Source organism: Ixodes scapularis, unplaced genomic scaffold, assembly GCF_016920785.2.
Source record: "Ixodes scapularis isolate PalLabHiFi unplaced genomic scaffold, ASM1692078v2 ptg000005l_1___fragment_1__unscaffolded, whole genome shotgun sequence".
Lineage (NCBI taxonomy): Eukaryota > Metazoa > Arthropoda > Arachnida > Ixodida > Ixodidae > Ixodes > Ixodes scapularis.
The window spans coordinates 3,364,348-3,436,436 of record NW_024609885.1 but is presented as its reverse complement, the minus strand read 5'-3'; the positions used below and the strand labels follow the sequence as shown (position 1 = coordinate 3,436,436).

General features: G+C 47.7%; 2 protein-coding genes across 2 annotated transcripts; both read right to left on the bottom strand.

Annotated features, from left to right (window-relative positions):
• Positions 1 to 33,483: 33,483 nt before the first annotated feature.
• Positions 33,484 to 39,419, bottom strand: LOC120847490. The gene is made up of 2 exons (XM_042287576.1): positions 38,184 to 39,419; positions 33,484 to 33,654 (listed from the first exon to the last, which is right to left on the bottom strand). The coding sequence occupies exons 1-2, from the start codon at positions 39,417 to 39,419 to the stop codon at positions 33,484 to 33,486; spliced, it is 1,407 nt and encodes a 468-aa protein (XP_042143510.1).
• Positions 39,420 to 40,130: 711 nt separating this feature from the next.
• On the bottom strand, positions 40,131 to 40,991 carry LOC120847487. Its single transcript, XM_040219276.1, has one exon. The coding sequence runs from the start codon at positions 40,989 to 40,991 to the stop codon at positions 40,131 to 40,133; it is 861 nt and encodes a 286-aa protein (XP_040075210.1).
• Positions 40,992 to 72,089: the final 31,098 nt, after the last annotated feature.

Below are 72,089 nucleotides of genomic sequence, written 5' to 3'. Positions count from 1 at the left end.
CCCTCGATGCTGGAAGGTCTAGGGCGAACTTCGGCCCGTGAGACAGAAGTCCCACCGTGTCCGGGGAAAGCTGTTTGTCCAAAAGTACAACAGGGGGTTTCAGTTGAAGTCCGAAGCCTTCTGGCAAGACTTGCGTACCTCCCCAGGATTTTTACCCCTGCGGCCTCCAAGAGCCCGACTGCAGAACTCCTGAGGAAGAGGAACGAGGGTCTGTGGCGTAAAACGTATCGAGGAGTGCTGTCGTGGCCGGGGAGAGTCATTCTCATGAGTCGAAGTTCCTGGGATATCTCTATTCTTGAAATCTGCATGATCCTGTAGCTTGACAACCAAGTATGGGAGTGGAATCCCAGCACAAAGTCCACGGAGGCTTGGGCCACGTTTTTTCGCAAGCAAAGCCCCAGGGAGCGTAGACGGAGCCGCAGAAAGTTAATTATTGAGATGTAGCTGACGGCTTGAAAGAAGTTGCGGGGATTGAACACAGGCTGACGGGCGGACGTACTGAGTCAGGACATGAAGCTCACACAACTTGAATTAAAATTTAGGGAGCTTGTTTATAGAGACAAACACAGAAAGAATAAACCCAAAGAGGTCAGAAACACAGACAAGTACATATCTTTCTTTTTTAAAGTTATTATATGGTTTTCCTCTTATCTTTTATCACGGAGACAGTATAGACCTTTGCAGAAACAGCTCGCTGGCCGCCGCCATTTTGCGACTCGAGTGACCCCTATTAGCCAAAAATTTCTGCCACCCGCCTGAGCTGTGGAAACCCGATCAGCGCGACTCCCCACCTGCATCGTGTGTTCGGAGTTTGCCGGCTTTCCTTCTAAGTGTTTACTCTATTTGCCTGTTCAGGATGCTTGCGTGTTTTTGTAATCTTCCACTGTGAGAACTTGGGAATACCAGGACTTATAGCCTTCTGGACCTTCGCAAGAAACGAGCGAAGAGAACGGGCGAAGAAAGCGAACGTCAAGCAGCCCGCGACGCAGGCCGTTCGACGTTCTTCGAGGATTATTTCCGTTGAGATAATCTCCGAAAAGCCTTCCCGGATATGTTCCCGGTCTTGGCGAGAAGTAGCTGATAGGGTCCGGGGAATGGGAACTAAATAGACACGTTCGTTCATTCGCACTAGTGCTGTGTATAAAAAACATCACTCTTCAAAACGTACCCCAAGACAAGCCGGATTCCGTGCGATCGTCGTGAAGTGACTGTCGTCGACACTGTATTTTGGATATGCTGTGTTATTTGAGACCTTTCTCAAATCATGTCCGGATAACGCGGCACCGTGGGGTACGCGTACAATATATGTTGTTCGATTTATGAGACTCGTTGAATTTCATATAGTGAGGGGGCAATACCCATGCAGTTCGGCTATCCTCTGGTGTGGTCAAATATATTAGGCAGTTAAGGTTGACACGGCTGAGTGTATAGTGCCGTTATAATCGCCACAGAACACAAAAGAAAAAATAAAGTGAGGCGATTTTGCCGCCACCAGCATTCAAAATTGCTCCTACGCAGGCTGCCACAGCCTACTGACGAGAAAACCCACAGCTCAGCGCAGTCGGGCAACACTAACGTACAGTCTCAAAACCAGGGATGCGCGCTGGAAATCGCTTCGTTCGAGACTGCCGCTGGAAAGGTCTATATCGAGGTCAGGGGGAGTAAACCTTGTGCGGTTTTTGATCTGGTCTGGAAACTTCAGGGAAGTGTTCTGGGTCTCTTTTTATTTTCGATATTTATAAACGATCTACTCAATGACGTTTCAGTTCAAATCAAACTTTTTGAAGACAATTGTGTGGTTCATAATAAAATGAAAACAAAAGATGATCAGATCAAATTAAACCGTAATTTACAAAAAAAGAAAAAAAAAAGAAAATAGGCATTGGTGCGACAAATGACGAATCGTGGGGTTTCCACACCATATCAAAAATCATTATTTATGTCTATAACTAAAACAAAAAATCTGCTGGCCTATAATTATGACATGAATGGTTCTGAGCTTTAAGAGTTAAAGAATTTAAGTACCTAGATGTAGTATTTAATCTTGACTTAAGATGGAATACCCATATAAACAACGTGTGCATCAAAGCTAAAAAAGCACTGTGGGGCGACAGACGCAACTTTGCTGAAGCGACTCCTGAATGCAAATATGCTCCAAAAGCCAGGGTAGTCATAACGGAATAAGTTTACAGTGGCTTAACACAACAATAAAAAATTAACAACAACACAGACGTTTCGCCACCTATCCGGGTGGCATCATCAGTGTGAACTGGCCCGGTGGTTGGGAGAGTCAAAACCAGTCGACTCTAATCTACAAGTCCCCGTAAACGTCCGGTGGGGGGCCCCGGTTCGTCTTGCACGCCTCGGGGTCTCGGCAGATAAACCACGACTCCACGAACTTCCTCGGGCCTAGCCTCTGCTCACGAGCAGCATTGTCCAAGTCAAACGTATGCGCAGTCGTCCAGCTGTGGTCAACAAGCTCAGACTTGCTTCTCGTGGCATGCGTGGCCTTCACCACATCCCTTCTGTGTTCCTCAAGTCGGAATGTACCACCACCTCTCAAGCTGAGGGGCAACATTCCGACGTAGTCTCCTGCCGAAAAGTTATACAATGCTTGCGGCGGAGAGGCATCAGAGTTACTGCGAGTTGGGTAATTAAAAATAGAGATCACTACATCAAGCGCGGGGTGGTACATATCCTCAGGCACCATTGGCATTTCACTCCAAGTCACACGTACACCGTTCGTATTTGAAAAACATAAATCTAAAGCATTGCCTTGCTTATTAAGAACATTGTTGAGCCGCTTCAGATCCAAAAAAGAAGAGAAGTCTAAAAGATGGTTGCATTTCTCCTTTCAATAAAAGTTATCAGTCAAAACGTTGCACGCCTGTAGCTCGTTGAGTTTTTCTAACCCAACCAGACAACGCTGAAAATCACCAGGTGGCTTTTCTGGGGGGAGATAGAACAGACCAATAAGAACACGTTCTCTCTTTGCATACTCAATTTCGACGAACAAGCTCTCAGGAAAGTTTTCTAAATCTTGACGCCTCCTTGAGCTGTCGACCGCGACCAACACACCGCCTCCCGCTCCAGCTCCTTGAAACAAGTCACGGTCGTGCCGGTACACAACAAAACCAGGCGGAAAGTAATCGGAGGACCCGATGTTAGGACGCAACCAAATTTCCGTTAGACAGAAGATTGCATAATTAGACACTGTAACGTTACAAAAAAAAGCAATCGGCTTTTGTGCGTAAGCCGCGGACGTTTTGATATAATAAATCTATGCCAGGCATCACTTGTCAGCGGTTGTGGGATGTCCCTCTGAAGCGTGGAGCATGTCTCTCTGAAGGGTTCCTCTGAAAGGTTTAAAAAGGCTGGATTTAGGCCACACAGCTGGATCAGCAAGTTTCTCAAAATCCTCCGCAGCCGCGGCCACATGAAAGGAGCCGTAAGTGTCGAAACGGGTCTTTAGGTGACGGCACTCCACTTTGTCGATTCCAACGGAGGACAGGCGCGAAGAGTCGTCCTTGCAGATAATATCCGGCGCCAGCTTCGTAACAAACAGCGCTCTCAGACTCGTTGACGGCGAAACAACGCACAGCTTGTTGGTCTTGAATGCCCCGGTCAAATAATAATAAATGTAATAATAATAATAGTAATACTAATAATAGTAATTAGACGAGCCATACACGAAAAATATGTATTTTTAGCTCACCGTTTGGACAAAGTCTACAATGCTGTCCGAATGTACTTCTATGTTGCATTCAAGTGCCGTTTGATGGTTCTGCTACCGAGGACCCTCCTCCCTCAAGGCACGGGAGAAGAGGACGCCAAAGCGGTGTTTGCAAGCCGACGGGAGGCTAAATATGTTTAGTATATAGAGACATGGGCCGCCTTTCCTTTGGGGAAGGATCTCTACGATGTCGTGCTCCACGTCGACTCCGCCAAGATTTTTGTACGAAGCGGTTAGATGTCTACGAGTGAGGATGGCGGTATTGGGTTCCTCGTTGTCAGGAGTTTGGAAGGCTCTATAGATGGCTAGTTTGACCGCGCGGCGGGTTTTCTGAATCAATATGATATCGGGGGGAGTTTGGAGGGACTGGAGGCAGTGTTAAAGATAGCCACGCTTCAGTCGGAAGCTGTGGTAATTCCATTGCCAGATAGTGGTTTGGTGCCTACTGAGGCGTGGCGGGCGTGGGAGAGGTGAAGCCATATTGAGGGATGCACTGTTAGAGGTAGGGTATGGATGGTGGGGGTGGTGGAGGAGTTTAGGACCCCAACTGGGATGAGATGTTGGTGAGTTGGTTTATTTGACTGGTGAGTTGGGCCAATCTGGAGGAGTACTTTGAGACAGCGTTTTCTATCGCCGTACAACGGCTGTAACGTTTTGCTCTAAGGTTTGCAGTCTGGCACTGAAAATGCGAGACATTTCGGTCATTGACGCTGAGTCGGTGTAATTTGTCTACGATTTTGAGGCCATAGTATTGATTACTCTACGCTTGACAGACTGGGCGGTGCTGTCAGGTGAGGATATGGCAACTGCAACGGGTAGTGGGGGAGGAGTAGGAGTGGGCGCTGGAGGGGTAGGAGTTGGCGCTGGAGGGGTAACCTTTCTGTTTAAGGAGGGGTCGTAAGTCTGCATTTTCCTTCTAAACGGCAGTGATTTATTGTGTGAGGGTTTGGACCTTTTGCCGTAGAGTTTGGACCTTTTGCCGTAGGGTTTGGACCTTTTGCCGTAGAGAGGGGCGGTGATGAGAGACATCCGACGGGCAAGGAGAATAGCCGGGTCGTGATTGCAGTCGATTAGGTATTGGCTGATGTTCTCCGGTGGACCGTAATCTGGCACATTAAAGATGATTCCGCGTGAGATCTTCGCAGGATTTGCCATATATGTGGCCAGAAAATAGTTCTCTTCGCCCTTCAGAGGGGGTGCTGAGTAGTATAGGTTTGAATGGCATTGATTCGAATTTTATCATCGCGTGCCACGTTGTAATTGGTCTGGGCAGTGTTAAAGACGAAGTCTTGCAGCTTGCCTGTGCTCATCGAGCTTAGGTTGAGGCCACCACGTGCACGGATGATGATCTTGTAGTAGTCAGGGAGTCTTGCGAGCTGCGGCGGGCGCGTCTTGAAGCCAGGCCTTGGCGAGCTGCGGAAAACCGGACGCCAAACGCGCCTCGCCGCTCGACTTGGTCGTTTACGTCGCCATCCGTTGTTTACCCTTGCAAGTTTTTTAGCCCTATGTTTTGCAGAAAGGGAGCTACGCTTTGTAATTTTACAAAAACCAACCTGTGAAATATACCTTTGACACAAAGTTCAGATTGCTATGTGCAGGCGCCAATTTTTATGGCCCATTTTAGATCGAGCCTGGTTATTTCAGTCACCCTATACTTACTGCCAGGTTGGATCACATTGGCATCTTATTAGCCTTCCTTTTCTTCACTTGGCTTTTACTAGTATGCTTTCACAAAAGTAGCAGTGAGGTCCTCGGTCGACTTCGGCGCGAACCTTAGGATGAGAGAAAATGGCAAAATGGCCCGTTTCCCGCCTTTCATGTACTTTATGTACCCGTAGATCATTGTGAACACTACGAATTAGTTTTTAACCTCTAGGTGGTAGTGGAACGACTGGTTGGCAAGAAGCTATCGAAGGAACAAGCGAAAGTGAGAAACCAGAGCAGCCAAGGCGAGCAATGCTGGCGACACGCACGGAGTGACAGCGGATTGGATCTCGGATTGGATTGAAAGTGTCAAAGACAGTTGGTTGTAAATTAGAACGGAGCAGTAACTTGTTACCAGTATAGGGTTGTTGCACAATACCATGGTTCAATGCTGCTACCTCTTCGTGGATCTGATCAAAACCCACTGGAATCCATGTTGGAGGCATTCATTGCTGTTATCCTATGTTTTGTGTCCTTTGGGGCCTTGTCTGCATGGTACTTTGTGCACCCACTCGAGGTTGAAGACAGTCAGTTGCTCTGTGATTGTTTTAGCCGTAAAACTTGGTGTCAACGGAGCCACGGCCAGCAATATTGTTTTTTCTAGAATTCCGGAAATCATTAGGAACCAGGACAAGGCGACGCTCGAGCAATCGGTTTGCCGACATTATGAATGGCTCCCAACGGACACGCCGGCACAACCTCAACCAGGCGGGTAAAGACAGCAGTAGAACACGGCAAGTCCTGGGCGCTAACATCTCCAGTCCCGAGAGAAAGAGCGAAAAAAGGCAGAGAAATAAAGCAAACAAAAAGTTAGGCGTGTTCGTTTTGCCGCGACAAGTTGAAGTTGCTCGAGCACTTGTCAGGTTTATTTAAATTTATCACTGCGCGACTCCTGTGTTCTTCTGCAAAGACAGAAAATAACAAGGTAAAGACTTTACTGGTGATGTTTGGCTGCATCTTGGTGCATATAAAGGCCTCGGCAGCGATAGGGCTCATCGAAATCGCGAACTGGGACCGCCGATCTCCGCTTCTATGTTCCGCCATTTCGAAGCGGCCAAACGCAGGGGACCTTTCGTTTCGGATTATTATGTTAACTCTACACTCTTAAAAAAAAATAATTAAAAAAGGAATGGACGGGTGTTGACTGTACTCTTTTTGGAGAGAATCCGGGTTATCGCAAGCTATACTCTCTCTAGGGACCAGGAATATGAAAAATACATGCAAATATGTATCAAAATACAAATACAAAAATACTTCGTCAAAAATGTATTTAATTACGAGTCTAATTACATTTAAAAAAATTGCGGTGGCTTAGCTCGGCTATGCCAGGATATACGCAGCGTGAGCTTAGGCGCATAAAATGAGAGGTGCTATCAAGCAGCTCCGGTGCAGCGTCAGACTTGGCTACTGCGCAACGGATTCACATAGCTGGGCACGCGGCGCCGCCAGTGCGTCTGCCGTGGCTGTGACGTCACTCCTCTTGAATGCGAAGACTGGCGAGGCGAGCGCGGTGGCGGTGGATCCCGCGGCGACTTGGCCTCCGCCCCGCCAGCTGTGCGCCGTGCGACGTCACTGCTCCTCGCACTTGCGCAGCACGGAGCATGGCTCATTATGCCAGCCACGCGAAACTGCTCAATTTCGGCCAGTGTAGCTCACGCTACAAAAAGCATTTAAATACAAGATACAAATACAACCAAATGTATTTGTTCTCTTCCAAATACTTTTCTAAATACATTCCTCAAAATTTGCGAGAGCGACTTCAGGGCACCTGCAACGGGTTTCTACGTATCTCTACGCACACTCTGGAGTAAGTTTGCGAGGCTCTAGTAACGTAATAGAAATATATTCACAAAAAATGTAATCAGCTTGGACGTAATAGGTGAAAAAGTACAGAGCCTCAAGCAGCTTTTTTTGTCGATTACATGTTGGTATATACCAACAAAGAACCGAGACGACCAAGACACGGAGCACTAGCTAAAGAATTTTTTATTGTTGCAACTCGCACCAGTTAACGAAAATCTGGACGACACGCGCATTTAGAATGTTCCAGGCAAAATTATGGATGGAAATCAGGCTGGAAAGCATCACAAGTTGTCACAGGCGCTTATTTAGCCAGTCTGCCTGTGAACGTCGATTTCATCACTATTCTTGCCCTGGACTAGCACCGTAATCACAAAGTCACTAAACGCTTGTGCTTGATTAAGAGACACTGCATTCGGTGCAGAACGTAGTTTTCTTTCTGCTCTGGACAGTGCCAATAAATTTGAGGGATGTATTTTCGCCCACAAAATTGTATTTAATTACAATTGTATTTGAAATACCCACCTTTTAGTATTTAAATACACACGTCAAATGCATTACCCAATTTGTAATTAAATAGAAATTCAAAATACACAAAGTATTTGAAATACATATTTCAATTACTTGTATTTGAAATACCGCCTATCCCTGCTAGGGATAGGTAATCGTTACCTTTCCACGACTAGTGTATGTTTTACTCTCCCATACGAGTGCTCACTTAACTTTTCTATAGTCACACAAATGGTTTTGCAAGAGTCAGGACTGTCTACAGGTTTTGAATTTCAGAGTTTGGTGCATTATTTTAACTGCCCTTTTTTGCTCCTAAATACAATTGTTTAAGCGACAACCAGTCTGTCGTATGTAAGAAAAAGTGTTGCCTGAACTCTGTACTAAAGAGTTAAGCACGCTCTCCAGGAAGAGTTATTGTAACCTTAGAAGTGGTGCCTGCACTCCGTATTAAAAAGTTTAGTGTGCTCTATAGCAAGAATTAATATTACATAACAGCAAACTTAGCAGTTTATATGATCCCTTCCTGGAGACTGCTTTACTCTTTCATACAGAGTTAGGCAACACTCGAAGTGGGGATTTAATTACTCGCACTAAAGAATTTTGTAGAGTAAGTACAACCCCATTTGGAAGTGTTGCCTAAACTCAGTATTAAACAGTTAAGCACACTTTCCAGGAAGGGTTCACACGAACTCTGCTCAAGTATAGTGTTATGTGCTGAGTGTAAAATCACCCAGTAAAAAGTAACGTAAATGCCTGCTAACAGAATTAGGGGAAGGGAAGTGTACAATTGGCTCCTTGTTAGTCAAACGTTTGCTGAAACAAAAAAAACTCTACTGGCAAGTGGCATTTTTAGCCTGTTGAAGTGCGACCACTGTACTTTTATTTTTGCAGCTGTTGTATCAAATTTCAATACCTCCCTTGATTTCTCTGTAATGTGGAATAGTACTTCTGTCCTTATTATGGGAGCTGCTACATACAACTTGAGACAACTCAAGCACTTTGCAATGAACAGTAGCCCTAAAATCTAAAAGCAGCTATGTATATGTTCACAAGGGGAGGGTTGCATTGGAAATGTGGAAGTGCAGCTGAAAAAGGACATAAAAGAGGGAGCATGAGCCTGTTCGGAGGCCATAGGTTTTCATGAAAAGTCAGCATAGAAAGGATAAAAAAAGTAGAATAGAGCTCAATAAGCCAACACTTTAATGTTAGGACATGGGAAAAAAAGGCAAAAATGGCACACATATTCCCTCTGGTGAACAAGTTTCTTACTTTGTGATGAGATCCAAAGCCAAGGCAGACTTTATATCGTACTTCAAATCAATGAAGTGCCCAATCCGTCCGTCACCTCAAATAAGTGGTTCTCCAACACCGCAGTTAAGGCCTTTGAGTCCTCTTTGTCAATTCGCATCAGCGGATAGGTCAATCTGTCGTGTCGGTCCTCCTGTGAAGAATGAATGCTTAAATGTAGACTCAGCAGTATGAGAAGGGAGGAAGCAACTCACTAAGTGTAGAAGGGTATGCACTTGGGCTAGTTGGTGATCCATATTTCCGAGGGAAAAAGCGCCAAAAACAATGAACAAGTAGAAGTGTTGTTGGTTTCTGTTACTTTTCCATTGTTTTTAGTCTTTTACCCTCGGATATATAGCTCGCTAAGTGCCCTTAGTTAATAGGAGTGCATTCATTTGTAAGACAAGAGACCATTTGCGAAAATCCCAGGAGCCATTCACAGGATACGTTCCAATAGTTGTCTGGTACTTGTTTTCTTGCCGATTAAACGAGAGTCCGAATCGAACACTTAGGCAGCACTCACTGCTGGCTCACTCAGCCGCAACTACCCACGACTGTTTGTATCCCCTCTGATATGAACATCTAAGAGAAAAATGAACCACATCTCTCTTTTTTTCCTTTGTATGCAGTGGCAGCCATAAGGGGTTGCATTTATTTATGGCAGGGAATCCCCAAGTTTGCATACCCTATTAGTGGCATCGGAAGAAGAGGGCAAGGCAAGGGGGGCAATTGCCTCGCCCTCCCGCTTCTCTCTGAGTGACATTTTAAACTATTATAGCAGACAATATGGGAGACAGGGACGGGGTTTAGCTCCCTAGCACATCACCCCTCCACCTTCCAAGCAATACAAACTCAGCTGGCTCCTGCCCATAGCGATGAAAGTCATAGCTCTATATAGACTAGCCTTAGGGGTAGGATGAATGGAAGTTCTTAACTTGAAACTTGAGATCATGTCCGGTTTTCAGTTTTGAAGGCATGAGGTCGCATCCATGGATAAGGACATAGGGGGGCTCCGAATGCGGCCGAAGCGCCACCGGCTTTCACACCCGAACTCCGACCAGGCAGCGTTAGCTTTATATGAACGGCGGGTGCTACGGCCGGGGACGCCCCGGGCACGTGACGGTTAGTCTCCCCTCTGGCTAGGTCAACGAAGGCCACCAGGCTAAACCTGCTCTCCGCGAACCCCCTCTCAGCAAGGCCCCCCGGACAGCCCGACGCGCACCACGTATGGCTACCTTGGGCCCGACTTCCTTCGTTCACCTAGACACCGGCGCGGCCGCGCCATCGCCCCCAACCCCATCCCGGTGTCCGGCCGACTATCCGCCGACCCTCTTGGTCCACACCGACATACGAAGGGACCAAGCACCCCGCTGGGCCAGGAGTGACAGGCACGAGGAGATCGGGGGGTATGATATTGCCCCCGATCCGCTTAAGGCAGGCCATGGCAGCTAGGGCCACCTCCTCAGCCGTCCGGGAATAGCCCATCGGAAACGCCTTTGAAAACTTCTCCTTCTGCTCTTCGGGAGAGCCAGCCAGGCGGCCTCACCGTCTTCGCCTCCTCGGAATTTGAGGCTCTCCGCCGGAGAGAGCGAGTTATGATCTTTGGCGACAAGATCCCTGACATTGAACGACAAGGGCAGGATCGGGCAGCCCCCCTCCTGATGTTTCCCCGCCGTCTGCACCAGCCGGAGCAACGGGTCCCAAACGAATGGGGCCCGCGGCGGCGGCTTAGGGCTCCTCTCGACCGCGAGACTCCGACAGTCTCGCTATGACGTCGAGTCTGCTGTACCCACTCGGCCGGGAAGTCTGGTATGTCAACGGTGGGACCGTTGATACATTTAAACAAGTCGAAGGTCCCGACCACCTCAAGTTGATCTCCCTTCCACGTCACTGCCAGACCCCGCTGCGTGGCCACTGCCGACAAGGTCGCGCGAAGACCTTCCTTGGCCTCCCCAATGTCTGGCAGCGTCACGGACCCGCGTTTGCCAGCAAAGAAGTCGTCAACCGAGATATCGGCCAGGACTGGGTCTGGTAGATCCGGAAAGACACGACGCACTCTGTGAGTGCCAAAGGCACGAGTTATAGTGGTGGACAAGGCCATAGGGTTAATGAGGCTCGGGTCGGCAACCCAAGCCGCTCTGGCCTCCAGCAGGTCCCTGATGAGCGGGTCCTGCTCTGCCTCAAGTGCCTCGACACGCTTAGCAAACAGATCATCTTCCCATGATCCTTGCAGGTCTATGATGCCAGTCAGATTGTTGGTGCAAAGGGGAGTCAGTGGAAAGCGCCGAGTGCTAATACGCGTGGACTCTACCAGACGGTGCCGGACAGCCCACATGACAGTAGCAAACGGGTCATCGTCAAGCCTGGCCGCATCTCGGCCCTCCACTGTTCTAAGTTCGACGGCATTCCCCTTCCCACGGAGAATGAGGCCATACTGCCTTTTGAGAAGAGATTTGAAAGAGAACATGGGAGTTCTTAAAAACTTATTCAATGTCCTCTCTCTGAGACTCAACCACGAACGGATAAGAACAAAGCAGCCTCACGAGCAACAACTGTTCTAAACCGTAATTCGCGTAGATGTACGACGCTACCTCAAGTGCGTCCAGGATTTCTCTGGAACGTCCTTCTCCGACCCTTCTCCCACAGATCAGATGTCTTCGATATCAGAGGCCCCCGATTTTTAGATTGGGGCCTCCGACATCGGAGACATTCGGGGGATATCGGGGGGCATTCGTCCAATTGGTATACAATATGTTAGGAACGTTCTTAATATTTAATTAGTTTGAGCAACCTATTGTATTTCAATGCTGACTACCGTATATCATAGTTTATTTCACAACTTTAGAAGTTAGCAAATGCAGGTAACCTCTAAGTTTGGGGACACCATTGATTAAATATTGTAATTACAGCTCTACATGAAGCTAATTTACTATAAAGTACCATTAAACCTTAATAATATAAAAAAAACTGTACCTACTGAAATTCACAAACTCAAAAAAAAAAAAAGAAGCAAAATAAGTATAACAGTAGCCCAACCAAGAACATACAGCTTCGATTGGTCAGTGTTAAAAAAATTGAAAGAAGTGCCACATTACAAAAAAAAAGCACGCATCGTGGCGAGCCCAAGCTGTGCCATAACTGAAACTACTAGATAGCTAGTGAGCTGCTCACATGCACCACTCCATCATGCATGTGCACAATAGATGTGGGCTCTGAATTTCTGATTTGCATGTGGCATGGACTGGTTGCACCACTCTGAAGGCAGGTGTGGGCACGCGCATTATGTGCCAGAGCGCATCCTTCAGTATGTCCAGTAATGCTGAGGTGAAGTTTGCCCAATAAGTTGAGTTTCTACATGGCTTCATCTGTTGAAAACTGCTCTGCCAGCATTTTGTGATGCTTTGTGTGTGTTCATCAAATTGAAGATTATATATTTATGTCAGAACCGCTGGAGCCTCCTGCTAAACAGGCGTGTTAGTTTTATGAAGGCAACAAGGGCGGCAGTGGCTCCCCGCCCCTGTCTACTCCCCCATCGGAAAGCAAAGAAAGTTCTGTTGAGAGCTGGGGTCTTAAGAGATCGGCAGAAGTTCCATACCATAATTCCTCGACAAGACAAGTTGCGAAGTCCTTCAAGATCATGAGGGTTTTGATTAGCTCCATGGCAGGAGCTGCAAGAACAGCAGTTTCCCTTGTTTAGTGAGCAAACATTATCTCCAGCAGTCACACTGTAATCAATAAATTGTTCATATGCAGTAAGGTTCAAGGTTCAAGGTGTTTAATGGCACAACTTCCACACAGCCGAGTGCCTGAGGCAGCCAAAAGGCAGAAGCCCATACAACCAAGTGCTGGCTGCTTCCTCTCTTTCTCCCCAACTGGAACAAGTTTCTGCACTCTTGGCATTCCTAACTAAGGAGACAATCAGGTCTTTATATGACTTTGATATGGAAACTTGTCATCAGTGTAAGATGGCGTGCAAAACGATGACACTTGAAGAGGAGCAGCCAGACGCTGAATCCTTGTATCCCTCACCATGGTCGCTGAGCAGGTGGCACCATGGTTACAACTGATCCTCGGCCACAGCAGTAACGGTATGACCTAGGACGGTACCCTGGACTAAAGGGTGTTCTGCTGCGGTTCGGATCCAGCCTGTGCGGGAAATTGGCACCTTAGAGATTTCTTTTTCTAGGACAGGGTTTATGCATGTTGAAGCATGGCATCAGAAGTTGAGTTGTATCAAGAGCGTTGAGAGTAAGTGCTCGGAGAGCTTGTCCAGTTAACTTCTTGTCCCAGCATCTCAGCATGACTGTAATCTGCTTCAACATTAAAAATAAGTCTGTAGGTAAGTAGCTAAACATTCGGATGGTTACTAATCTGCTGCACCTCTTCTTTTTGTGGAGTGCATGACGACACTCAGCTTAAAAAGAGCTACTAGAATATGAAGATGCCATCAGTACAACGAGAATATGGTGAATGTAGGCATAACGGAATGGAAGTCCTTGTTACACCTGGTCCACAGATCACGGAAAGTTCGTCGGAGTGCTTTTCACTCTGAATGGCATGCACACGAACTCGCAAACCGAAAGGCATTGTTAGGCTCCTTTTGAATTACCAATGGCTTGTCTGGTATTGGTGCTAGGACTTACCAGATCGACCTTGGAAAATATGGCAAGCTATTGTTGAGCAGTGTAATGAAGGTGCTGATGCAAAAGAACTGTGTTTTTCTGTTTTGTAGCAGCTGTATATGGCAGAACTACATCGTACAGCGCATGAATTATGTGCAAAACTAGCTTTTTTAAGTTGATGAGTATAATCAGTGCGTAGAACGCACACATTCATACATGGATATGTTAGCAAAAATAAAAACTAATGTCTCGTTGCAAGTACTCACACAAAAAGCGGAATTTGTTGAGAACCACATGTAAACTGGTAAAATCACTGCAGTACACTAACAACAACAAAAAAGCTATTTTTATGTTGGCACACCACGCTTCCTCCGCATTAAATTGTGCATACGACCGCTGCTGGAAATTCTGAGGAAAGCAGTCTGAGTAGACACAGTCGGCAGCGACCCCAGACATGCTCAACGGGGTGCGAACCGGACCTGGATTGGCCTCGACATCATTGTCGTCGCACCCGTTTCGCACCCAGGCGGAGCCTGGGGCGCTCAGCACGTACTGGGCCGTGGCGGGCAGCTGGGCGAAGAGGCCAATAACAGCTGTACGTGTTGAAGTCTTGGAGAAAACACAGACGGCAAGCGTCGACGAGTGGCTTAAGGCTAGGTACTTCTAGCAGAGTGTGTTGGATAGACTGCAGCTCACGCAGGAAGAACTGTGTCTGTCCCTCGTCTATTTTCAGTGTTTTTATTCTCACTGTGTGAACTGTGGCCTAAGGCTGCAGCGTCACGTGGCGAGAGTAGCAAGGGGGCGTTGCCACTCGCAAGCTTGTGGATGTCTGTCGAAGGGCAGCGGGTAAAGATGTATTTAGGAAGTTGTTTGAGCTTGCCTGTCCATAGTCTCAATGCTCTCTTTAAAGCGGCGTAGGACTGACGGGATCATGCAAGCCTTCTTTTTCGGGCTCTTAGAAGGCCACCTCTCCTGAGACTCCACCTCACAAGCCTGAGCCTCGCGGCTCATCGCTTCGGGACAGGGGCCCGTTCGTCTGCAGCTCCGCAGGGTGCGCACTGGAACCCGATACCCGAGCAAGCTGCCTTTAATATTCACCACTCCAGGCTTCTTGCGCATCTCGATGAACTCTGTTGACTTTGCGCTTGAGAGCGGCCTTTTCTTCGTTCACCTCACTACATCGCACAGTTCTTCAGATTCTGGAATTGTTGAATTAAGGTGCATTTGGTTATATGCACTTCGATCAACCAGTTACTTATAAAAAGAGGAATGCTAGGGGGGAGAATTTTCGGCATACCTGGCACGTTGACAGTCTGCGCGTGGTAGTAGCCCCCCTTGGTTGTTATGTTGCCGCTCCAGAAGACATTGTACAAAAAGTCTGGGTTGAAATCCCCGCACATAACGGGGCGGAAGTCTTATATTTCTTCTAGGGACAACCGCTGTCGTCACGGTCTATCTTATATCCCACCAACGCAAATAATTCGCACATCACTAATCCAAGCTCTATGTATAAATGGTAACAAAGCTTCCATGGAAGCTCATAAGGCGCGAATATGGCGGCTCATTGGGTGCAGCGCCATTTGTGAGGTGTGCGGCATTGCCGCTAGTCATGCTGGCCTGCGACGTACGGGAAGTGACGCCTTATTAAAAACAAACAGAAAATGACACAATTGCCTCTTGACTGCAACATCACGATTGCTCTTCGCTAGTGACACAAAATTTAAATGCCTTTCGCCAGTGACACGAAATTGAAATGCTTTTTTTATGTGTTCTACATGCCTGCGCAACTACTGTCCTTCATAACTTGCTTCATACAAAGTAAAGTGAATGGTACTTAAGCAGGCACATAGAATACGGAAGAAAAACAATTAGACACGTTGGCATTGCTACTTGTAGTGCATTAGACATTGGAATCTATCACTTCCATATAATCTCTTTAGCAAAAGAACCACTTTTTTCATCAGTTCTGGGAACCACCAATAAGTTAATATATTTTTGAAATTATCCAGTGTGTTACAGCACGTCAATGAATGGATGCTTATTATTCAAAGTGTCGGAGGGTTAGGCGAGTGGCCAAGAGAAGGCGCCACCGCTTGGGAGACGGGGGGTGCCCGGAAAAAACAATAAACGCAAACTCGCCGGACAGTACTGACTCCCTGCCCAACCGGTACATGGTGGCATGTTCGTAGTTCTTGCCTTCGTCCTCAGTCAGCTTCAAAGAACAAAGAACGTCCTCCCCTTCGCGGCCCATGGCGTAAACGTGTTTACTTGCGTTTCTTGAGAGCGGAGACGCAACTCGGTGATTATCCTGTAGCGTTGCCATCTCGTGAACCACGTCTTCCACGTGTGCGGCTGGTGAAAGTCGAACTTTTCCAGCAGTTGTGTTGAAATCGGGTTGAAGTAGCTGCTTCCCGCTTGAACCGCTGCTTTTTGATCCGTCATGTTGGACCGGCGTTGTTGCGCAGTTACGCGTGTCCGCTGCTCCCACTGCTGCTTCGGTTGTGCGTGCCGTGCCCGCTACTGTTGCTCTTATCGCTGACAAACTAAACCACTGAGAGACCTACTTCGTCATGATGCAGTCTGGTACTGGGGAGAGGCTCAGCAGCAAGCCTTCCAGCAGACCAAGGCAGCTCTCATCACAAACTCGGCATTGGCAATGTACAACCAAAGAGACCACTTGACACTCTTGGTCGATGCCTCATCCTATGGATTGGGTGCTGCGCTCCTCCAGGAGTCCCAAGGCGAGCGATCACCAGTTATGCATCCAAGGCACTAACGGAAACTGAGCAACGCTATGCCCAGATTGAGAAGGAGGCACTAGCCATCATGTGGGCTAGTGGCCATTTCCGCACATACTTCCTAGGGCTCCAATTTCATATTGACACTGACCACAAGCCCCTTGTGCCACTTCTCACCACGAAGCGTCTAGATGAACTCAGACCTCTTCTGCAACGTTTCCGCATGCGACTACTGGAGTATGGCTTAACGATCTCCCACATCCCGGTAAAGAAGATCCACCCGGCAGATGTGCTCTAACGCAAGCCACTTACTGGAGCAGGAGAAAAGGAAGCTGCCGACCTGGAGGAAGCCGTTCTGGAGTATGAAGTTCTCACAGTGGATCTGTTACCTGCGTCAACAACACGCTCTCACGGATCAAAGATGAGATCGGGAAGGATCCTGTCACGTCTGGAGTTCTGCTCTACGGGCTGGCCGAGCATGAGAGCTCTACCACCAGAACTGCGGCGATACTGCGAAATAGCAGGTGAACTCGAGGCTGCATTACTGTTTATTGGTCTGGGGGACGACTACAGCAAGTAATATTAAGCAATTATTTACATTGCAAAAACGCGCAGTTAGGTCAATTGATAATTTACCTTGGACTGAATCGACTTCCCCTAGCTTTATTAAACATGGAATATTAACGTTAGACAATCTTTTTTGCCTAAAGGTTGCAATTTTAGTTCATACTCAAATAAACAGGAATCCCGCAATATTTTACGAAACATATTTATTTAAGCAAACAAATTACAATTTGAGACACCAGCAGTTTTCAAAACCTAAAATAAGAACTAATTACGGTACACAAAAAACATCCTACCAGATACCCGATCTTCTTAACAGAAATTATTGTGTATTCGAATTAGCCCAGACAATAGCGTCCGTGTTTCTTTTCAAAAAATACCTTACGGTATACTTCAATGTGCCTAGTGTGTATTCCTATTATAGTTCACATCAAAATAGATTGTACATTTTTGAGTGTCATATTTTTATCTTCTCAGATATTGTTTTATTTTTTATTTATGCTGTTTTTGATTCATTTCCTGTGCCCTGCTGCTGAGTGCTGTAACGGGGGTTGGGGACCTAGTCAGGTGATTCGTTTTCGCCTTTTGTCCCAACCTCCCTGACCTGACTGTACCAACCTCTCTCGCCACGGTGCGAGCTTGAAACGGGCATCGTCCCATTAAGCCCATTTCCATGCTTTAAGCAGTAATATCGTCCAGTTATTTTAATGAATATTTGTCCCGGGTTTCAGCACCAATATTTTAAATATTCCACCGACGGTGTCTTATTCTCTGTATGTGGATGATGTGCAAATTTCAGTTTCTTCTTGCAACCTGTATAGTTGCGAACGTCAACTGCAACTGACAATCAACAGAATGAGCAAGTGGGCAGCCGAAAATGGGTTTCGTTTCCCCCCGACAAAACCGTATGAGTTTCGTTTTCGCTGCGTCGAGGGTTGTCACCAGACTTGTGCACGTTACTGAAAAATAGTAAGGAATTACAGTTACAATTACTCAAGGCTAAATTGTAATTTATTACAATTACAATTACCCTTCCATAAAAGTAAGTGACCGTTACCCCAAAAAGTAATCCGTTACTTTCGTGGCGTTACTTTCAAGAATATTGCCTTCAATTAAGAAACAAAAGGAAGAGGGTTATTCAAGTTTTTATTGTTGCAACCTGTCCCATTTGCGGACAGGCGGCGGCGGAGTATCGGGTATCGTTAATGGAGTGATCGGACCGATCGACTAAAATTCTCGATTCTCAAAATCGCAAAGCTGTAGAAGTCATCATACATCTAGCCAAAACTAGAATAAGAGTTGATTTGTGCCCATCTTACTATACCGGCATATATTGCCAGGCAATAGCAAAACATCGTTGTAACAGTAAGGTGATAATTAAATAGTAAATAAGGTTTGGCTCGATATTCTCCTTCCTTTGGTTCTGAACAGGTCGAGCCTCGGTTGAGACGTTGGTGAATAAATAAAAGTTTCCAGTAAATGAATATAGTAATCGAAAAAAAGGAAACTGATAACAACAATTAATTAGAACGTCGGTTAAAACAAGGAAATGTAAACGCACGTTTGTCGTGTGTACCTTTTTTGGTGCCGTTTAAAAACGCACGGAGCACGAATCGACTGCATTTTACTCCGGTGTTCTCCAGATAGACGTCCGCTGATGCCACGGGCAGCGAAGCGCATAGAACGAAGTAAGCCGCGCTATGGCCCCACTCATGAGTTTCACTCTCTCCCCAAGCCCAGAATATCAAGTCTACGTCAGCCACCATTATGTTTTATTTGTAAGAATATCTGCTTGAGATAAGATGCGTCCTGCTGGGGGAAAAACGGGAAGAAGAAGAAAGGAAGACTATTACCATTTTGGAAAGTGCTCACAAAAAGCTGACTCACAAAAGGGGTGACTGAGATGCAGATAACCTGGCTGGAATTCACAAATGAAGTGGGCCAACTCTAGAAGTTGGACTACAAAAAATTAAGTAGCTTTTAAAACAGGGTAAGGTGAAAGAAACAGAAGAAAAAATACATCCTGTTTTCGAGAAGATAAGTGTGCAGCAACGAACGAGGATGCTTGTGGCAATAGCACTTTCGGTTTCGGAGCTGGCAGGAACGAGGCCATGTGCTCACGAAAACCTTTCTTGATGCAGGCGATTGTTCCGTTCTGCCTCGTCACCGCTGGCATCAGTTTCCTGAGTCCAACGTCAGCGCAGCGTCAGCTGCATGCGACGTCAACGACCTATCAGCCTTCCCGTCAGACGATTCCAAGTTCTTCGGAGTTCTTCAGGGTTCCACCCGTCCCACCCTCCAGTCAACCGAGTGGACTGTTCGAGTCAGCATATAAGCCGACGCGTGTCACGGAATCCCTGGGTTTCGGAGCTGGCAGGAACGAGGCCATGTGCTCACGAAAACCTTTCTTGATGCAGGTTAGTGATTTGCCATCTGGCCCTTTCCGATCTGTTGGTGGTTTCCTGCCAGCTCCACCCAACCAACTATTCTTGATTGCGAGCACTAGGAATAAGCACTTTCATGCCATAGTGGGTAATAGACGCAAACTATATTACAGGAAAAAAGTGTTATTTGTGCTCTTGTTGCTGTTGTTAAGTGGCGACGTAGAAACTAATCCTGGTCCTGCAACTAAGGAACAAATGGAACTCATACAATCTATGTTCACTGAACTGCAAAACGGTCAAAGAAGTGTCCTCTCGAAGTTAAATGTTATTGAAAGCAAACAAACGGAGATTCACAATAAAATAGAGAATTTAATTGCAAAAAACGAGCAATTTGAACAACGGATCTCAGATGTTGAAGTAAATAGAAGAAAGCTGGAAGCAAGACTAGACGACCTTGAAAATCGGAGCCGCAGGACAAACTTGGTGTTTTTTGGCATACCTGATGACACAGTGCGAGAGTCATGGGAGGAGTCAGAAACTCTTGTTAGACGCATCTGTAAAGGTAATCTAGATATCGATGTCACCTCAATACAAAGGGCCCACCGTCTAGGTACTTTCAAGGAACGTAGCTGTCGGCCGATTATAGCAAGCTTTCAAAATTGGAAAGAACGTGACAACATCATGCGCAACGCCTTTAAATTCAAAAACTCTGCTTACAGCGTTTCCGAGGATTTCAGTGCACTTGTCAGAGAAAAAAGGCGCAAGCTATGGGACTATTCCAAAGAAAAACGACAAGATAAGAACAACAAAGTATATCTTACCTACGACAAGCTCGTTATCAACGGAGACACGTACGCCTGGGATTTCGAACAAAGCATGCCTATACTCGTTCGTAAAAAGGCTCCACCGATTCAGCAGGATTGACGCCGTGCGAGAGATATCTGTCCAAATGCCGCTTTATCAGATGTAGATGTCTCGGTATTACTTGTGAACTTCCGTAGCATAAAAAATAAAGTGGACGATTTCTTATCTCTAGTCGAGACAATCAGACCCAAAGTTATTATGGGAACGGAGACATGGCTGCATGACTCGGTTTCTAATTGCGAAGTTTTTCCCCCTGGTTTTTCCGTATACCGCAAAGATAGAAATGGACACGGAGGTGGTGTCTGTTTGCTAATTTAATCAGACTGGAGTAGTAGTGGACTAGTTTTTTCCGAAAACGACACTGAGTCTGTATGGTGTCGAGTAGTTTTACCTAAGGGGACCACTTTAGTTTTTGGTACATTTTATCGCCCCCCAGATAGTGATGCGTACTCGATAGACAAATTGGGTGACTTGTTGACGACAATTCCAGATAGTGTATTCTTGGGAGGAGACTTTAATCTACCAGGGTTCAACTGGTCTGATGAAGTTCTTGATACAGATGGACCCCGCGCTTACTCGATGTTTGCTGACATAATCAGTGTATTTGGATTTGAACAATATGTTAAAAAACCGACGCGAGAAAATTCTGTCTTGGATTTAATTTTATGCAATTTTCCTGGCGTTGTATCCGAGGTCACTGTACTTCCCGGCATAAGTGATCACTGCGCGGTTGTTGCTAAGCTCTCGGAGCCCGGAACGCGAAAGCAAGCGGAGTGTCCACGGAAAGTATTTTTGTACGACAAAGGTAATTACGAAGCGATCGATGCAGAGCTTGAATCCTATTTTTATACATTTAGTCGTCTGTCCGAAAATAGTGACGTCGAAACTATATGGCATGCTTTTAGAAATAAAATATTAGAGCTTGCGGAGGTGTATATTCCATCGAAACAAATGAGGAAGCGTAAAAAAATAAGCCTTGGTTTAATGTAGAAATTCGCAGACTTATAGGTAAAGCGAGACGTGCTTACAAAACGCTGACCAAAAGTTGGTCAGTCCAAACTGAGCAGAAGTACAAAGAGATTAACAGGCTTCTCAAATTGCAAAAAAAATTAAGCAAAAAAGTGTTCTTTGACAAGTTTAACGAAAATCTAAAAAGAAACCCTAAAGAATTCTGGAAGTTCGTCAACGCGAACAGAAAGGAAGACACTTCTATTCCTGCGTTGAAAGTTGATGGTAATACTGTGGTGTCTGATAACGCGAAGGTTGAATGCTTTAACTCGTATTTTAAGTCGGTATTTTCGGAAGACTCTCCGCATCTGCTATCTCCAGTGGCTTGCCGAACGCAGCAAAGCGTAATGCCCAGCATTACAATTGACATGAATGGTATAGTGAAGTTGCTGCGCGGAATTGATGCAACCAAGGCTGTCGGACCTGATGGCATTTCCCCTGTTATTTTTCTTAAGTGCAGTGAATCCATAGCGCGTTATCTTTTTGTTATATTTAGTGAAACGTTAAAGACGGGGATGGTTCCAATGGATTGGAAGATGGCAAACGTTACACCAGTTTTTAAATCGGGTTCTAAAGCCAGTGTTGAAAATTATCGCCCTATTTCATTGACATCGATCTCATGTAAGTTGTTTGAACACATTATTTACAGTAACCTTTACTCGTTCCTGGATTCATTACACTTCTTTTCCCCCTCACAGCATGGTTTTCGAAGCGGCTACTCTTGCAACACACAGCTGGTAGAATTTTATCGTCATATATCCAGATCACTAGACAGCAGGAAATATGTCGACTGCGTGTTCTTAGACTTTCGAAAGGCATTTGACACGGTCCCCCATCAGTTATTATTGTATAAATTGGCTTTGCTAAACATAGATCCCAACGTCCTGAATTGGATACAAAATTATTTAGAAGGTCGTGAGCAGCGGGTTGTTTTAAACGGTACTATATCCACATCAACTCGGGTTACGTCGGGAGTGCCACAAGGGAGCGTCTTAGGGCCTTTACTTTTTCTCATATACATAAATGATATCACCGAAAACATACAGTCTCATATTAAACTGTTCGCCGACGACTGCGTATTGTACAGGGAAATAAACACGTCAGACGACCTGGCCATGTTACAAACCGACATAAATATTTTATCTTCTTGGTGCAATCAATGGAAAATGAGCCTAAATTTAAGTAAATGCAATCATATTCGTTTCTCGAGAAGTAAGCTGCACGATTCTTATAGCTACCTAATCAACGGGACTGTTTTATGTACTGTGTTTGAGTATGTTTACCTAGGAGTGCTATTTGCGGATTCCCTAAAATGGAACAGCCATATAGAACGTACAATCCTAAAGGCTAGTAAAATGTTTTATTTTATCCGTCGAAATTTTAGATCCGCGTCGCGAAACGTCAAAGAAACACTTTATTTTTCTTTGGTAAGAACGATCCTTGATTACGCGTGCGTTGTGTGGGACCCTTATCACGACTTCCTTATCAATAAACTAGAAAAAATTCAAAATCAGGCCGCGCGTTTTGTACTGAACAACTATGACCCTTATGCTAGTGTTACAGATATGAAGGCCATGCTGGGATGGGAAACACTCGAATGTAGACGAAAAAAAATAAGACTAAAATTTTTCCACCGTGTCTTTCACAACAAAACAGGAATTGATAAAGCCACTTATCTTATGGAGCCATCCTACGTTTCTACCCGTTGTGATAATTCTAAAAAGGTTGCTGTTCCCACTTACAGGACTGTCAGTTTTGCGAATTCATTTTTTGTCAAAACCGCGAGAGAGTGGAACGATCTCCCGGAAGATGTTGTGTCCATTGATGATAATGACGTTTTCTTTTTCCACTCTTTATAATGTTTTCTAAAACCCCCCTACAATAATGCCCACAGGGCGATGTAGGTACAATGTAAATAAATAATAATAAATATCACATCTCTTTTTAGTGAATTTTAGGGTATACGGAGCATTGTCTGGTGTTGTAACATAATGAAAATGGTCGTAGTCACTCAAAACCGAGAAGGACATTGTTAATTCTTGTCTGTGCACTTACCGCCTCGAGCTTTTCAAAGAGGCATACACCCACTTGGTGTCCTCTTCCCGCCTTCGATAGCAAAGAAAAAAACAAAGGGTCTAAAAAAAGCGGATATAACTTGACCCCACTCCCCCCCCCTTTTTTTGTGTAAAAATGTTTTGTATTTCTTTTTTTTTTACATTGTTGTTAGGGTCTAAACAAATATAAATTTAGGGGCTTGGTGTTGAAAACAAAAATGGTTTTGCGGAACTGAAGGGTGCCAAGCCTCGCTTTGCGCGTGAGAGTGTCACTGAGCTCGACTTTACCAAAATAAAAACAACCCTTCCTTTAGAAAAAAAAAAGTGGGGGGGGGGGGGGGGTCTTCAATAAAAAAGTAACGGATTAAAAGAAATCCGTTACGTAAAAAATGTAAGGGAATTACTTTAAAATTACATCAGAAAATATGTAATTATTTCGTTACTAAATTACTGATAAATGTAAGGGATTACAAGTAATTTCGTTACTTGTAACGGATTACGTACAAGTCTGGTTGTCACCGGATACTACCTTGCATCTGAATAACCTTAACATCGCTGTAAAGGAGGCGCATAAGTTTCTAGGCGTGATATTCGACAAAAAGCTAACATTCGTACCTCACTTGAAAGAACTAAAACAAAAATGCCTACTATCTTCCAATATTCTTAAGGTGCTGTCACACACTACTCGGGGGCCTGACAGACAATGTCTGCTGCGAATTTATAACTCTAGTGCGGTCCCGGTTGGATTACGGTGCACCGGTATATGCGTCGGCACGACCATCTGCTTTGAGGATGTTAGACCCAATCCAACACTTGGGGCTGCGTCTAGCCACAGGTGCTTTTCGCACGTCGCCCGTGCTGACTCTGTATGCTTAAACGCATCAGATGTCGCTTGAGCGACGCAAACAATATCTTAGTCTGTGTTATGCCTACAAAGTTTATAGGGATCCGTACCAACCTTCATTCTCCGCTCTGCAGACCTCTGCATCACTGCGGCTTTTTGAGAATAAGCCTAGTATTGTTTGGCCCTTGAGCCTTCGGACTGAGAGCATGGCAAGGTCGCTGCACCTTTCTTTTGATGAGCCTCCCTTGTTGAGACAGGCCTATAGGGTTGTTCCTTGGGACTTGGTGCCAATCTCTTACGATTGGTCCCTTTCAAGGTACAGCAAAAAGGTTGTTCCTCCTTTTCTTCTCTTGCGGGAGTTCGCAGAGCTAGGGCAGAAATATAGTGACTATCTCCACTTTTACACTGATGGCTCGAAAACGTCGACTTGCGTAGGGTGTGCAGTTTGTTCTCTCGCTTACAGTTAAGTTAGGCAACTCAACCCTCTAGCAACTATTTTTACCGCCGTATTGTATGGTATCCTGATTACTGTTGAATATATTCCAGAAAATAACATTAACAAAGCAGTTCTGTTTACTTCCAAAGTGTTCTCTTAGCTATTTCATCTTTAGCAGACAGTAAGAATGCTCTTGTGCAGTAGGTTTGTTTTCAGATAAACAAAGCTTTCCATCTAGGACAAGTTATAAAATTCTGCTGGGTGCCCAGTCATGTGGGCATTCCTGGTAACGAGAATGCAGACCACCTTGCACTTTCTGCAAAAAACTACACGGAAACGTCTCTTGGCCTGCCACACCAAGACCTCAAGCCAGCCTTAGAGGGCAACTCTGCCCGAAACTCAAAATGAAATAAATTACTGGTATCGCTGTAGTGACACAAAATACAACACCAGCCAAAATATCACGTCCGTGGGACGCCGCATTCTCAACTAATGCCGATAATAAAATGAGACTCACCGCGAGCCGCTGCTCCTTAGCGGGCGGCCAGCGGGTTGCTGATTGTAAAGCAACATTGGGCCGTAACATCAGTATCGTTCTCTTTTTTTCCTCTGATCCGGGCGTTGCGCGGAGTGCGCTTCTTTGAGCCGCTACCAGCGCTACTTCGGCTTGTGATTGGCGTGTTTAGCCGTTGCTTTTATCTGGAGCCCGTGTAGCTCCGCTATAGCCTTTTGTTTATTTGCTTGTGAGGACTGCAAGACTCGTTTTAGTGAGCAACTCGGTGCGTCCCAGACTGCCCAGCTGTTCCTCGAAAGATGCCGAGTACAACTTGAAGCTCTGTCGGCTGCTCAAACAACCCGCTGCACAACCCGGAGGTGCTTTTTCACAAGTTTCCAACGGACCGGAAATTGGAGAAGGTGTGGGTGAACGCTGTTCGGCGAGTGGACTTTGGATTTCGGCTTTTACGCGCCCGAGGAAAAAGAACAAAAATACACACAAAAAAAAACAGACGTGTGCAGCCCAGCGCACGTCTGTTCGGGCGCCGCGGCCCGCGCCGGAGAGCCTCGGAGCTTTGTGTCTCGGACTGACCCGCAGCGCGATAGCGAGAGGGTTCCCAGTACTTTATGTCACTGGCAGCACGGCGCAGAGCAACGCCGCTCCATCCACGGAGCCCCGATGACAATTCCCCGCGGGGGCACCTGTGAAAGCAGGTGTTTGGAGAGTGGCGTCTCCACGGACCCCGAGCCATGCGGGTTCGCCCGCCCACGTCTGGCTGTGCGTGGCTTTCCCGTGTCCGGGGAAAAGGGCATCCTGGTGGTTGAGCCGAGCCCGGGGTAGGGTTGGACCCTTCGGGGCCCCCCGGGTGAGGCAATACACCACTTCGGCCCCTGCTTCTCGTAGACGGGAGTCCTGGTAAGGCCCGGCCAGGATGATTCAGCCTAGTCGCCTTTTCTTCTACTATCCCCTCCGATCTTTCACTCCCACCTTTACTTATACTTCTCTCTCTTTTCTCTCCATTCCCCTTTCACCTTCTTGGCGGCAAGGGCCAACCTTGAGTGGAGAAGGACGCTAGTCTAGACCCATTCTTGGGTATAACATCTGGGTAGGTGCTACTTGAGTAACGTGCACAGCAAAGCCATTTTTGTTATGTGCCGTTACCCTGTCCCATGTTGGGCTCCATGGTGGGCGGCACACCGGAGGTGTCGAAGATCTCCCATTTTTATATGGGTTCCAAAGCAAAACTTCCTTCTGATCGATCTCTGAAAAGAGTTCGCACCGAAGCCACCGTTCCTCTAAAGACTACAGATAACACTCAAGCCTTCTCAAAGTTTCTAGTAATACACTGCGAATACGAACTACCACTTGGAAAGCTGTCCCCATTCCTTGTGGCAAAAACCTTGGAATCATGTGTTGGAAAATCTTACAAAGCAAAGAAGCTTCGCTCTGGAGACCTCCTTGTCGAGGTTGAAACTGAGCAACAAAGTAAAGCGCTCCTTGGACTTACTAGTATAGCTGATCGCAAAGTCACAGTAACGCCACACCGATCTCTCAACACCATTCAGGGCGTGATCTCCGAAGATGATCTTTTGGAAAGTACTGAAGATGAAATCCTTGAAGGACTAAGCAATCAGGGTGTGATTGCAGTGAGGCGTATTACCTTTCGTCGAAAAGACCAAGAGAAGCCTTCGAAGCACCTTGTGCTTACATTTAACTCCACAACCCTCCCCCAGACGGTCAAGGCTGGCTATCTCAACTGCAAGGTTCGACCGTTTATCCCCAATCCGAGACGTTGATTTAGCTGCCAGCGTTTCGGACATGGGGCAGCCACTTGCAGGGGACGGACAACCTGCGGAAAATGTTCAAGCAATGATCACCCTACTGACAGCTGTGCAAGTGATTTTTCCAAATGCGTGAACTGTTCAGGTGCTCACCCTGCATACTCCCGTTCATGCCCAAAGTTTAAAGAAGAAAAAGAAATACTAACACTGAAAACCAAAGAAAATCTGACCTACTTTGAAGCACGAAAACGCCTCTCATTCCTACAGAGAGGCACCTACGCCGCTGCGGTCAGCAAGGGGGCTGCACCGACAACGGCTTCCGTGGGGACACAGGTCTGCCTTTTAGACCTACCTGCCCCGCGCAAACCTCAAGCCCCCAAAATCTCACCTGGAATCCCTCAAGAACAGAGGGATTCAACTCAAACCGCATCCTCAAAGGCGACGGCCCCGCGCCGTATGCCCGCACGTTCTCGTGAGAAAACTGTGACGACAGAGTCACAGTGCCTTGAGGGGCGCCCTTCATGTTCCTCGCATCGCGAGGTTGAGGCAATGGATGTCTCCAGCAGTCCGCCGGAGCCTCCACCTGCCCCGAAGGTTGGTAAAATCTCATCAAAAGTTGAGGACCCAAAGAAAAAGACCAAAGCGACAGGTCCAGAAGCTGGCACATTGCAAGTGCTTAGTCGTGGACGCTGTTTCAACACCCAAAAATTTTCATTAACACTTCATACACCTCACAGCATCACTGTTCTTTGTCGCTCACCTGCATTACCTCACTCACTCTTAGGGATCAGTTGGGACAATGATGGCGACTCCCTCGCCAGTGGCGTTGGCCCAAAGTCTCGACCCCCTTGGAGGTCAGAGGGGGCAGCTCCACAAGGATCAGCCAGAGGACTATTGGCGACTCCCTCGCCTGGGGCACTACCTCTATTTGTCTTTCCCCGAAGGCTTGGTCGGAACTACCCTCCTGTTGACATCCACACCCATTCATGTCCTCTTTCGTTTTTTATTAAATTAGTTTTTCGATTTTTCCTTAGAACCTTAGTTTGTGAGTGGTGCATTACAGCTTTAGCTGCTTATGCGCTAAGGCTACGAACTCGAGGTCCCGAGTTTCAAACTTGTAACCGACAATGAGTCTTATTCAATGGAACTGCCGAGGTCTCCTACATAATTATGACGATGTTTGCTCCCTTTTGGAGGAATATCGTCCACTGGCAGTGTGTCTCCAGGAAACTCACTTGAAGGGAAGTCAGTCAGGAGTCTTTAGGCACTTTCATTTTTTCCGCAATGATAGAGATCACTCGTCTTACTCTTCTGGCGGCGTGGCCATAGTAGTGCAAAAATCAGCTGCATGTGTTGAGGTTTCCGTGCAGACCGCCTTGGAAGCAGTAGCTGTTCGCATTCTGTCAGACCGCCTGATAACCCTTTGTTCACTTTACATTCCTCCAAACTTTCATTTAAGGTGTGAAGATCTTGAGTCACTCATCGCGCAACTCCCCCATCCATTCATTATTCTTGGCGATTTTAATGCACACAATCCTTTATGGGGCAGTACTAGACGCGATACTCGTGGAGCAGTTGTCGAACGGTTTATTTTATCTACAAATTTGTGTCTGTTTAACGAAAAAAAACCCACAAACTCATTTACATCAATTGACCTCTCTGTAAGTGAACCTATTTTATTTTCACTCTTTTCGTGGCAGGTTACAGATAATCCTTTAGGTAGTGACCACATGCCGATTGTTTTAAGACGAAATAACCCAGGTGTGACCCTCCCCAGCCGAACTCCCCGCTGGAAATTTGAGAAGGCAAACTGGTCACAATTCAGTGAATTCTCACTGCTGGCATGCACATCTCTTGACAAGCTTTCAATGGATGAAGTGAACGAATACTTAACGAATTGTATCCTTCAGGCAGCCATAATGGCAATCCCCATGACCTCGGGACGCCTCCCACGCCGTCCCAAGCCTTGGTGGAACGAAGAATGCTCAGAATCACGAAAAAAACAAAACAAGGCATGGAGCATATTTCGACGGTATCCGACATCGTGCAATCATCTTCACTTTAAGCAAATGAAGGCCCGTGCACGGTACATTCGCCGGCAATCAAAAAGAACAAGTTTCCAAGGGTATGCGACATCAATAAATAGCCACACATCCCCGAAAGAGGTCTGGGACCGAATTAACAAAATCAATGGATGTTATACTGCTTTCACCATCCCCCTGTTATCCTGCAACGGAACCTGTCCAGAAAGTCTAGAGGAACAAGCCGATATTCTCGGGGAACATTTCGAGTTTGTTTCAAGTTCCAGGCACTATTCACCATCATTTCTTCGGCTAAAACAACGGGAAGAAGCCAGGACCATAAAGGCACCTGGCAGTGCACGGGAGCCGTACAATAGATTCTTCACCCTTATTGAACTAAAGATGGTCCTTCATAACGTCAAACCCTCGGCAACTGGTCCTGACGGTATCCACTACTTCATGTTGAATCATCTCCACCCGTCTACACTTGATTTGGTTTTATACCTTTTCAACAGAATATGGGAGGAGGGACGTTTTCCATCAGCTTGGAGAACGGCTACAATTATCCCTCTACTTAAACCTGGAAAAAACTCGGATGCTGCTACTAGTTACAGGCTAATCGCATTGACGAGCTGCTTGTGTAAAACCCTCGAAAAAATGATTAATAGACGACTGATGCAGCACTTGGAAAAACATTGCATCCTGGATAAATACCAGTGCGGTTTCCGCTCATTCCGCTCAACACAGGATCAGTTGGTTCGATTGGAGACAACTGTTCGAGAGGCCTTTGTCAATAGACAGTACTGCCTCTCTGTGTTCTTCGATCTCGAGAAAGCATGCGATACTGCCTGGCGGCATGGAATTTTGAGGGACTTGATTGACATTGGTATCCAGGGCCGCATGTTCTTTGCCATTGAAAGCTATTTAGGTAGACGCACCTTCCGAGTAAGGCTGGGGTCTGTACACTCACGATGGTTCGTACAGGAAAACGGTATTCCACAGGGCGGTGTCCTAAGTGCTACTCTGTTTGCTATAAAAATCAATTCTATCGCGCGTGTCATACCACCATCGGTCCACTATTCGCTATATGTAGATGACCTCCAGATCGCTGTTTCCTCATGTAACCTTGCAATCTGTGAACGGCGTGTTCAACTGACTATTAATAATGTGACAAGGTGGGCTGACAATAACGGATTTAAGTTCTCCACGGAGAAGACTGCTTGTGTTTGTTTTTCACGAAAACTTGGTGTGATGCCGACGCCTTCGTTGACCATATACAGTGCACCAGTTCAGATAAAAACTGAGTATAAGTTTCTAGGGCTTATATTCGACTCCAAGCTCTCTTTCAGCCAGCATATCAAAACTCTAAAACAAAAATGCCATAAATCCCTTAATATTTTAAGAGTTCTCTCCCACATGACTTGGGGCTCCGATCGACTGTGCCTTCTAAGAATCTATAGGTCGATTGTGCGGTCACGCCTAGATTATGGATGTTTGGTGTATGGATCAGCGAGTGCATCAACACTGAAAATGTTGGATCCAATCCATCATGCAGGGATCAGACTTGCCACTGGTGCATTTCGTACATCCCCTGTGCTGAGCCTCTATGCCGAAGCTAATGAAATGTCTCTGGAGAAAAGGCGAGATGTCCTAGGTCTAATGTATTCGCTTAGGATACGGTCGGTAGTACAACATCCGTGTCGGGAACTAGTCGAGGGAACACGTTTTGAACGAACCTTCTAAAGCAAGCCCGCTGTTAAGCCTCCCTTTTCTTTGCGGAACAAGACTGCGGCCGCATCAGCTAACCTTCAGACAAACCCACCTGTTGCTCAGCTTTTGGGAACAGTGGCACCATGGGAACATGGTCTGCTCATCACAGACTTGTCACTTACTGAGTACACTAAGAAAAATACCCCACCAGAAGTTTTGAAACAGGAATTCTTTGAGCTACAAAATACATATAAAGACTACACCAGCTTTTATACTGACGGCACAAAAACCGATTCCTGTGTCGGATGTTCCGTGATTGGACCATCACTTAAATGTGTGCGGAGGATTAATTCCAGTGCAACTATCTTGACTGCCGAGTTATACGGTTTACTATTGGCCACAGACTATATTATCAAAAATAGGCATACATACTCTGTAGTTTACACTGATTCACTAAGTGCTCTGAGAGCACTCAGATCCCTTGAGATAGCGAAAAACCCTATAATAACTCAGCTACAACATAAAGTGGTTGCTGCGGCTAGGGACAACAAATTGCAGATAGTCTTTTGCTGGGTGCCTAGTCACGCGGGTATTCCCGGCAATGAAGCTGCTGATCGTGCCGCTTCCACATGTGCTACAAGGAAGGTCGATCTTGACGACATACCCTACCAAGACTACAAAGCGACTGTAAAGAAAAGTATCAAGTGTAAATGGCAAGAGGAATGGTCCCGCGAAACCAACAACAAACTTCATGTTGTGAAGCCGATGCTACAGGAGTGGGCGAGTGCCCGTCATAGGGACCGTTTTTTCGAGGTAATCCTTTGTCGGCTAAGAATTGGCCACACACATCTAACACATGGGTATCTGCTTCGTCGAGAGGATCCACCTGCATGCGAACACTGCTCAAAACCATTAACAGTAGTTCATATCCTTCTTGAGTGCCCCGCATATCACAGATACCGCCAATTCTGCTTTGCCCAGTTTTATTCAGCACAGATGCCTTTACACCTTGCTCTTTTGCTTGGAGATGAACCTTTTATAAATCATACAAATGTTTTTAAATTCCTAGAAAGCACTGGACTTTTACATCGACTTTAAACTTGCTTTGCAATTTTAAATTTTTCATCCACATTATTTATATACAGATTCATGCACATCCTTTTATTCTATCACTGGCCACTAGAGCCCTCTTTCCTCTCTAGAAACCATTTATGAAATAGTCACGGACTTTGGCGCTCTATAGCCTTAGATGCTTTTGCGCCAATAAAACTCAATCAATCAATCAATCAACCCCGATGACAATTTAGGCCTAGCGACGAGTACGGAAGACCGCACACACGGCGACAGCCGGCGAGTACGGCACCGAACGAGTTCACTCGTTTTTCAGTCGATAGCCTTTGGGTGTACGCACTAACTCTTGCTACATATGCTGGATAACTACACTATACAGGATTAAAACAAAATCAGCTTACCTCCTATCTTTAGACGGCTAGCGCAACAGGGGTAGGTGCCGCTCGGCCTGCGTACTCGTTGAACGAGAACGATCCTGACGTCACATTCACATAGTGGCTGACTTCCAGTGTTGCCGGAGCCTCGAGCGGCTAGTTTCGGTTTTGTTGGCCTCGCCTCAAACAAAACTTTGAGGTTTCAATATCTTTAAAACTACCCACAGTAACATGAAAAAAATTACACCTTGTAATTAAGGGACGCTGACTGGACTAAAAACAGTCATAATCCCAAAATGGAAAGTATGGACCGGAGTTACCCTTTAAACAAGTCAATTATTAAGTTATGGCAGCTGGATTGGGACACACAGATCGATAACTAACTCCACATTATTAAGCCCAACTTAGAAGTAAGGGAGAGTTCCTCCCATAAGGACCGCCGTTCGGAAGTCCTTTTGTGCCGCTTGAGAATTGGTCATTCTCGATTGACACACCTGCACTTGCTCTACGGTGAAGATGTCAAGCTCTGTGAAAAGTGTGAGAAAGTGTTAACTGCCCTTCACATCCTTTGGAATTGTAGATTTCTTGATCATCAACGCCGAAGATAGTTTCCTTAACTTTTCAGAAACCACCTTCCATTTCATCCTTATTTTTTGCTTGGTGATAGACCATTGGTACCATTTGCTCGCGTTTTAAGTTTCCTACATGCAATTTGCTTTTTGCACCTGATATAGGTAGACAAGTAAGTTTAGATGTAACTGCATGCTAGGCTTTTTAAGTTAACTTTCTTGGCGCAATATGGCCAGAGTCGCTCTTGCGCCATTGAACCCCAATCATCATCACGCGGTTGGTACATACTTGGATAAAAACAACTTGAGGAAGAAGTTTTCACTAGAGCTCGTTGATAGTCAGCCGTCTCATCTCATCTCCTGTTTTATTTCTATGTTTTTTCTTAAGTTCAGGCTGTTTTAGTCCATGCTTTCATTTTTCTATTTTTGGTTGAGAGGCAAGGTGTCTCCGGCGCTGTGTTTTTTCTTTTTCACAACGACCAACTAGCTCAGTTCTCGACTCGCTGTAAGCACCTCTCGCCGTAAGCAGAACCGCAGAGTGCCACAGGAAACTAAGCGTCTGCGGCGTTCGTACGAGAGCGTAGGACGAAACCTACATCATTGCCCTGCGATGCTTCACTAGCTGACCTGCTGCCAGCGTTGCTCACCCGCTGTCGGGCTGCTAACTCGGCTGGTACAACATTTTTAATATTGGTTTTAATCGGGAATGCGACGTTGGTTCCACGTGATATTTTGGGTATGACCTTATTTTGATCTCCTAAAGCGATATCGGCCCCTTTTATAGAATCTATGTTTTGGGGGAGTTGCCCTTTTAAAGTAGTTGGTCAGGGACTGGAGCAAAGCCTATTTTTCGGGCAAGAAAACGGCGTGCCTGAGCACTGCTACCAGGACTGGTACTGACGCTCTGAATATCTTAAAAGCTGTCATCCTGGACACCAGACAGTACACCAAAAAGGGAAAATTTCAGATTGTGATAGAGCTTCATCATCGTTAGCAATACTGCGTCCGCGTTACTGATGCTGAAGTCCTTCCTCTTGTTCGACATGCGAGACTCCACATACAGGTCGCAAATGTTGTAGAATAACTTAAAATGGCACACAGGTTAGTGATACAAGGGCCGGTTTGTTTTTAACCCGTACAATCCCGAGCACTTGTTCTTTCTCAAGCTGTAGGGTATCAGCTTGGCTTCCAATGTCTTTCTTCGAGCTGTGAAGTTCAGCCTTGAAGAGCTGAAACACTAAAAACAACTCTGGTGTCAACAAGAATTATGTTGACGTGACTCTCATACTGGGCACGCAATGTTTACTCTCTCCCCTTTACAAAAATTGTTATACCTTTCTATAGAAAAGTTTCCGAAAAAGTCAATAGAGGATATAGAATGTCAACAGCTTGTCTCTTGCTATTAAATGTCAACAGCTTCTCTACAGAAAAGCATCAGAGAAAGTCTGTTGACATCCTATTGAAAATTGAACCACTTTTTTATTAAAAGTCAGCAGACTTTCTGTGATGCTTTTCTATTGAAAATCTCTTGAAAAGTCACGGTTGAATATTAAATGTCAACAGCTTTTCAAAAGAAAAGCGTAAAAAGTCGGTTGGCTTTTTATTGAATATTGGCCCACTTATTAATTGAAACTCAACAGACATTCTGTGATGCTTTTTGTTGAAAAGCTGTTGACATTCAATATTCCCTGTTGACTTTTTTTACAGCATTTCAAAAGAAAAGTACAGTGCTCAACGAAACGAAATGGGCCAGCGGAACGCGTGGCCTCCAGAACTTGCTGCGCCATCTACCGATAAAAGACGGGCTGCCTGGTGACGCGAGTCGCGCATGCGCAAAACTGATACGAGCGCTCAGCGGCTGTTCGCACACAGGCGCGCAACCCCCGATAATCTGCGCAGGCCATGATTTTGCGGAGTGACCACGTTTATTTTTCCTCAGAGACACTGTCGTGATGATGTGCATGAGTTTATCTTGCTTCAAATATATAAAAAAGAAAAGATAAAGCTTCATTTTTTATTCCATAAAAGATTGATGAGCCAGCGCGTCCGGCCTTTTGCAGCTATAATATATTAATGCAGAGTTTTATTTTTTCGTGGTTTTATTCAATTTTAGCGAGCGTCTGACAGTCATTAAAAAGCGTGTGCTGTGTCAACATAGTTTATTTGACATGTTACACAATGCTGCGCCTACCAGAAAAAAAATAATATAAGTAACGTGCTTGTTTTATTATCAGCACCTTACTCTAATATTTACAGAACTCTCCATTGGCTTCACAAATAGCATTCATGCGACGCGGAAGGGATTCATAAAGATTCACCACCAACTCTGGACATTGCCGCAGCCTGTCCCATTCTTCCTTCACAGCATCCCATAGCTGGTCAGTCGTGACGGAGTGAAGTCCTCGCCGCGATAGCTGGATCTTCATGTTTCCCCAGATGTTCTCGATGGGGTTCATGTCAGCCCCTTTTGGGGGCCATGGCATAACCGCCACTCCGCGTTCCTCTAGAAGGTCACGCACACGATTTGACTGATGAACAGGACAAAGGTCATGTTGAAAAAAAAAAGCATCCGTCAGGGAAAGGTCCCTTAAGAACGTAAGGAATGAGCTCGTGCTCAATGACGTCGCAATACGTTTCGGAGTTAAGCCTCTGGATTCTTACAAGTGGACCAAGTCCTTCCGCTGACAATGCCCCCCAGACGTTAACGGTTTGTCGCCCACTCCTGCCCACACGCTGCAAGTAAGGGGCATCATACCTGAAACATCAAAATCACAAATTATAAGATCCGGCTTGTTAAAAATTGTCGTGTTGCTCAAAAGTAACATACCGTGCACCTCGCGGTCTCCAAACTTGTTTTCCTTGGTGCCAGTCAGTTGAGAAAGAGGACTCGTCGCTGAAAACAACGGTTTTCCAGTCTTGAATCGTCCATGATGTCTTTTCCATGGCAAACCGCAGGCGGATATCTTTTTGTCGAGGAGTTAAAATTGGCTTCTTGCACGCAGCATAGCTCCTAATACCCGCTTCTGCAAGACGGCGTCGCACAAGTTGGTCACTGACATTCAGACCAAGTTCGCCTCGAATGTCACGGGCCGTAATAAAAGGCTGGTCGACTGCAGCCGCGACGATCCATCGATCTTCCTCATCGGTAGTGGACCTTGGGCGGACGTCGTGAGGAGCGTCATGGATGCGGCCGTTGTCGTCTCGAAACGCCGTGAAAATTCGGGCCACTGCGGTTCGGGTCCTTCCTGTCATCCGGGCGACTTCTCGTTGGGGCATTCCCGCGCGGCATAGGGCCACAATCCGCCAGCGTTCGTGAATTGGCACTTGCGACGGCATCTTCACGAATGGATACTGATGGCAGTGAACCGACAATTTATAGAAAAATAAATGTGAAGTGAAATGGCACTGTGCTTTTTATTAAAAGAAAAAAATATTGCCCTTTTGTTCCTTTTCTTTCATATTTGAGACAAGATAAAAGTATGCACAGGGCGTCAAACAGATCGCGATAAAACCACGCGGCGATTAAATAATAAAAAAAGGCTATCACTCTGCAGAGATTACCCATCGAGAGTTGTGCACAGCGTGGGAACAGCCGATGAGCGCTCGTATCAGCTTTGCACACCTCCGACTCGCGTCACCAGGCAGCCCGTCTTTTATCGGTAGATGGCGCAGCAAGTTCTGGAGGCCACGCGTTCCGCTGGCCCATTTCGTTTCGTTGAGCACTGTACCATCAGATGTTTTCTTGGCTCAATGGAAAAGTTACACGGAAGATATGAGATGGCAACTATTTTTCATTAGCTTTTCAATTTACTTTAGTGAATATTGTACCACGTTTCTTGGTTACTCGAGGCTATTCATATTGCACGTTTGCCTTTGACATTATGCCATTCATTAACCCTCTTCTGCTGCCTTTTGATCACATTGTATAATTAAAAAAAAATTTGAGATGGTTGTGATACGTCATTTGTGTACTTATAACTATTCCTGATGATTGAAACCGTGCCATTGGATTTCACTCAAGTTTATTAGTTCCAATACTACAAGTCTATTCTTTCGAGTCCTTTGACAGCATGTTGTTGTTTTTTTTTTTACTTCGCGTCATCCACCTTGCAATGGCTGCAGACGTAGGCTGGGGAAGGAAAACGTTTTTGCTACACTCAGCCAGAATCAATACTTTTGTTGAGGAACCAAGGAATACGAAGGCAATTACGCTAGACAAATCGGTCGGTGCGACCTTTTCCTTTACTGTTCGTTTTTCAGACTGATAAAAATTACAAAATGCATGAGCTCCCGCCGCTTCTCTTCTTCCTCATCGCCCGGTTGCAACATCCTCCCCGAGCCTGAAGTTGACTTGGACGAATTTCCAGCAAATAAAGTTTCTGCGCGGGTCTTTTTATGAGCGTACCGTTTTGCTGTTTCACGAGACAGGCACGAACAATTCCGTCAGTTCCGGGGTACGTCTCTACGATTCTCCCCAGTTCCCAGAACAGCTTGGATGCTCGGTTATTTTCCACTATGACTACGTCGTCCACTTTCAGGGAGCAAGTATTGGTGACGAGATATTGATGAGCTGACCGCAACTCCAACAGGTACTCAGACCGCCAGCGTTTCCAAAAATGTTCCATGATTATTTTTCGATACTGGAACTGGCGAGCTGTTTCCTTCTGTGTCACGCATCCTGGGCGGTCGTTAGACAAGCTTGTTTCTGGTAGAACTCAAACTTTGCCCTATTAAGAAATGTGCTGGCGTGATGACTGAGGGGTCTCCTACTCCCGAGTAGAGATATGTCAGTGGTCTTAAGTTTACCATTGCTTCCACCTCAGCAAGGACAGTCGTCAGTGCTTCGAAGCATAGGCTGCTTCTGCCCAACACTTTCTTAAGTGCTGCCTTGACAGATCGAACGAGCCTCTCCCACCACCCGCCCCACCATGGAGCGGCCTCCACAATGAACTTCCAGTTGATTCTGTGTTCTGAAATGTATGATTTGAAAACTTCTTGCTCCAGTGCACCCAATGCCTTCTGGATGTCTTTTGATGCTCTCTTGAAGGCTAGTGCATTATCAGAATATATGTCCAGTGGTATGCCTCTTCTTGCTATAAAACGCCGGAATGCAAGCAAGAAAGCTTCAGCAGTGAGGCCCGTTGAGAGCTCGAGGTGAACTGCTCGCGTGGAGGCGCATGTGAAAAGTACGATGTACGCTTTGCTGCAGCTACCGTCGTTTCTTTTTGCGTACAGCGGCCCTGCGAAGTCGACTCCGGTTACCTCGAACGGCTTTGCCTTCTTGATTCGATCTGTCGGTAGCGGAGCTTGCTCAACAGCAGTTGGCCTCGCATTCAACCGTGAACATACGAGGCAACTTTTTATTACCTTCTTGGTCAGCTGCCTAGCACGTATTATCCAGTACCTCTCTCGTAGGTAACACATTGTGCTTGTTACTTCCCCGTGCATAACCTTACAATGAGCGTGCATCACAATTAGCTTGACAAAGTCATGGTCGTTCGGTAACAGGACTGGATGTTTCACATCGAGACTTTCCGTCAACCTCTGCAGTCGTCCTCCGACCCGCAGGATTTTGTTTTCGCCAAAGAGAGGATGATACTCTGCGAGTCTTACATTAACCTCTGTCGTATTTTTCTCGCGGAGCATAATATCCGTCTGAAACCTTTCGTTTTGTATCTGCCTGATCCAATACTGCTCTGCTTTGTCCAACTCTGCCGCAATTAATCCACCTCGTATTTTGTCATTTCTCTTCTGTGCGTTGTTAGCGAACCTGATGACCCAGGCAGTGATCCTCAGAACCTTCTGGTAATTCTCGTAACTTCCGGTGTCGAACAATGATGGAACTTCTTGGCCTTTCTCCAACAGCACATGTGTCTCTTCTTTTACTTCGAGTTGAGGCGTGTCTTCCAAGAACACTGAAGATTCAGGACATTCTGAAGGTTCTTGACTCAGCCAACTCGGCCCTTTCCACCAAAGAGAGTTAGCACGAAGCTCCTGAACGCCTAGTCCTCTGGTCAAGAGATCCGCCGGATTCTCTTGACCGGGGCAGTGCCTCCAGTGGTCCGGGGATGTCATGACGCGTATCTCTGCCACCCTGTTTTTTACAAATGGCTTCCATTTTTCAGGGACTCCTCTCACCCAACTGAGGGCAACCGTTGAGTCAGTCCACATAATGTAATCAAGTTCCACGTCATAATATGACTGTTTTATGTATCGTAGGAGTCTGGCTCCAATATTCGGCCCCATCAGCTTCAACCTAGGCAGTGATAAAGGTTTTATCGGTGCCACTCTTGTCTTCGCAACAACTAACATGGTAGCTGTTTCTCCTTGGTCATCGGCTGTTCTAAAGTACGCACAAGATCCGTAGGCTTTCGTGCTTGCATCTACGAAGACGTGTAGCTGTACTTTGTTGGCTCCTGCCTGGATGCCTCGCTTGACATGTCTTGGTATACTTAACGAGTGCAGTTGAACAAGGTCCGCCGTCCGAGCGTGCCATTCAGTGATCAAATCAGCGGGGAGTTCTTCATCCCAGCTGATTCCCAATGTCCACAGCTTCTGAAATAGCAGCTTAGCTGTTAGGACGAAGGGCGCGATCAATCCAAGAGGATCGAATACTCTTGAGGCTGCCTTGAGGATGAACCGTTTAGTGTCCACATTTGCTGAGAGGAATTCAAGCAAAGCTTCAACTTTGTAAATAAAGCAGTCCCCTTCGTGATCCCACATCATTCCAAGTACCTTGGAGGTTGGTGAAGGTGAGAGGCTTTTTTCTTCGGTCAGAAATGTTGGCTCCTCCTTGTTGAACTGCTCCTGCAGTTGCTCATTGTTCGCAGTCCATTTCCGGAGTGTCATTCCTGCCTGTCTCATGACGTTCCTGGAAGTGTGGTAGAGCCTCACGGCATCCTCAATATCGTCGGCTCCGAGCAGTAGATCATCAACGTAGAAAGATGTCCTGAGTTTCTCTGCTAATTGTGGGTCTTCGCAGACCAACTTCAAGTGATGTTGTATTGTAGCTGTGAGCATGAATGGACTAGACGTGGATCCGAAAGGAACCCGAGTCATCCTCCACTCTTGAATTTCTTCCTTGTTGAAAGGGAAACTTGGCTCCTCAGCAAACCAAAGAAATCTACAAGCATCACGATCATCTTCACGGATGGCAATTTGTAAAAACGCTTTCTTAATGTCGGTGGTCATTGCAACTGAGTACCATCTAAACCGAAGCAGGACCTGCAGAAGCTCGGGGTTCAAGTTGGGTCCTGTTACTAGGCACTCATTCAACGACCTGCACCCTTTGGCATGAGAAGATGCGTCGAAGACGATCCTTAACTTTGTTGTTGTTGCATCTTCACGTATTACTTCTTTATGCGGCATGTAATACATGACCTGCGCGCTGTCGCTTTCCTTTCTGCTCTTTATCACTTCTGCATGCCCATCACGCAAATACTGTCTCATTGCATGATCATACCGCTTGAGTAATCCCTCCTTTCGTGAGATTCTTCTCAACAAGCTCCCTAGACGTAAAATGGCAACTTCCCAGTTGTTTGCCAGCATATCAAAAGTGTCTTATTTCCACGGCAGAGCCACTTCGCATAGTCCGTTTTTCTTAATGATGTTTTGCTCAAAGTGTGTAATGGTGTCTGCATCAGTGTCTCCGAGCTCACTGTCGGCAACTCCCATTCTGTCTAACTCCCAGAAGGGCTGTAGCGCCTCTTCCACTTGGGTTTCCTTTGTCTTCGCTAGTAGGACACATATCATCAGACTTGAATCCCATTGGAGCCTTCCCACCTGTCTTGAAGGACCTTGCAGCGTCCAGCCCATCTTTGTGTTGATCGCTACCAATCCGTCCACATCTGCGCACCTGATCACGTCTCCTGTGCAGAACTTCCACAACTGGTCGGATCCAATCAACAGACTTTTTTCAGGAACTGTTTTTACACCTGGGAAAATTACGTCGTCTGCCAAATTCTTACTGCTTTCTCGCAGAAATCGCACAAACGGGATGTCCGTTGTTGGCGTAGATACGTCCTGGCAAATGACCGGGATGAAAATTGCTTCAAAGGTTATTTCTGTATTGTCAAATTGACTTTTGAGCTTTACCTCCACAACGGGACTGCGCTCTATAACCTTCGAAGCATTACTGGCGAAAGTGTTGAGTGCTATCTTTGTTCTCCGCAGGACTTTCAGCCCTAGGCGTTGCGCTACCTCTTCTTTTATAAATGTGCGCTGACTGCCACCGTCGATTATTCCCTTGACATAGCAACTGCCAGCGTTGGTCACTAAAAATGCCTTGAACGTCTGGAGATATATGCCGTCACTAAACTTCTTTTCTGAGCGCGCGCCCGCGCTGGATGCAGACACGCAAATCGTATCGTTACCTTGGGGCGAACGTTCCTTCATCCGCCTAACAAACTCAGGATCGCACATTGTGGTTGCATGTCTGGCTCTGCAAACTGCGCAACTGAGGTTTTTTCTGCAATCTCGTGCTCGGTGACCTTTCAATGTGCATCGGAAACATCTGCAGTCTTTTGATAACATACTTAATTTTTCCTCTCTCTGTTTGCTGCAATCAAAAGATGCCGTGGTGTGCTTCTTTGAATGGCAGAAAAAACACTGAGAATGTGTAGCATTTGTTGCGTTATGAAAAGCTGATGCTGATGCAAACGACTTTACCTTTGTCTCGTGTTTACCTCGAGCATCCTCAAGGCTACTTCTTTCTCGGCTTTCTACTTCCACACGCAGGAAGCGAAGCATTCCATTCAATTCGGTCACTGACTCCGACGTAGTATCCGCTGACCTTGAAGTTCCAGCCGCCGATCCGTCTCCTTGGTCTTGAGCCGCTGCGTTGGTGAAAGCGGTGTTGTTGACTTGCCGGTGATACTCCACTGTAACCTCGTAAGGCAACGCCCTGACAAGAATGTCACAGAGCACGGCTGAAAAACTTGACGTGGGAACATTCAAAGAGTTTAGACACCGAACGTTGAGTTGTGTGGTGTCATACAGGTTTCTCAACCCTCTCACGTCATTAGCTGAAGCATCGTGTGGTAGATTTCTGAGGGCATTCAGATGCTGCCGCTCTATTCTCCTCTTCTCTCCAAACCTCTGTTGCAAGATGGTGATCGCTTCGGCATAGCATATTTCTGTTGTTGGTAGCCCGGCAATCGCCGCACCAGCATCTCCCGTTAGACACCGACGAAGGTAGTGGAACTTATCTGTGGTTGTTAAAGTTGCATTGGTATGGATGGCTCCACCAAACTGCTCCCAGAATGTGAGCCAGTTGCTTTGCTCTCCATCGAAGGTAGATAGCTCCAGCTTCGGAAGCTTTGGTCCACGTCTCGCTGCGTTGTCTTGAATGCCGGTTTGGTTTCCGGTGCTCGCCGCCGAAGCTATTATTCTCTGCGATTGTAGGGACTCAATCTTGGTCTCGAACTCGCTGATCACCATGACGGCTTCGTCTTGGTATTCTGCAGTGGCGGTGCACTCACTTTCCAGCTCTTGGATTGGAATTAGCGGCTCTATCTCACCGTCAAGTAGTCGGAGCTCTGCATTGCTGGTAGTGAGTCTGTCCTTGATCGAACGCACTCTTGCTAGGTCGGGGCTGGGATCCTGGAGAATCCGATTGGCGTCGTTCATTATCCTAGTGTTCTGTACCCGCCGAGCCGACCGCCTAGCCTTCAGCCTCTCCATTGACTATTCGTATTTACGAGGCCGTACGGTCGCCTGCCAAGGTTCCGTCGCTGTTCTTTTCCCAGTGGTCTGCTCCCGCCAAGGAACTGCTGAATTCCGTTGCAGCTGCAGGATTGAAATTCCCTGCGGCGTGTAGCTTGGGCCCTTGTGAAGCGGGACACTCCCGGGTTTCGGCACCATATGTTGAGGAACCAAGGAATACGAAGGCAATTACGCTAGACAAATCGGTCGGTGCGACCTTTTCCTTTACTGTTCGTTTTTCAGACTGATAAAAATTACAAAATGCATGAGCTCCCGCCGCTTCTGTTCTTCCTCATCGCCCGGTTGCAACAACTTTTTTCTAAGTGTGACATGACACCTATATATTACACTTATTAAAGCAGCGGCTAAGTAACTAAAAATATATTTATGCAGCAAAGCTGGTATTATCAATAAATGATTGATTACATTATACTAAAAAATATATAATTAGAGAACTAGGAAAATAGTAAGGAGATAACTGTTTTTAGAAATAAATGACAAATTTTAGACCATTTGGGGCAGAAAAAGTTAACAGTATTTATTTATTTATTTTGACCGGCCAACAAAGAGTGGGTCACTCAAAGCGTAAGTATAAGAGCTTTAGGTATCAGCAAAGTATAAGAACGAAACAAAATAAACTACACAAGTTTCTGGACTTACTGATGATGGCATTCTTTTCCTTGTCGATGCATTGCTTCGCGGGGATGTCTTTTCGAGCAGTGTGCAAGCCTTTTCATGTAGAGACTTTGTTCGCCTCTCCTCCACGGTGAAAACAATGCGCACCAAGTGCCGGGCAAACTTGTGTGGTTGGAATTCATAGTTTTTGTTGATTGTGGCCAGCAGTGTTGCAGTAACAGCTTTATGCGTGTTACCCACCAGAAAGAAATTGATTTGTGTGTGTGGATACTAAGGCCGCGCGATGCTTCTCTTCACGCTTGGTCGTTTCTGTACCACTTCGCTCGCTTGTATTTGTGGACCGAGGCACAGAAATGAACACAAATTTTAAGCAAACTGCAAGAGTCCATACATTCGTGAAATAGCTTATTAGTGAAGTTGAAAGTACCGGTCGTGGTGATAATTTTCTCGTCGTAAACTTCTGCACGAGTTCGGCCGTCTCCACGCCACCAACAGTAGTAAGTTCGGTCGGCATCGAAATCGTTTACACTTTCGGGTTGGAAGTCCTTTATGGAAGAATTCAGCAGTTTTCTTAAAGCCATCCAGGACATACTTGACTCAGACGATATACATGATCAGCTCGGGTGCGGCAATAGAAACAGGACAGCGAATATGACAAACAAAATCATGAATGTACACAAAGTGAGGAAATGGGAATCCGGGTGACTCGGATCTCGGGAAAGAGGCGCGCATTATAATCTAGTAGTGGAGTAACTCGGTAACTCGCCCTTCCTGGTTACTACAGTAAACATAAATATGTATTTCAGGTATAATTTTTTATTCTGATATATTTGAACTGATAAATAAACATGAAATATGTTCCAACGCCTACAACGCTTTTGGCAATAAAGCACACATCCAGCCGTGACGCACCTGCGCACCGCGGGTGGCGCTAGCGCGCTGGGACAACTCTCCGGAGTTACGTTAATGACGAGTTGTGCCTGAAGCCACCGCACAAGTACTATGCACAAGTGCATGTGTTGATGTTTGTGCTGGACTTGCAGTCATGTTATTTTTATGTCTACACATGCGGTGAGCACGATTCCACTGTGTTCGTTCCCAGGAACGACAAGTTTTTGAGCAATGCGATTCCCTCTCTAGAACGGTTTTATTTCAGCTGGTACTGCTAGTCCTTGCACAAAAGTACCAGCTCTAAGCATGTCAGTACAAGTGATGTAAAAGACAGAACAATAAAGTACTGCATTCAATTCACTGTAGACAATATGACTCGCGACAACGTTCCATGTGTTTTTTTGCATACTTGCCGGTCTTTTTAGGAAGTGGTGGTTTAGAACTACGCTGAAATGTAAAGTCCAGTACACAAAATATAATCTTGCAATCAGAATGTTTAGTTTTCTGCTAAAGTGTGTTATTTTTATTTGCTGTTGTTTTATTCTCATTGGCATAAACAATGCTACTTATAAAACGTGCTCCGATTTGACACTTTCATTATAGAATAGAACCACAAGGGCATGGAAAATACACTCGTTGCTATCAATCATCTTTGCATCTCGTAAAAAAGGTGTTAGCCATCTTTTACGGCAGGACATCACATATCATACAGAAACACTTAAATCAATCTCTGGCGCAGAATTCGGTTGCGGATAAGAAGCCTACGCTGGTACCCAGGAAGAGCCAACCCCACGAGAGAAATTGGAGCTCTGTACCTAGCCTCGCCATGCGTCTGAATGTACCTACATTTGCTGCCATTTATTCCTTTGGCTTGATAATGGCAGGTTGCAAATTTGCCAGCGTACAGCACATGTTGAAGCGTCATCCATCGGGGGGATCAGAGTAATGGGCACCGTTGTCCCGAGTATATTAATTCGCTGTATCATTCGCTCAACGTGAATTCGGACCTGGGCAAAGTAGTGTCTCGCACACTTCTGGCTCACTGAACTGCCCATGCACCGATAAAAAAGGCGGCATCACGAGCACCGCATCAGTGTCTGCCAGACTTTCCCTGATACCCGGAAAACATTTGTCAGCCAGTATTACGTCCCCGGGCTGCACAATGTTTCAGAACCTAGAGTCCACCGTAAAATGGATGTCGGAGCATCGGCCTCCGTACGCCATTGAACGGAAACAAATAGCCCCATTAGGGGTATAGCAACCAGAAACTTAAGAGTGTAGCCACTCACGTAGCTCGAGTACAGCACGCGCTGCTGGCCTACACTATTCGGCGTCTCTGTTCTCACTTCGTTGGAATCAATATTCATTTTGAATTTAAGGTAGTGGGCTTCAATACACTCTGGCAACATAGCCCCAGTGATGTGATTGCTGCGCCAATTGCGCCAAACTGCGCCAAGGGGCTAACCCTGCCACATCCTGCTACATTTCGCCAAAATATGGCTAATCTGCGCCAAGCCTGCGCCAAAGGACCAATTTTGGTCGCCTTTCAAAAACGGAACTAAACTGAAAACCGCAAGTGAGCATGCGTGAGCTTGGTGGCACAAAAGACGCCGCCGGACACAAAGTACCCTACATCCATTGCTATTCGGTCTTGCATGATTTTTCCCGTCGTCTCGCGTTTCGCGCTCTCGTCGTCTGGGAAATCTCATCCCGCGTCTTTTTTTTTTCTTTTCTTTTTCTTTTTTTTAAAATATTTTTTGCGATAGACGCGTGCGTGTGCACACCTTCCGATGTTAGTGTGCCGAGTGCCAAACATGCCGCGCGGCGAGAGTTAAAGGGATTGTCCGGTCGAAACCGGAAGTACTTAAGTTCTTGCGCTCGTTACGTCGAGGGAGCCTTCATGTAGACTAACATCATTTTTATTTTGATATATGATCTCCCGTTATTAATTAAACCTTTCATGAGCCTATGTACGAAACTGCACCCCGAATTTCGCCAGTGTCAATGGCTGACATCCGTAGGTGCTGCGTGACGTCACAAAACGCAAAGGTTTGTCGGATGGTCGGGATAACAAGCGTTGGTCGATGGATGTCTTGTATTTTGTTTCGAATTATATAGTCGCCAAGGCTACCCTACTTAAATACGGTTCTTTTAACGCAGTTCCCAAGCATGTGCAAAAAAAGTCACGCCTTTTAGCAGCAAATTACTCGCAGACAGCCACAAGCTTCGAGCAAACGTATATGCCGTTTCGAGCAAACACAACTGCGACGGCCACCGATCGAACTAGGGGCGCTTGCAAAGCAGAGGATGCAGATTTCGCCTCTGAAGCGGCACCTAAGTACACGAAGCGGCCTCTGGGTACACATGTGAGCGGATCCACTGGATCGGTGATGAGGCTGCGGATCGTTCCCTCAGAGGTGATGTCCGCGGGTCGGACACAAACGGCGAATCGTTCAAATGCATGTTGTCACTTGACTTGGAGAAGCTTGGTGAATCGTAGTCACGCTCCACTTTCACAAGCGGGTCAAACAGAATCGGGCTGCACGCGTGCTAAATACAGCTTAAGGCCAGTTCACACTCTTGCGACTGCTTGCGACCTCTTAAACCTGGGTTCCTTAAAACTTCTTAAACCAGAGAACACACTGGCGCCATCTATTGGGAAGCAGTGTAAACTCGGCGGCCCGGCATATTTTTTTTTTATTTCTCGAGCAATATCCTTTCTTTTTTGGCTCGAAAAACATTTGTCAATGTTATAAACGAGCCTTTCTATGGGTATTACGCACTATTGACCTCGGAAATCCCGCAAAACCTTCGCTTTTGTGAAATGCAGTTCTAGGGTCACCGCATAGATGGCGCCACAATGTCAGTGTGTTCCCTCATTCTAGAAACATTTAAGAAGTAAAGGCCCGTTCACACTCTTGCGACCGAGTACGACTGAGAGAGACGAGATCTCTTAAAACTTCTTAAATGTTTTTAGAATGAGGGAACACACTGGCATTGTGGCGCCATCTATGCGGTGAGCCTGGAACTGCATTTCACAAGAGCGAAGGTTTTGCAGGATTTCCGAGGTCAAATGTGCGTAATACCCATAGAAAGGCTCGGCTATAACATTGACAAAAGTTTTTCGAGCCAAGAAAGAAAGGATAATGCGCGAGAAATAAAAAAAAATATGCCGGACCGCCGAGTTTACACTGCTTCCCAATAGATGGCGCCAGTGTGTTCTCTGGTTTAAGAAGTTTTAAGGAACCCACGTTTAAGAGGTCGCAAGAGTGTGAACGGGCCTTAAGAGATCTCGCCTCTCTCAGTCGTACTCGGTCGCAAGAGTGTGTACGGGCCTTTATGGTATCGTTTCCAGATGTTTGGTTTCGGTATCGCTGCATAATCAAATTGATTGATCCGATTTGGGTGAGGAGTGGATGGACGTAGTTTAATATCGTTGGCACAGCATCACACGTATACCTCAGCGAGCCTCCTGTCCGCTTAGAGCTCAGCTCGTTGCTCTCTTCTGTGAGATGATTGCTGCATAAGCGGGATCTCGATCTTGACAGGAACCTAGTCCCTACGCACGGCGACGATCCACTTCGCTCGACACTGCACATCTCGCGGAAAAGTGTGACACGTCATGTCTTGGCTTGCATGTGCCGCCCGGTGGTTGTGGCACCCAACCGCGCAACAAAAATCTCACCCAACTACGAAAAAAGTCGAGCACAACAACAAAAACGAAGCACGCTGAGGCAGACGAAAATGCTCGCTTTGTGTTTTATGACGTCAGAGCTTCAATGTTGCCAACAAAAACAGCGTTTACGCTAGAATGCGATTAAAGCAGCATAAATTCAATTACTCACGCAGAGGGACATATAAAATTCAGATATTGCGCGTACGATCCGTCTCGAGGCAATAACAATGATATTCAATTGTTTTCTCGGATACAAAATTTGACCGGACAATCCCTTTAAGGTACGTTTATACTCAAACGTAACGTCGACGGGCGTGGCGCAGCCCGCACAGATACGGATTGGTCGCAGATATCGAGTTTCTGGTTGCCGGCCAATGAACGGCGCGCGTTCTGCGCTACGCTGCGTTCACTGCGCTCAACGTCGGAGTATAAACAGCCCTTTACTTGCGCGGCTAGAGTTACTTCGTGAGCTGAAGCGCTCGCGCGACCACCTTCGCCGTGATCGCGCGACGTCGTATGTGTCCGTCCCCACGTCGCTACAGATATGGCGCTTTCTAAACTGAAACGCATCGACATTCCTGCTCTTGTTTAAATCATACGCTGCTATAAAGATCCCTCCTTAACTCAATGACTGCTTGGCGAAGTTTTGATTACCTAGGTTTTTCTCGATAAGCTTTCTTTCGAGAGGGACCCCAGTACGTGAGAAATCTGCCGCGAAAGAAAGTTGATGACGAGAAGTGAGCTAAAGCAAAGAAGGCAATGTCTGCACGCTGAACCCGCACACCGCGCTTGTTTGTCTCGAGTTCAGTCGTTGCACAAATTTAAGCGCTCCAAGAACTTTTTTACCCTGATTCGATCGCAATGTCTTGCATCGATACGCTCAGGTTCTTTTTTTCTGTGTGTTTAGCTTGTACCTCGCCTGCCGGCCTGGCAAGCACGCTCCGCTGGACTGTTCATTGTCGTCTGCTGGACAGTTACATTTTGCATACTATTTTGGGAACCAGTTGGCGACGGAGCGGAGTGGCATGGTTTCGGTTTTGATTGAGCAGCCGTTGCTTCCGCGCGCGTGACGAAGCACGTGTAACTGCAAGCCTGCCGAAGTTGCCCTCACGAGGAGGTGAACATGATTGCACGAGAGGCACCAGCCGGGACGCTTGCAATCCATTGTTTTACATTTGCTTACTTTTTATAAAAATCTGCCACGTCTGGAACCAGTAAAACAATAGCAAGTTTTTTTTTTTCTTTTTTTTTTTCGGAATTGCTCGGCATTGCCTACAGCACTGTATACTTGTGGGATGTCTCAGCAGCAAACACACAGGCAGTGAGTTCCGCCCCAACACGTCACATCACAACACAACACATAGTGCCCTTCGTTTGTCCAGCACTTAAAACAAATATTTATTTTTCTAAGAATATATTCTCCACAAGTCACTTTTTTAGCTTTGAAACACTGTCTTGGCTGCTCCAAAGGCCACATTTGCTGCTCCAAAACACTGTTTTGGCTGCTCCAAAATGTGCTCCAAAATGGCTTAGACCAATCACATCACTGTAGCCCGCATAATGCTAAATGGAGGCCGAAAACTCCACCTCGCTGTCGCAGCAGTCAGCGTTGTTAGCACAGCTCGAAAGTGGCGTGATGCCGTTGTTCTGTCAACACTAAAAGTACACCAAGTGCAGTGTAGCTCAACCCGAGTTTCAGCTTCATTAGAAAGAAGAGCAGCCGGTTCCCCAGCGTCAAACACAGCTCCGCTCGGGGACAAGGGGCAGCATGCTCAAAAACAAAGCAAATGCACTCATGCTTAAATTTCAAATGCCTTGTAACGAATCCTCTGAATGTTGGATGCCTTCATGACCTCCGAAGAAACTTGTCCTCTCAGCTGGACCTGAATATTTGAAGATACCCATGGCCGGTGCTGTGTCCTAAAGTCGCAAACTTCGCGATGTGTGATTTGTGTGCAACCATCTCCACCTTCGAGGAAGCACGTGTAGGCTGCAAAGCCTCGACTGTAAGTACCGAGATCATCGGTCTGGATGTCCTTAAAGAGCATTTCCTATTTTGCGAATTTAGAGAGGCCAGCCATGAAACGTGCATTGTTTTGGTGCTGAAAGACAGGTGCTCTAAGGGAGCTAAGGCTCTATGTGTGCACTGCGGCGTGTGTTACAATCACCGTACTAATTTTGATCTGCCACAGAATTATTCTTTCCGCTATTGGCAGTGAGTGGCTGTAACTAGCATCCCGGATTCCCTGACCCCAACTGCGACGGCGCAGGTCAGTCGGCACATATTTTTTATTATCCGACTAGCTCGGCTTTTGATATGCAGATTTAGTGAATGACATATCACCTGGTTTTCTGATGCTTTCCCGAGTTTCTGTTTCAAAATACCACCTCCCAACAAAAATTAAAAAGAAAAATTGGGTTCGATTTTTGGTCTGGTTATGCAAAACTAAGAGATTGATTCCTCTACGACTTTTTGAAGAGCTGGTTATCTTAGCTCGCGTCTCCAGTTTAGCATTGTCCTGACTTCGATGTATTCTGGTTTGTGTCAGATACCTTACTTGAACCGCAATAAACTCACTTACTTTGTTATTATTGGCGAATCTCACTTCGAGTGATCCATTCGACGGAGAGTGCAGTAGCACTTCCCATGATCATAAAAATCATTAAAGCAAAAGCGAAAGAAGTGTCGAAAGCACGAGCCAGGTTTTTTTTTTTTAAATGCACGGTGTTCTTTACCTTCCGATTGGCTCATACTCGAGTATATTTTTTTATTATTTTTCTACCTTTCGGGGTCTGCATAAAATCAATGCCGGCTCAGACTCAAGTAAATAGCGTACCGAAACAAAATCGATTTCATAGTACGGCTGTAACCGTAACAAAGCTGCCAGTTTTTCGGTTTGAGTTCCTACTTTTCAGCTTCTGTTGCATTTTGCTGCAATCAAAAGATGGCTGGGAACAAGTCAAAATAACAACCAACTCACCACTGAACACTTCTTCCGAAGTTCTACAGCTTTACGCAGCAGCTCCAATTCCCGTTGTGGGCTTCCACTGCAATCTGAATCATGCTTAGAAAACACTGGGCTGGTTCCACCTGTAGATGGTAATCCTGAAGATCCTGCAGTTGAGGCAGCTGAACATGTTGATCGCTCCCACCACCTGCAAACAAGTATGCACAATCAAATACATATCTGCTAATTTTGCGCTATACACTTCCTATCAGAATACTGAGAATCGCAGGTGTCATGTCACATGTTCAATGCCATAGAAGGACGAAATGAATGCCATGGACTCCCAGTTGGGCGAAAAGGTTCCGTTTACAAGGTACACTTTAAGTGCGACATTGTCATCTTTGGTGTGTCATTAGAGCGATTTGAGAAGTGGTTTGCAGAGAAGGCCTCTAGGCCTCATAGAGGCTTCTTAGAGAGCTCTAGGCCTCTAAAAAGCACTTATTTATGTCAAATTATTTTTAAACACCACCGCCACCCCACCGAGCACCACCCGTGAGGGCAGCTCAAACACCACCACCACCGCCACCGCCACCGCCACCGCCACCACCGGCAAAAGCGCCACCCGCGAGGGCAGCTCAAAAACCACCACCACCACCCCAAGCGCCACCCGCGAGGGCAGCTCAAACACCACCACCACCACCCATATTCTCTGATGACGAAGACGCGGAGTATCTGGTACTCGATAGTTATAGCGCCTCGTCGTCGTCTGCGTCTCCACCACCCGTTTCGTCGCCTACCCATCCCGCAGCTAGAAAGAAAAGGGACTCGGAATTGGACGACGCCTCTGACCGCGCAATGTTGTTTACAAACGAAGAATACGGAATGATGGAGTCACCGGCATCGAGCGCTATAGAAACCCCCAGGTATTCCGGCGTGACGCCGTTTCACGTTCCGCAATACAATTTTGAACTGGCCGAAAGTAACGCGGACAAGGTGGAAGCCATCAGGCGACAGTTTAGAGAAATCTTGGGCCCTATGACGATCGAGACCTTAAACCATTACACGGTAGATCAGGGTTTTGCCTACAAACTCGAACGCGCCTTTGAGGAACTCGGCGCGTTGCGCCAACGCGAATTCCTCTACAAGGCGCTCGTGGCAGTTAAGCGCATGACCAGGGTGGACGTTGCCTTTCGCAACGTGATCGAGTTTATAAATTTTGTGCTGCGCCGAGACGACTACAGGGTCATGAACGTCGTGTTGAAAGACAACAAAATCGACGTCGAGTGCTACGAACGGGTCGACATCGTGGAGAAGCAAATCTGCAAGCGGCAGTGGCGAGTCGAATTTAAAGAAAAGTATGGACGAGAACCGAGCCTGGCCGAGGAACTGTCCAGAGATCGCGACTTGAACGCTCGAGCGTTGTGTGATGCGGTGATGGATTACGAGGGAGGGCCCTCGATACTACAATTATAAAAATGATGGAATCGGACTCGCAGAAAAAAATATTGAGGAAATTCATCGAGGACTTTGTGATTGGTGAAGACATTTGGGAACACACTGCCGTCGTTTATAAACCATATCAACACCTGTACACGGGCGACGTGTTGCGATACTTGCGGATTCAAACGGCCATCCGAATGATCATGGACGACGAGCAAAAAAAACCTACGAGAGCCCTATGAGACGCTCTGTTTGAAAACATATCCACGTTCGTTCGTTTCGAGAGAATGAAGAATAAGCGTCGACGGACCGGCGCCCGCCGGACAAAGAAGACGGGTGAGGGATTTTATTCCCTGACAAAAGTCCCGGACATTAGTAGTCTACCGACAGACATGCGATTGGAAATTGAAAAGTCCTTTACTCCTAATCCGAAATTGAAGACTCAGCTAAATAACCTTCTTCTGAGAAAGGAGATCGTACAATACTGTAAGCAGCGTCAGTACGACATATCGCAGTACCCGACAAACGTTCTGGCCAAACGCTACAAGTTTAGAGAGATACCCCGCGACGTCCGCGAACACTTTGAAAAGGGAGTCGTCACCCACAACTCTGTCACCAAGCACCCGCTTTCGACAACGTTTCGCGAAAACGCCATCGCCGTCAAGGTCTCTTCTTACGTGAACAAACTCAAGAACAAAGAGCGTGTTCCGACGCGCGTTCCAGAAAATGTCGAGGCTCTGTTGAGAGGCATGGCTTTTAACGAGTAAATAAAAATGGTCAAATGTTCCAAGTGCGGTTTCTCGAAACGAACCGCCAGAACAAAGTGTTCGAGATGCAACAGGAACGGTCGTAGACTCGATACGAGAAAGCCGTATCGCCTCGAACATTTCACCAAGGAAGATCAAAGGCGCATTCTCGGCTCCATGCGGGTTAAACGAGGACAGAGTCCAACCTACCTGAAACTTTTATTGGGGAAACTAATTCAGGCCTTTGCTCGCAAACACCGACTGCCGGCGTCATGTCCGATCAATCGAGCCAGGCACGCGCTGATAACTCACGCGATCCTCGACAAGATTCGACCATCGAGTCAAAGAACGAGGAGGAGTCGTAGCAAGAGCGTCGCGCGGCGGAGGACTAGGAGCAGGAGCGGAAGCGTCGCGCGGCGGAGGAGCAGGAGCGGAAGCGTCGCGCGGCGGAGGAGTAGGAGTAGGAGCGTTCTCTCCTCGGGTCGAAGAAGAGGAAGGAAGAGGAGTCGCAGCGTCGGCAACAGGAGGAGCCGTAGCATTTCCATCAACCGAGGCCGACTCGGTCGCAGCGTCAGTGTCGGTAGGCGAACAATGTCCAGAAACGCCAGCAGCGACTCCAAGTACATGTATCCCGTGTAATAAAAAAATGTATCAAGTGCGCGTGGATTATTCTTTCGACCAACTCCCGCCGAGCCTGCTCAGGTTTCTCACGAGCGCTCACGAGGGGTTGCGGTCGGACAAGAACCGTCTCATAAAGCGTGCCAACGACGTGATCAGAGACTTTCAGGTCTTTAAGATGCACAAGCGCAGCGCCCCAATTTTCGTCAATCAATTTCCAGTTCACGTGTTGAATGACATGTACTCGATAGTGCCCGTGCGTAACAAGAAGGGCGACGTCATATGCGGAAGGGAGTACGCCGAAACGGCCAAGGCTATTCGATCTAACTCGTTCTATCCCGTGTTTAAAGCGAGAAGCGACGGCGCAGCCCTGTTGGAAACCAAAGTCGGTAGGACCACCGGAGATAATCATTCACCCTACGTTTCGGGAGTCTTGGTGGACGTAAACATTGACAAGATATCTAGCAAGTTTCACGACGTGGTCACCAGCCGCTCGATCAAGGTGGGGCAGTGGATCGACGTGATTCGCGACCCACCGCCGTCCTTTCTGGAAACCATAGTCGTGGCCTACGAGATGGTCGAGCTAGGCGAGTTGTATAGGACAATAAACGGCGACTTTACAAACTTGCCCACGCACGACACGTATTATTCCGACAACATCGTGCACCGAGAGTCTGGTGCAAAGTTTCGTCCAAACGCGCGCGACAACGTGCGAAAGGAATTCAAGTATCGCGTTTCCAATCGCCCCAACTACAGGATCGTGGACGACTCGGAAAAGAGACCGCTGGGTCCGTCCACGGATAGCTTCTTCCATTCGACCGGCGGAGGCCGCTACAAATCGACTCTGCGTACCAGACGGACGGTGTACGAGACAAATAATAATAATAATAATAATGAGCCCAAGTTTCACGGAAATTCGGATGACGACTACGCTGAGCGCAACGTGGATAGCGACGACGACGCTGAAGACGGTGACGACGGTGACGACGACGTCAGTGACGAGATCAGGCGCTACAAGTACAAGAGATACTACACCGAAAGCGATCACATTATGCGAGCTTTGCGCAACGTCTAGTACGTGTCTTTTTTGAAATAAACAAACAATCATTCGAGAGGCTTTATTTTTCTACATACACAAAACGTACGTATATATACGCGCGCCTGCCGAAGCGCGTCGACAAACGTAGAACATGACCGGAGTAGCATCCAGCGTGTCCAAAGTGTTTCGCGAGGCCACCAAGTTTGATCAATCGCGAACCTTCGACTGGAGCAGAGTAGTGGCCAACGTTTATTCGGAAGACTCAAATGAGGAAGAGTTTGAACGAGAGAGGGTCGTCCTGTTCTCCGAAATTTGTAAACTTTCTCATGTGTCCGCGAACGCTCTGACCGTTTTGGACCTTGTCGACTTTCCGACCTTGGAGGACGCACAATTGTTGTACATTGTTTGTACGTATACGCACCTCAAGACCATACTCCTGAGGAACGCCCCCCTATTGTCAAACTCTGCTCTACAATACTTGGCGACCTACGCTCAATCTCTCGAACATCTTCAAATCAGCAACAACGGTGGCCGTATCAGGAACGAGGGATTGATTCATCTGGCTCCTTTGCGTCGACTCAAGATTTTGTGTCTGACTGGAATAAGAAACGCCAGTCGAGCTGTCCTTCGAGTGATATTGCAGAACAACGAATCTATATACGCTATCTTGGTGATAACGACGGAACTCTTCGCCTCTAAAGATAACGTGACGCACTTTGTCTTTTGCGCTTCGAATCAGTTGAGTCAGGAAATGTACGATTTTGTTTTTTGTAGCGAAACGTTATCTCCGTTTTCAGATAGCGAGTGAGGGTATATATATATATATGTACTCGCACGTACTACGCTTACAGCAAAGCTAACCCTACCCTCTCCCCCGACATCACGACACGACACGACTACTACCCTATAACCCAAAGCGACAATGGCTCGACTAGACAGGTCCCCATCTCTCCCGCTGGCCGACACCTGCGTACAAGTGTTCGCTCAGTCCAGAGTGTCAAGCGCGGTGGATTGGAAAACCGTGGTGCTTAGTATATACCACGAAGAAGAGGGCTACGCTTGGGACAACGTGGAAGGGCAAATTCACTGTGCGTATACCGAAATTTCAATATTAAGAAGCTTTCCTACGCACATCACATTCTTGGAGTTGGTGCACTATCCAATGCTGCGAGACCGCCACGTCAGTGATTTGGTTCGTTTCTACCCGAACATCAAGACTTTGCTCCTACGTCACGCACCCGGCTTGACCAACGACTCTGTAAAGTGCTTAGCGGACGGTCTACCTAATTTGACTCACTTGCAGATTGATCGTGCCTAGACCTAGACGACGAAGCCTTGATGTATCTCGCAGAAAAGAGGATCATCGACGTTGGCATACGGAGCCTCTGCATGACCGGACTCGGATTTATACGCCGAGAAACGCTTCACCAATTTCTCAACGTGCATCGAAGACTGACTACTCACCGCTAGAGACGTCCCCAACAAGGACGTCTACCTTGGTGAATACACTTTGTGTATTTCTAGCACAGTGTCTCCGTCACTAAGAAACATTGCGCCAACCGACCTAGACGTTATCGAAGGTGTGGACGGTGTTGTGGGTGACATCGAGTACCAAGACCTCGACAGTGACGACGGTGACGGTGACGACGGCTACAGTGACGACTACGACAGTGACGCCGACGAATATCTCGAATCGGACGACGACAGAATGCTGGGTCCGATCGTCCTAAACACCTTCAACTACGACGAAGGAGAAGACTCAATGGGCGAAGAAGACGACTGAGTTATGCTTGAAAATAAATATTTCGCGTGCTTATATTTTTGAGTCACGAATCGTTCTTTTGCATGCACACTACACTAGTGCCAGTACAAATAGTTTATTTAATGAATTCGATACATTCCACTCACTGCAGATTTACAAAGGCAACACACAGATTGCTCTCTCGAATTGTAAATCATTGGAAATAGACAATTTAAACATAAGGCGGCGTGGGCACAGGGCAAAGTAACTATACACACCGGACAGTTCATGCAGACGACGCAAATCGTCGTGGACGGATCGGACCGCTTCATGGAGATGCTCGTCTTGTCGATGCGCGTGGGATACGGACGTCCTACGCTCAGCGCCGAAAAAGAATCGCTGTTTTCGAGAAAGGACTTTAGCTTGTTCGGACAGGAAAGATCAAACTTGGAAGTGGCCAATGCTGTTATAAAGTCTAGGCTGTATTTGTTTGAGACAAACTCAATGTCCTTGGTATATTCTAGCAACCAAAATAAATCGCTATTTCTATACACGTCGGACACCTCCTTGATGTAGGTTACGCTCGCGCACAATCGAAGATAGGGGCAGCGAGGGTTGTACTTGGCGTGTTCCTCGACTGGGTCGTCGTAGTCGGCTTCCCACGAAAGCAACCGAAGTCCGCAACAAAAGCATTCCACGGTCCGATCGGTCAGGTAATAAAATCCCGCAGATGCCATGTAATCCACGTCAAAGACGTCTTCTTCTTTCGGCCGAGCGTCGAAGGAGGCGAACCTCGCAGTGTAAGTCTGAAACTCGGGCCTAAAGGCAAGCGCTCGTTCGGTCACCACCGCCGAGACGTCTGGACTCAGCGTGCGTAGCGGTGCGTCACAGTCGGATTCGTGCAGTCCTTGGGGAAGTGTTTCGTCCGAGGCCACGATAGTAGAGAGTTGAGTCTTTTGCTGGCACATCGAGCAGCTGAGAATCCGCTTCTCCGGATCGTAGGCGAGTCCTGCCATGGCAAAGTCCTTGGGTGTGGGGGTACTGTTGCGCAAAGGCCACGTCGCAAAAGTTTTAAAGTCGGACATCACCTTGGCCACAGTCGGGTCGTGGTCGAACAGTCTCCAGTAGAAAGACATGTTCTTAAGCAAAGTAGACTCTAGAAATAAAGTCGATTTTGAGTCTACGGGCCTTGCAATGTTTGAATAATATGGTGCAGTCGAAACACGACACGCAGTGTCCGCACGGCAAGTAGGCAATGTTAGCCGGAGCCTTCATGCATACGATGCACCTCTTAGTTGATTCGTCTCGTGACTTTATAGCGGAATAGTGCGTATCACAGATCGCGCTATCTATCACAAAGTTACCCCACCTACCGATAGCCTTGTGATCGAACGAAGGAAGGGCGTTCACTGGCTCAAACAGAGTGTGACTGCCCAACGGAGTCGCCTTGCTGCTCCGAATGGCACTCACCATCGCCGATACGTTCAAGGGATGCGTCAGGTTGGCCGTGTACAGAGTACTCATAGTCCTGTTGCGGAACTTTGGGTCCTTGACGAGATCGTCGATCTCGGGAAAGTGAGACGCCCAGTACATCTCGCTCCTGTAAAACTTTTCGACTGCATCGTGCACGTAGTAATAGGTCTTGTTCACTCGTAGAAACACGCAATTGGGGGACCTGCGGGCGTGTAGCAGCCACGGATCGTCTTCTTCGCAGTCGAGGATCGAAAATACTTGCACCCCGCAGTAGAAACAAACGAATATGCGGGTCACTATCTGTTCGCGGGAGAGGTAGCCCTGCTCGTCGTCGTGCGAGCAGAAAAAGCCGGCCTTGGCGAACGCAGGGCCTCGAACATCGTGAAAGGTCTTGGCTCGAATCTTCTCGTCGACGTATCTCTTGTAGACCGGGTGAGAGTAGCTCGGCAAGACGGACACGACCCTTGCTACGTTCAGCCGCGGGTCCCTGTACTGCTCGAGAAACTTGCACGGCATTCGGCGGTGAAGGTCCATCGGGTGAAACGTGAGCGTCTCCCAGTCCTGTTCGGCGACTTGAAATTTGCAGTGCCGACAGTAGATGTGTTTCCGGTCAGCGCAATATTCTAGGCCGGCATAGGCAAAGTCTCGAGGCGTGGCTCTGGTGCGAAGTCGCCATTCGGCGAACGTCTTGAAGCGACGCACGACTTCCTTGCTTATGGGATCCGTAACGAGGTGCGCCATAGCGACGATAATGAGAGGAGCCCTCTACTCGGTGCGCAATATATATTCTCTCCATATCTAGGTTGACCTCGACTGGGAGCGGAGTCGACCTCCCATAGGCGGTAGCAATTTTGTTTATTATAAAAATGTCTGTCGCAGAAAATTTTTTAGACCTGTTGAAAAAGGGACGATGTCAACACTCGGTGAATCACGAAGACGCCACCGATATTTTATTACCCGTATTCCGGCAGCGGGGAAATCAAAACGTGTCTTACAGGAGAGATGGCGATAAATACGTGCCCACGCTCCCGAACGACACGTCGACCTTACTCGGCTACTCGTCCAAGAAACTCATGCAGCACATTACCAAGGCGCGCACGACGCTCCTGACCAACGGAGATGTGGAACCGGTTGCAGATATGCTCTTTCGCGTTTTGGAGCTCGGTAGTAACATACTGATGACGGTCGACATGGATCAGATGGCCATCCAAACGCTCCTGAATGACAATACAGTATTTCACTGCGTAATGGGAATCGAATACGTACGAAACAGTCTCAACATACTTAGGAAAACCTCTTCCTCGTCGACCACTCAGCGCGTCATCAGGGATCTGAAGCCGTACGTGGACGCGTACGCTACTGCCATTCTGCGCCTGCTACTCCTCTACATCGAAGGGATATTTTCCCATGCGCGCGAGGCGACTCGCGGTATGGCGGTGGGCGCAAGGACGGCAGCCAAGATTACGGCGGTCATGCTAGTATCCCTGTGCAACTACGCGGCGGTGCGCGTAAAGTGCAACCCCATCTTTCAGTTTGAGAGCGCCATGGGCCACAACTGGCTCGACGTGGCCAACGGTCTCAGCCTCGTGCACAGGATCACGCAGCCACACACCGTCAACGAAAACATTGTCGGGGCCATTCGCGTAAAGTTTTCGCAAAACAACAAGCCACAGGACGTCATCAACCTCCTGGTCGAAGAGAGCAACAGGTTGTACACGAGTAACGTCGAGAACGGAGTGTACCGCTGCGACACCGACTACATGACGCTCCGGACCGTCATGCCGGCCGAGCGGGTCACGGACGACGTCAACATCATCGATCCGGCCATCTCTACGACGCTGCGTGACCACAACGAGCTCATCATGAAGAGTTCCGACACGATCCCCGTGCCGCGTACCAACCACTACGTGCTAGCCCTGCAGAAGGAGAAGGCGCCGGCCACCGAGGTGTCGGTCCTTAACATCGCCTCCATCATAGAACAGTGCATGAGCAACGGGCGCGTGGACTCTCGCTTCGTCGAAGTGCACAAACAGTCGGACCAGGGCACGCAGGAGCACAACAAATTTTACAGCCAGGCCTGTTGCGTCTCGCCCCGTAACCTCGGTCTGTTTCTACAGTGCCTAAACTTTGAGATGATGGACTCGGACATGTTTGGGGCCACCTTACAGTGCCTCAAGATGACCAAGGGCATACCCACTCCGCGCCAGGAAGAAATTGCCACCTACTCAAACACGGCGCTATTTCGGATGGCCACCAACCTGTTTTATCACACGCGTTTCTGCAGGAGCTACCGCGGCGAAAACACCTACCTGTACGACTCGCGCTTCTTTAACGACTTTCTACTCTGGGTCCAGTCGCTCAACTGTCTGGAACACCACATCTCGCCTAGCGTGTCGTCGTCCATCATCTCGTGGTGCACGTCCATGTCTACTGCCATGCACACTACGCGCGACGCCAACGGAGCGAAGTGCGCCATGGCGGCCATATCCACGTGCGAGGTGGACCAACGCGTACTAGCCGACTTTTTGAACATGTTCATCAAGCTCTTTATCGAGGACGAGACCGAGATTAGCGTCATCAACAAGAAATTTCTCGAGAAGGAACTACTCGAGGCTTTTGCCTCCGTGTCTAATTGCTACAACCTGTTTAGGGGGCAGTTTGTTTCGGCGACGGCCTTGCGCCTCTTCCTAGCCCGTTGTAGGTGGTCCGTGGCCGACGACGTGGAAGTCATCGTTCCGGTCGAAACAAAGTTTCTCAACAGACTGATATGCGACAGCGACGACCTGTTGTCCAACTCGATGCGAGACAAGCCCCGTAAAACCATGGAAGACGTCTCCACGATGATGGCGCCGCTACTCTCCAATCCATCCACGTCCGCGCCTCACAGCAAGGACGACGACAGCAACGTGCCCATATGCATTTGAAATAAAAAACCGCCAACGCCCCCATATACATTAACAAAAAGGTTCGGTGACTGATTTGAACGATCGAGGGAGTAAAATGTTGAAACAGGTCACGTTCGTCGATATCTTTTCGCAACAAAAAATGAGGACCCTGCGAGACTATCTCCATTGCGAACTGGACCTTTCGGTATCGATACCCTATAAAATCTGGATCGCTATCGCAAATTTCTTTATTCAAAACAACATCCCATCGGTCGTAGAGGGAGCAGAGTGTTGTCAGAAAGACAGCTCGTCGTCCCACTATCTACTCGTCTTTTCATACAGGGACAAGGACGCCAACCGAGTGGTGGTGGACTGCATAAACTTCATCAACGTGCTGCGCGATCTCAAGGTGCACGACGTGATATGCACCAAGCACTACGTCTACCTCTACGTCCGTCACTCGTCGGCGCATCACAACGTGCATGCAATTCTACCCTTTCTCCACCACGTTCTGCAAAGCTATGTAAACGACAAGACGACCACTTTGCCACTCGATTACACTTTCGATCCCCTGGAAGAACAAGAATCCTTCTTCGACGTGATTCCAGTCACGTACCACGGCACCTACGAGGTGACCACCTCTCTACCGGCGCTCGTGGCCAAAATCAAACCCAAGGAAGACGGACAGTATGTGTCAGATCGCCTTTATTGCGAGAAGCATTGGATGTGTTACACAATCTGGTCGTCTTGAGGCTCGTCGACTGTTTCTACTACATCACTATACAGAAATTGCAGATATTAAAAGATGTTACAAAGTCAAACATTACGTCCACCAACGACTATGGCATTTACAAAGTGTCGTATTACAAGAAGTGACTCGCTTTCGCTTGTGTTTGTCTGCTTTGCCTAAAATAAACGCTTACGCTAGCTTGCACGCTGCTATACATCTGTGTCTCTATATGTGTGCGTCTGTGTGTGTGTGTGTCCAAACAAACGTTCTTTTATTCACAACATGTCGTTGTAAATGGCGTCGAAACTAGGAAATCGAAGGTTGCTCAGTCGCCGCTTGTTCTTCTTATAGGCCCGTCTGATGAGGCTAGTGGTGAACGTGCGAGACCAGTCGCTGCTCTGTCTAAAGATGCACAAGACGCGTCGTAGATCCATCGTCTTGATGCAGGGACACAGACAGCGGGTCTCGTACCACTTGTAGACGGCAGCAAGGGCTTCCACGTCCGACCAATTGTCGTAGTCGTCATCAAACTCCATAGCACCCATCATGTAGAGCGCCGAAAGCGCCTTGATGGCGCTGGAAACCGCAAGGTGTTCGCCGCTAGATTCGATAACGTAAGCTCGTATGTCCACCGCAGATTCCAACGCGTCGCTGGCCTTTAGGGCCCTTATGACGCTCGCAACGTCGGCGAGACTCACGCGGCACGCCTTGTTCTGCCCCATGGTCGTGATCGGTCGCGTGACGAAAGCGTTTGTTGTCGCGTCCCTCTCTACCACGCGGTCTTCGTACACAAACTCTACGGGCTTTACGTACCACGCTAGCCGGTCCTGCTGCGTGGTGTAGAGCGCGGTGTACTGAAGCAGCTTCAGGTATTTCGTGACAATCTCCTCTACTTTCTGCCGACGCTCGTTCGCCTTGGGCCAGTCCTTGGACATTGCGGCCGCTCGCCTCCGCGTAGTGGACCCTTCCATAGGTGCCGCGGCATCGACCGCCGCCAGTAAAATGTCAAAGAAGCTAGTCTCCTTCGTTGCGGCGTTCATCATTGCGCGAAACAGGTCCACCTTCTTGCCGTCCACCTTTTTAGATGAGCTTATCATAAACGGGAGCATCTCGTAGCCGCCGTACAGCAAGATTGGCACCACAAACGACAGCGGGTGAAGATCGGAACTACTGACGCGTACAGCGCGAGTAAAGAAATCGTCCTTGATGTGGTAGTAACCCGCCTGACGACTGGGAAGAGACTTGTCCAGCAGAGACACGGCGTGTTGCACGCCGCCAAACTCGAACCTGTGTTCGTCCTGTCGCTTCTTACTCTCGCTGTACTGGCGGGCCGAATACACGTAGACGTCTCGCGAGGGTATCTTTTCCACGACCGCAGCTACCCCGAGGAGAATGTCCGAATCGTCGGTGACAACGACGGACACGTCCCAGCGCTCGTCGTTTGGCGGCGGACACATTAAAGAGTCCACGACCTTGACGTCGCCTTCCCCCACGTAGAACGGCGGCAGGATCGTAAAGGACGAGAGTTGGTACGCTGCAGCCGACTCGTTCGAGTAGCCGTCAATCACCTCTTTGGCGTAGAGTGGGTTCTCGAGAAGCGTGGCATATTCCCTGACGTGCTGCATCACGTCCGAGGCCGCGGTCAATCGGCAGATTGTGGCCATGGCGTCTTTGCCGTAGCGTGCCAAGTTTTTGAGCCTTCCGTTCAGGACAGACTGCAGTCTCGAATTTTCGATGGTCCGAACTCGCTTGGTGTCCTCGCCAGACGAGTTTTTGATGACGTTGGCCAGCTCTCTACTGCGACGCTTGTACTGCTCGGGCCACTTTACCGTCGGCGACATTCCGTCAAACACCACCACCACGTCAACTTCCACACGCCTGTTTAGGGATAGCCCCTTGACGACCCTCTTGACCGTCCTAGATATGCAATGAAACACCGTCGTGAAGAAGGCGTCGTATCGGATGCAGCGTTCGCCCGGTCTCGCCTCGTACTCCTTGTCCCAGTCCAAATCTCGAAGAACAAACGCGTCGTCTTCGATATAGTCTTCGACGTAATCGCCAACCAGATCTCCGTTGGTCTCGCCAACGTAGTGTTTGATAATCTCGAGGTTCAAGGCTTCCCACGCTCGCTCTCGTTCCTCTCGGTCGGCGATCGCTCGTGCGGCATCGATCTTGTCCGCAAACGTCTTGAGATGGTGGTCCGTCAGCGAGTGCTTGCAGTGGTGTAGAAAAATGTTACCGTCGACGACGACTTGAATGCGCGCCGACTCTCCGATCACGAACGAGGACGTCACGCTCTCATAGTCGAAGTGACGCGCAGACGGCGTAGGCGAAAAATACGTCCGCAAAACGAGGTTCGTGGCCGTCTCGACGTTACTGCCGGGGTCGTCCAAGAGCTGTAACTGAGACTCGAGTAACGGTGCCAGTTCCTCCTCGACGGCGCGGTTGCAAACTGCGTTGAGTGTATTCCAAAGATTTCGGATACCCATGGTGTCAATACGTTTATTGTGTGTGTAGAAGGGCGACGCTTAAGTACTCTCATCACACAAGGTCACGCCAAATAATGGAGGTTGTGTTTTTTTTTATTGGACGAGAAAGTGATACAGTATGCGTAATCCCTCTACCTGGGTGAAGGGCATCGGGTGACCTCCACTCGAGTGGGTAAAGTAACGCCCGCTCCCCTTGTTTAGATAGAGGAAGGGCTCTTGTAAAATGAACTTGAGGGGACAGAAGCGCTTGTTTGTTTCGGGATCGAGATGAGTGGAGAGCACAATCGAGTTGTCAAAGCCAGGTAGTTCGAGGGTGCTGCCTGTGGGTACGTGCGTGTATGCCGTTTTGCTCGGCACAAAGCTGACGATCGGCTCGTTGGTTATGTTGTTGATCAGAGACGGAATCGCGGCAAGACCCCTGTTTATTCTCTCTTCCCAGTCGCTGTGTTGGAAGAGGACGTTGTCCACGGTGCGCAGCACGTCTAGTAGCCGAATCTTTTTCGTTGCCGTCATGGCGTTGGCAATCACGCTCGGAATTCCTATCGTCTCGCACAGTCGGGGTAGTATGGTCTTGACGGTCGACTCGACGCTCTCGACAATTTTCTCCACCACGTCCTCTTGCAGGCCGGAAGCCTTGAGGCAACCCACGCCGCCACTCGCGATGCCGCCGCCGCGCTTCTTTCTCACGGTTCCGTCCAGGTAGACCATGACGGACGACGTCTTGACGTTGTTGATGTCGTTGACCACGTCGGAGATGGTGGGTTGCCGCACGCCCAGAAGGACCTCCCTCTTCTTTAGCGAACGGAGCTCGGCCGTGGCCACGCCGCGCGGAACGTAGAGGCACGAGTCGTAGGCAAACTTGTACGCGTTGCGGATGGCGGCGGCCGTAAACAGGTAGTCTCCGTTGTAGGCAGAACTAAATAACTCCAGGTTGTACATGGCGCGCACGCCCAGGGCTACGGGCTCTTCGCCGACGCCACCCGTTCCGCCAAAGGGCAGATTCGTGACTCTGCTTGCCAGCATTGTTATTGCGTCTGCATTCAACCAGCCCGCCTGATAGGTCTGACTCGAAAAGATTGTCTTCTCGTCGCTCCAGTCGCCTTCCACGTAATCGTTGTACGCCGGAACGTTTTTGAGAAACACGTAGGACCAGAACATGGGGTAGCGTTCCACGAGCTTGGGGTGATTCCTAACCAAATACGTGACGTGATCGTACGGATCAATCACCGATTTGTACTGGTCGTATAGGACGCGCCCGACAAAAGCCAAGTCTGCGCTCTCGTTGGTGTAGGCCGCCCTGCGTGGAATGAGGATCTCGATGGGCAGTACGGATCTCTGGTCCGAGACGCAGACGCGGACGTTATCGACGCTAAGGATCCAGGGAAAGGTTCTGCCCAAAACCTCGTAAACGTGTTTTCTAAAGAGACGTTCGCTACCGGCTCGATGGTCGCTCGCGGAAGTCACCGCGTTCCGGAGAGTGAGACTGTCGTAAATGTCGGATCGCTTGTTCTTGTCGGTGTTTTTCCAGAAATATGCCAGCATCATGTCGTAGACTATGGTCGCATTAGATGCTACGTTTCTTTGGTCGGGTGTCGTCAGTGGGACGGTGTCTAGTCTGTGGTTCGTACTAGTACTACTACTAGTAGTAGCAGTAGTAGTACTAGTAGTTGCAGTAGTAGTAATAGTGGTCATGGGAGCCGTAGTTGTATGCACAGTCGTATTGAAAGGGGGAGTTGCGGCCGTGGTGGTGCTGTGGGGATTGTTGTAATTGTCGATTCGCGAAGAAGGCAGGAATGCACTCCTAAACATGTCCATTTTTATTTATAGAACGTTCTCGTACAAGTCGTCCGAAAAGTCGCTGTCGTTATTAATGCTGTTTACGAGCTTGTCCCGTTTACTCAATTCCTTTTTCGGTTTCCGTTTTCTTCTTTGGGCAAACAGGACGCGGCACATTGTGAGCGAAAGAACCAGAACGCTAAATGCTAGCAGTATCATAGCCCACAGAAAATAGACTCCGTTTATTTCCGAAGCCTTGAGTATAGTAATTTTAAAGGTCATCTCTTCTTCAAACAAAAAAGTATATGGATTGCGATAAGGAATACGTGTCTTGCGTCAACGACGGAGACTGCTCGACTCTATGCACGGGGCAGGCAATATGCGGCAATTACGGAAAAGGAATCAGACGATGCGTACGCAGAGAACATTACGAAACGTACAAGCGGCGCTCGCACGACGATAACATGATTGTCGTGTTTGCAATGAACAGAAATTTGGGTTATTTAGAACCGCGAAACGTACCGGTGGACATGGTAAAGTACGCGCCCGACGCGAGAAGAAGCCCCCACGACGTCGCGTCCAACCGAAGATTGGCGTCGGAAAGCGACGAGCGAGACTCGGTGTGGCTACATATTTACGGACCGACGACGGCGGACGTGACTCCTTACGAGTACAGAGCCAGGCTTCCGAGGCGCCTGCTCAACGGGTTGTTAAAGTGCTCGCTCAACTTTCCAAACTTTGACGTCAAATAAAGACGCCCTTGTTGTATAGCATTCGAAACAGGTCCATGGAAGTGTAGACGACGCGCTGACCGCCATTCCAGACGACGTCGTAGATTTTCTCCTCGCAGCCGAGAGCTCGCATAAGGCGAGCTCTCGTGCGTAGGGACGTACGCGTCGGCTGTCTTGTCCCGCTTCGAGTGCACGACTTCCAGTTCGCCCGGCGAAAGTAGGACGGTCGTTCCGCGGTTGTCCGGACTGTAATCGTCACTCATCAGGTATAAACTATTATTTAGAGAGTTCCACCGCATACCCACGTTATCCCAAAAAACGCACTGGTTTTCTTTCGAATATATGTACACAAATACGGGTAGTCCTTTAAATTTCCTCTTCAGTATATTATACGCGGCAGGCAGAGAAGCCAGCAGCCCTACGACATACTCCATAATTGGTTTTTAATTTATATAAAAACATGGCGGTGCGAACGCTTTGCGATGTGGAAGACAAGCGCGTCTCCGGGTTGGACAAAATACTCGACTACATAACGTGCAACGTTGACGGAAGATTTGGCGCTTCGGCTCTCTTTAGCACCGAATGTCTCCAGTTTCTGATTAACGTGCCCATCGCCACGAAATTCGACGGAGATAAGCCCCTCAGTGCCAAGGAGCTCGCGGACTTTATGACGCTAAACAAGTCCAAACTAGAGGTCTACGAAAACGTCGTCAAGAAGTGCGGACTGGACTCGGTGTATCACTGCGAAACGGAATCGGGCGAAGGCATTCTCCGCATCGCGCTCATGAACGACAACTCGTCGCACAGACTCAAACGCATCGCCGCCAAGGTCAACGGAGAAGTCGGCGGCATGGGGCGTGTCGTGTCGCTTCACACGCGAAAGGACACGCAGCCGCTCGCCAAAGTCGAGGCGCTCGTACACATCGCGCAAAAGGCGTGCGCCGAGCATCCCGACCTCAAGTACGTATCCTACATGCAGCAGATTGTGGTGACGGTAGAGCTCAAAGACGTTGCCGTCAAGTACGTCCCTTTCCCAGAACTCTGTCACGTGCTGAAAAAGAACACCGACTATATAAAGGAGCACATTAGCGTGTTTGAGCACTTCTCCTTCCTAAAGGCGGCTGTCATTCCGCTAGATCACCTCCTGACTCAGGGCGTGCGCGGGGTCCACGTGGTGCGTGTATGTCTTCTAATGGAATCAGGACTCGTCGACAAAATATCTGCCGTGGTGGAAAAGATCTAAATAATGTGCGACCTTCGGTCGATCCAACTGACCGATGTCGGCGGTCGAGAATACGTCTGGAAGGTGGAAAAGTGCGCGGACGTAGTTTTGAAGACTGTCGACGACGATTCCCAAGAAGATAGCACCGTGACCATGTGCAAGGAGGTGGTCGAGATACGGCTGGGGCGCGACGAGGAACCTATAGAGTTCACCGAGCCCAGGACGGTCAAGGTCGTCTTCCCCATACCACTCAAGGGATCTTCGGTCGTCGGCGCTCACGACAGCACCTACGTCCTCTTGGCCGTTAAGTCGGCCTCCTCCACCGGAAACCCTCTGTGGTGGACTCGCTACGCCTGTCACCAAACATCGCTCTACGTTCCGGATCCCATTGCCCGATCGAGCAACGGTAGAGGACGTTACGCGGCACGAGCTCATTTCATTTTGAGAATAATAAACACGAGAATATTTTTACAATAGTATCAAGCTCAGCCCCTCCCACCTGTGAAGCGTCGCCGGCGGCCTGACGTGTCGATACTATTCAATCGAGCCCATGGTACCCGGACGATTGGTGTTTGTGGGAATAAAGACACAGTTTCTGGTTTGCGCGTGTTTTTTTTATTTTACTAGTGAATCACCGCACGGTTGTAGTTGCGCACACTCTCGATATAATATTTCGGAGTGTCGGCGTGTCTCACGACTAGTTTCCGCAGGGTCGTTCACGTACGCTCCCGGTTGAGCTGGGTTCCGAGCTCGGCCACGAAAAAAAAAAGGCAGTGTCCACCACTTCCAAAAATCCCCCTGTAGTCCTGTTCGTACTTTGGAATCGTGGACGGGAACGGCGGGGCCAACACGTCGCAGTATTGGCTTCATTCGACGTGGTGGGTTCCTAGGTTACCCCCCGCCTTAGGTAACGCTTCCATAAGTCTGCTGTTCGGAAAGCTAGAGACGAATGCACCTTTCCCCAGAGCGTTGACATTAAGATGTGCTAAGGTCAATATAAGACTTAGTATGAAGCAAAAATTGCGCTGCGTAGGTGTTTGCCCCTTTCGAAGAGCGTTCTACCGCGCCTATTGTTACGCGTTGGAAACGACTTTATGCATTTTTAATTTTAAAGCGAATGTTTTACCTCCCGCCTTAGGTAACGCCTCCAGAAGGCTGTTGTTCGGAGAGCTAGAGACGAATGCACCTGGTCCCAGAGCGTTGACATTAAGATGTGCTAAGGTCGATATAAGACTTAGTATGAAGCAAAAATTGCGCTGCGCAGGTGTTTGCCCCTTTCGAAGAGCGTTCTACCGCGCCTATTGTTACGCGTTGGAAACGACTTTATGCATTTTTAATTTTAAAGCGAATGTTTTACCTCCCGCCTTAGGTAACGCCTCCAGAAGTCTAGTTGTTCGGAGAGCTAGAGACGAATGCACCTGGTCCCAGAGCGTTGACATTGAGATGTGCTAAGGTCGATATAAGACTTAGTATGAAGCAAAAATTGCGCTGCGCAGGTGTTTGCCCCTTTCGAAGAGCGTTCTACCGCGCCTATTTTTACGCGTTGGAAACGACTTTATGCATTTTTATTTTTAAAGCGAATGTTTTACCCCCGCCTTAGGTAACGCCTCCAGAAGTCTGTTGTTCGGAAAGGTAGAGACGAATGCACCTGGTCCCAGAGCGTTGACATTGAGATGTGCTGAGGTCGATATAAGACTTAGTATAAAGCAAAAATTGCGCTGCGCAGGTGTTTGCCCATTTCGAAAAGCGTTTTACCGCGCCTATTGTTACGCGTTGGGAACAACTTTACTGCCTTCCGAAAAGACGAACGAATGCGCCCGTTTCCACCCGGGCGATTGGTTTTTTGTGGGAATAAAGACAAAGTTTCTGGTTTGCGAGTGTTTTCTTTTTATTTTCCTAGTAAATCACCGCACGGTCGTAGTTGCGCACCCTCTCGATATAATATTTTGGAGTGTCGGCGTGTCTCACGACTAGTTTCCTCAGGGTCGTCCATGGACGCTCCCGGTTGAGCTGGCTTCTCAACTCGGCCACGAAAACGTCAGTGTCCACCACTTCCAAAAACCCCCTGTAGTCCAGTTCGTACATGGGGATCGTGGACGGGGGCGGCGGGGCCAACACGTCGCAGTCTTCGCTCCACTCGACGTGGTGGTTTCCCACGTAGCTGGTGATGACGCTGTGTAAAAAACAGAGTATTCTCCGCAGCCCGACAGCATCCGTCCGTTTCGACGGCACGATCCGCACAAATATCAAGAGATAGTACTTTGTCACCGCCAACTCAAAGACATTCAGATAATGGCACGCATTTATGATATTAATCACGTCGACTATGCGTTGATCCACCGGGTCGACGGTTGGGTTCGCGAAGGCGACCACAAAATTCTTGATAAAACAGTTGTCATTGCCGGAGACAATGTGCCCGCACTCTATAAAATATTGGAGGACGTTCTTCGTGGCGGCGCCGAGATGTTTTGGCACATCCACGTAGGGTTTAAAAAAATCGTCATACGAGAACATCTTCTGAAGATTCTCGTAGTTGGAGGCCCACTGGTCGGCGGTGGAAATTTTCTTCAGGATGGACATGGTGCTACTCTCGGGCTGGCTCGAAGCGATGTGGGGGGAGAGGGTAGGGTTAACTTTGCTGTAAGTACAAGCAGTCACGTCGGAGAAGCCCACGTGTTATCAGCCGACGAATGAGAGCCGCTCACGTAATATCACACCATGCGTGGACGGTGTAGGGGGGGAGGCGAGGGTAGATGAGTAGAGTATGTCGCGATTCTATTTTTTTTTCGTAGACGGCGGTAGTCTTCTGTCAAGGTTATCTCGGCACTATGTAAAAGTCATATCGGTCCCAACCGAGGTATGTGACGTAACAATAGTACTTGTTCGTGTCGACGCCGTTGCAAATGACGGCGTTTCTCAAATTCATCCACTTGCGCTCGCCACACGAAGATGATAATTTTTCAAAATCCTGTTGCTTGTAGACGCCCTTGTACTTTAGACCCTCCACGTACTTTATCGTCTTTGTTACGCGGTCTTCTTTGGACACGTCGTAATAATCGTACCAAATTTTGTAAAATCCCGATTTGGAATTGAGGTAGCCGTTGAGTACGTAGTCGATCAGGCCCAGAGTCTTTGTAAACTTGTGACGACCGCCGTACAGTCTCTTTTTATATTCCAGTTGTAGAAAAATCTGCCGTCGGCTGTACATCATGTCGGATATTACGACGTCTCTACAGGCGTTCACAAAGTTTACGACCATCGTCATCTTGTAGCGCGTGTCGTCGTCCACGGTGGTCGTGGCCTTGAAGGTAAACACCAGGACGATGTCTTTGGCGTCTACCTGTTCGCAGGGCGGATCTTGGACGTGGTGATTTTCCGCAAAGTACCGGGACACGTAGACCAGGATCGTGGGGTCTATGGAGCGGCACACGTCCAAACCGACGTCGATGTAGTCTCCGAATGCAGAAGGCGACGCCTCTGTGTCCGCATGCCAAAAGTCTAATCGCTCGAGAACCGGTAGTTCCATTTCTTATTTACTATTATGTATCAAAGACGGGCCCTCTCTGTATACGAGAAAGGTGAGAAAAACGACAGCAAAAAACAGAAGTATTGATAAGATCCCAACGACTATCAAACCATTCTCAACGTCGGATAGTCGATCGTGCAAGTCTCGGTTATATAAGTAAATGCTCTGAAGCATGACCCTGTAGACGTTGTTGGTTTCATTAGTCATTTTTATTATTCGCATACTCGCTCGAAAACAGAACGGCAAAGGCGCACAGGCAAAAGATGGGCGTCACCGAACAGACGGCCGGATAAGAGTCTGTGATTGGGTAGACGAGTTTTTCCGCTTCGTGCGGCACAAATAGCGAAGCGTCCAGTAGTTGAGGCACGTGCCTGGCGAATAGTAGGTTCGTTTCCTCGACGAGTCGATTGTCGATCTCGAAGGCATAGACGAACCTGTCTCCCCCTCCTCTTCGGTCGTCGTTGAGGCGAATGCTAACTTCCCGGTCGGTCAGCGGTGGATCAAACACCCGGTCTTCGTCAATAAAGAGAGACTTGCGGAAAGACTGCACGGCCGCCCTCTTGTCCGACGGGACGTAGACCGCTTCTCTGGTGTCGGAGGCAAATAATTAAACTTTATTATTTTAAATGTCTTCGTCGTATTCTTCTTGTGCCGTTCCTTTAAAGGGGCACTGACACATCAAAATCATATTTTTTTTTATTATCCGAAACGATTGAAAACGATGCCGGGACATTACCCTCAAAATTTGAGATTTGGGAATTCAGTATTCGTGAAGTAAAAAAACAATTTCCAAATGCCGAATTCGAAGTTCCCGCGCGATCGGCGCCGGTGCCTTGACGTCAAAAATCGCGGAGACCTGAGAGTCGACTTCCTTTCACCACCCCCTGCTGTTGCCATGGCGACCCAAAGCGAGGAGGAAAGGAGCCAGCGCCCGGCGTTGCGGCGGACCGGTTTTGAGCGGTGTCGCCTGTTTTCCGTTGGAGGATACAAATCCAGGAGACGGCACCACAACGAACTCCCGATTTTTGGTATTTCAAAAAGAAGGGCCGTAGTGCGTTCGCAATTGCGTTAAAAAACATGTTTTACGATTGCCGTAATTAAATGTTATAGAGATGTCGCCTACGAAGCTTCTAAATTTCCTGATTTTTGACGTCACCGATCAAAAGAAGCGAGGAGGCGAGACGCGGGAAAATCAAACGCCAAAAATAAAAAGGCGCGCGCGCGCGCGGGAAAATTTTTTTTCGCGATGC

Bases quoted from the DNA above. Each gene is read 5' to 3' on its own strand.
- LOC120847490 (XM_042287576.1), bottom strand. From the start codon at position 39,419: ATGACACTCCGGAAATGGACTGCGAACAATGAGCAACTGCAGGAGCAG. The intron at 33,655-38,183 runs GTAAGACTCGCA...TGCCATTTTAAG, and splicing joins AAAATACGACAGAGGTTAAT to TTATTCTACAACATTTGCGA.
- LOC120847487 (XM_040219276.1), bottom strand. From the start codon at position 40,991: ATGTGCGATCCTGAGTTTGTTAGGCGGATGAAGGAACGTTCGCCCCAA.